Consider the following 56,042-nt stretch of genomic DNA (forward strand, 5'->3'; position numbering starts at 1 on the left):
ACAGAAGCCACCCCTGTAGCCCTCCTGCTGTCAAAACCTTGCCACGCAAACCCAATACGCCTATATGAACTTCAGCTTTGCCCATGAGAAAAGGGTCACATCATTTCCAAGTAAGGCAATTTCTCTGTGGATTTTGCATTACTACTGGTAGTGAAACGAAGCCAAAGTTGCAGTCATTTGCAAAACAAGATTAAGTCAGCCAAATCTAGAAGAGGATTTAAGTACCTGAAACATGATTTAAGCAAACTGTGGTAATCTCAGCTGAACACCATGATCCATAATAGTCTATTAATTGCCACCTGACACTAGAGGCACCTAAGCTTATTAGGCAGCTCCCTTTCTGATCTGAAAGCTCCCTGGATGCATGTAGTGTAGTGTTCAGTTCATGACCAGAACGAAGCTGGAATGACATCTAGCTCATGCCAAAGCTCTTTGAGATAGCCTACGCTCACCTGGGACTCACCCACGTCCCCCTGCATAGCAGGTAGCTGGAGGAGATGTAATAGTAACAGAGGTCAAACTAACAAAGGTCAAGTCTAGCTTCTTTCAGACTGGAAATATTAGAAGAGGAAAGCAGAACATGGGCATGTTCAAGCTTTTATATTCTAGAGCTCTTTGGGATAGCCTATGCTCACCTGGACTCACCCACGTCCCCCTGCATAGCAGGTAGCTGGAGGAGATGTAATAGTAACAGAGGTCAAACTAACAAAGGTCAAGTCTAGCTTCTTTCAGACTGGAAATATTAGAAGAGGAAAGCAGAACATGGGCATGTTCAAGCTTTTATATTCTAGCTTTCAAGTCCCTACCTCAAGGGACAGCCAGGTTCAACATCCTCCTTAACCTGAAGCAGTTCTAACCCTAAGTTGTGTGTTTGCCAAGCTGCCCAGTAAATGAGGTTTCCCAGGCCTCCTGTCAAAGCAGTGATATTGTATAGAGAGGAAATAAAAGTACGATGGTCTGAGAGAAGGACAGGCAAGATGCAGTGTAATTTTTAAAGCTGAGTGCTTTCAACATTCAAACAGGAGATTTTCCTACTTCAGAGGCCACTTACATTTTATTTTAAGCAGTCATCAGAAACAAAAACAGAAACTGAAACTTTGGAAGAGTAGCTCTCAGCAGCTACTCTGAAGAGAAAATGTCAAACTCTGGCTTGTAACTCAGGTGCCTGGGCTCTAGAGAGTGGAGTTCAGACTAACCCAATTCTTTAACTTCTTCCCTTGCCTAACTTGAGGCAGCACCAGGCTGAGCACGCAGGTTTCTCATACTGCCCTGACAAGTTGCTAATGCTTTCTCATGATCTCCATTTGATCTGTATTTAATAACTTGGAACCATAGGAAAGGAGCAGCTCCTAGAATGGGCAAATACTGCACAGATACTATCCTGAAATGTTGGAGGCAGAGGGGCTTAAAAACAAAAATGAACTTGCTAATTCCAACCCTGCCAGCACGGATCACAAAGTCATACTAAAATTTAGAACAACAAAGCACATTTGACAATAATTTCTTATAACAGTTTCAAAACTTTGGAGGCCACATGTCAGGGCTGAGACACCCTTGAAAGCCATGGAGAGAAATGCAGGAGCACACGTTTCTGGGTTTTGTAGCTCCCATAACAATGGTGTTTCTCCCTCTTCTCCTTAAACAGAGAAAAATTTCAAACCTAAATAAACTTGGAACTACATCTGATTATAGCTCTTCAATTTTTAAATGTTGACTTTGGTTTTATTCTAGCCTTAGCTTGTTATGCTGTTGTGTAAGGATGAAGGCCGTACAAATGATCCCTCAGGCCATGCTAGGAGCAGTGGTAGTCTCAGATGGCAATCCTGAGAGGCCACTGCATTCCTTCCTGGTGCCACAGAATCAGTTAAGGAACTGTTTCCATTAAAGACTTAATGATAAAGATGCCTGACTAGCTCTAATTGTGCTTGCTTGAGTTACAGAAACACTCTAGCCACAGCAAATGAGGAAAATCATCTTAGTACGTGTAGGTGAAAAAACTTCTTTTTGCAGCCATATACCTGAAAATTTTGGAGAGGATTATTTCCTAACTATTCATATTTGTATTATTACGGCAACTGAAAGTCTTAATCCTACATCAAAAAATCTTATACCAGAATCCTTGCATACACACCTTTCCTCTCCTATCAAGAGCAACAAAAGCCAAAAACACCTTTCCCTGAAAGAGCTAGCAGTGTGAGTACATGAAATTTAAAAACATTCAAAATTTGCCACGTAGAAAAGCCCTACTGGAAATATCTATACTGTGTATTCCAGCTGAAACATTTGCAGTTTGAGATAACTGATACAGAAGCTAGTTATGAATAAGTTTGGAAACACTAAGGAAGAATAAATCATATAAAATACAAAATAAAAAGTAATTACTCGAAAAGTCATTATAATAGTCTATTTCTCTTTTTACTGTTAACTCATAATTTTGTGGGGGTTGGAGGGTGGAGGGAGGAACAAACTATGGAATAATCATATAGTTTGGCTTTATCTTGTGTATCTTCCATGTACTATAGTTGTTAAAGTTAGCACAGTCCAATTAGAGGAGGCAGAGGTCCAAAAGAAGGGCTTCCAAAGAAGCAGGACTCTACCAACTTTACAACAGCAGCATTGTTTTCACCTGACTCTCCTGATCACGCTGTTGTCCCCAGAGGCAGCAATAATTCCTGGGCATGGCTTCAGCTTAATAAACCCATCAGTGTTCAGTACCGTCATATGTTGCTTCACCCTATGTCTCGTATTTAATGATAGCCCTTACTCACTGAAAACCACCTATGCCACATATTCGCCTAAAAAGTGTATGTGGTTTTCTTCCCTTAAGTGGAAGAGAAAAGAAGCTACAAAGGCAGACTAAATGGTAACACAGATGTAACCATGCTCTAAAAATTATTCTATTATATCATATATAATACATTGAAAATGAGGGGGAAAATTTGAAAGAACACCATAACTAAGCATGAAGCATGATACTATAATGAGAATTACAAAAACAAATTTTAAAAAATAAATCAAAAATGGGGAAAAATTATACTACAAAGATAGCAAAATTTGAAAACTAATGGAGAAAACTATCATTGCAGACATGGAAGGAAGAACAGCAGGTCAGGGAGATGAGGAAGTGGGAAAAAGATCAAGGAAGTCTGCATATGTAGGGATGAAAGGGTAAAACCAAACTGGAGACAGTGAAATGTATTAACTGCAATAAATTCTATTTCCTCAAAGTTTTTCCAAGAAAAGACAATGCATGCACATCTAGTACTGTACAATGTTGTTTATATGATTCATACTTTCTGAAAATATGCAGGCAAGTAGAGGCAACTCCAAGACAATCAGTTTTCCAGAAATTATTGAAATTTACCACACATATTCCAAGCAACTAAGTTGAAACATTTTCTTGCAAGAGAAGGAGCCACAGATAATTTGCAAAGTAAAATTAAAACTCTCTTCATTTTTGCATAGACACTTCCTGAATGAAATTGTATGTTCCATGCAGTTTTCACAGTGAGTACCATATTTTGTGTGCTGAAAGGGCATGATATACAATATAGCAAGACAGGTCTTTGGTTCTGTTGACTGTTCCAAAGGAGTAAGTTAAGTATGACTTGAAAGACCACCTTTAGATCCCACAAAAGAGAAAATGATGAATGAAAGCAGAGATATTAGGGTTAGAAAAGAACTCAAGATGCCACTACTCTACATTTCTGTCTTAGGAAGCATGACCTTTACCTGAGACATATCTGAGAGATATTTTCTCAGCATGTGCAGAGATCTCTATAAGCTCCGCAGGTGATCTATTCCAGTGCTCAGCATCATCAGTTAGTATGACTTTCCAGCTTATTCATGACCTCAGAAAATTCTGGCCCAGTGAATTCCTACAGTTGTGAAGGCAGGGTCAGGGCTGTGATGTGTCCGTATCACATCTCAGTATACATGAATTTACTGGTTCTGCCATCATTCCTAGCCAAGTAGTTCAGAGCTGGTCTAGAACTTTCTCAGCAATATACTGCTGCTTATTTTCTGTTTTCTGTTTTTAAGATGCCAAATTAACTTCCTGGTTTTCAAAAATCAGCCAATAAATGTTAACAAAATCAGAAAAAAGTTTCGCAAGGAAAAATATTTTCCTAAGAGTATGAAAACTACTATGAAAACATCTGTGACAGAGTTGATATATAAACCCTAGGGATCTTTTGTGGGGATGATGCTAATGCAATGCACAGAACTCCAAACATGGGTTCCTGATTTGAACAGCCACAGCACGGCACATGGGAATTCATGGCTCCCAGAAATCAAATGAATTTCAGCCAGAGATAGGAGGAAACTCCTTTCTTAGGTCCAAATTACCTACCTATCTGGGAGTGAGGCCTAGCTTCTCAATGCTGAGCCAAAAAGCCAGGAGAGTATCCAAGGCTATCCTTAGAAAGTAGTCTTTTAAAACCTGTTTTTGGTCCTCCTCATTTTTGATCATCCCTGGTTCTCTCCCATGCACAGGCATTCTGGCAAGAGAGGAAGAATGGGACAGTATAAACAAACATGACAAAGTAACAGGTACAGCATTGCCAGCTCCAGGAAACGTACAAATTAAGTTAAACCTAAACCTTACTTCCAAGAATTCCAGCTAGGTCACACCACATGGTCTTGTTAAAGCTACTACTGCTCCTAAAAAATTTGTCCTGCCAGATATGATCAAATTACAAGTAGCTTTCCAACTGTAAAGCAGTTAGACCAATATTCTGTGGCTGTGGAAAGCACCTACTCTCAAATCTCAATATTCACCACTGAGCTTTAGGTCCAAATGGAGCTGAAGGATGTATTACCTCCCTAAGATCAGGGCTAAGAGATTTGTGAGCTAAAATTCACTGCTAATAGTAAAGTTCAACTGCTCCCATCTCCTGTTGAGCTTGCTTACATATCCCGCCCCCCCCCCCTTTTTTTTTTAAATATCTACCTCCTGCTATAGGTACTGATTGCATATACTTATGCTGACGTCCCATGGTGGTGAAGCTTCTAGCACTTCCTTGTGTTTCAGTTCCAGGACACCTTGTCAGGTGCAGTTCCAACATTTATTTTGTGCCTCCAACTTTCATGACTGTCTGTAGTGCCTCTGCTCTTGCTACTGCAGTGGCTTATCTCTTTCCAGACCTTGTCAACTGTTTTCCAGAGTCCTTGAGGAAGGAATAAATGAGAAAGAAAAAAACTCCAAGAGCTACTGTTGCATTTTTTGCAAGTTCTGAATTGCAGACCTTTCTCCATCTCCACCTCTCCTGAAAGAAGTGGTGGTAGATGCTCTAATAATGAGGAACACTGAAGAGTTTTCTAAGTGTCTGCTTGTACCTGTCACTGGCTGTGTTCTTCTCAGTGGGTGAGGAAATGAGATGGCACCCAACCAGTGGCATAAAATACATCAGGAAAAATGGAAGCCAAGTGTCTCATGTCATTGCCAAGCTGTTTTTGACCCTAAGAGCAAATGTAAAACACAGTCCAAGCGATAAGTCACCTAAACTCGCAAAACTGTGGCTCTCCTGACTACCAGCAGAGAAGGCAAGCAGGGATATCTAAGTAAATGCGTTAATAGCACTCTAATACAATGACTCAACATGATTGAGCCCCTTAAGTATGACTGCTTTGAATAATGAGTACTTAACACTTAATTATAGTATTCAAAGCACTTAATTAAAACACATAATTAAGACTCATCACACAGGAAGGTCAGCACTATTTTGTACTGGTGAAAACTGGAGAAAGGAAATTACTTGAATAGGGCCACACAAGCGAGTCAATGACAGACAGGGATGCAAAACCCAGGCTTTCTACCTAGGGCATGTTCTTGTGGATTGTACTGCATCTCAGCAAATATTAGCAGAGGATATGTTTTATATTTTTATGCATCTTCTCCAGTCATCAGGTATATTGATGCCTACACAAAAAAGTCTGTGCTAAATCATCTTCCTATGTTGGGACTTCACACTGTACCTCTCACTCTCACTCACTCTGAGGAAGCCAGGTCTCTGATCAGTCTCTCTAGACATTTTCCATGTCTAAAACTAGTTTTTCAAACAGATTTTGGAGAACAACTGAATTATGTCACCTAGATTATCATGTCCATTTTTTAGAGGCTTGGATCATTTTTAAAATACAAAATGCTTACCTTAATAATGAACAAAGAATGCCAATTTATGCCAGCTGAGTTAGTGGCCTAAGGGCTGTATTATATCACTGGTTTTGCAGTACGTAATATTCAGCAAGAACACACTGATCTGTGGCATAAATATCCAGTAAGAAATACCACATACTTTGACAGGCAGCAGCTATATCAAGAATTTGCTGCCAATAACCTTTAAAATGGCAGGGAAATCCCAGATTCAGTTTAGGGTTTCCTTCTTTATCTATGGACTTTGGAAACGTTATTACATTTAATGGCAGACAATACAAATACTATTTCATAGTTTTCGGGAGAGTTTTTTTAAATGTAGTGCTCTTGATCTTTACTAGCTGTTGAGTCAAATTTGGCATAAGCCTGTTTCTTTGTGTACAGCCTGCAAACAATGTGGATTGTAAAATGAGTAGAGCACAAACCCAATTTCAATTGCAGGCTGGGATTCCCCCATGCTTTTACAGGGAAACTTAGTTGATAACTGTGTTTGCTATTGGGTGAGGCATGGAAACCAAGCCCATTGTATTTAACTTTTGAATACCAGAACATCATGCGAGCTCTAAAGCCAAGCCATTAAAATAAGGAAGCAGAAATAAGTCATAATACATAATAAAAGTTTGGTTGTTCCTTTGCCATCACTCAACCCACAATTGTATATTTTCATGCTGTTTAAATTTTCATGTAATACTTGCATAAACATCCAATGTTCTTTTCCCTTCCTGTACTGAACAGAAGTACAGTTTGTGGCATAGTAATGAAACCTGGATATTGCCTAATACAAGGCAATGCAAGGATGCCTTGCTGAATACTTACAGTAAACCAAGAACAATTCATAAAGTTGCAATAAGATCCAAAATCCAAACAGTTCAGTGTGAAGCGTTTTTAAGTCACATACCTCAAAACAGTTATGTCACCATTTCCTTCTTAAGTACAACCAATGCTTTACTCTGATAAGGAGTACCTAAGGAGATCAAAACTGCTTACAAATATTGAAGGGATATAGCCACCTTAAAATCTAGTCTGCTGGTCAAACTCAACAGTTTCAGTTATTAAACCTGCTCAAAACCTTCTGACAATACCCATAGTTTGAAAATGCAGAAAAATGCAAATTAATTGCTTTTCATTCCCCTAATGCTTTATGAAGAATGACACAACCTCAGGGTTGACTCTGCAGAAGATAATTCCACTATACAAACATACGGGAAAACTTCATAAATTAAAAAACAATTTTCTATTATACTCGCTTGTAGCAATAGCTACAAAATTTTGGTAGTTTTAAAATTACAATATCATTAAGCAAATTGCTAGAAAAAATGCCATTGTTTCTCTACTTTGTGATCTGATGTGCTATAGCAGAAGGCAGCGCACATATATTGCACATAGACAAAGACAAATTGTAACTCGTGGTTACTGCCCCTATAAAGGCCATTGAGTTATAAATTATGGAGAAGATAAACTGCTCCCTTGTGAAGTAACTCAGGTAGGAATGGTACAGAGGCCACAAACTGTGGTTGGTTATGTAAGGAAACTGAAGTTACTTCCAAAGGAAAAGGAAGAAGGAGTTTTCTCTAACAAGCTAGTCATGAGACTCTGAAGTTCATGTGGCTAAAATGCTTTGCACTAGACTGAAAATGGCAGTAATTTGTCCTGTTGAGATCATTATTGTTCCCAGTGAGAAAACATTTCTGTCTTAAAAAGTCATTAATGCATTCAAGATTCTACTGAACAGAACTAGCAGAAACATTACATAGAAAACATGAACTGAATCCTATTTTTAACACCACAAATGATTGATTGATTCTATTATACTGGAAACAAGTTATTTCCTCTGTAAATTATAAAAAAAAAATACGCCTTTCTCAGTTATCCAACCTTCAGTATTGGAAAAGTTGTAAGACAAACTCTTCCAGGCAAAGAAAGAGATCCAGTCTATCAAACCTCAGAGTTGTGTCTGTATCTTAGGCATCTAGTGAATCAGTCAACATACACACCTAAGATATGACAGAGAAAGATGCCCTTTAAGGTCCCCAGAGGTAAACCCTATCACCTAGATTAAATCTCACCAAAAAAGGTTGCTATTGTTTTTTACATACTGAGTCTGATAGTCATACAGTCTTTCGAGGGACAAATTAGAATGGTAAAACTTCTCTATTTTAAACTCTCATTGCAGTCCAACAAAGAACAGAAATTCTTTAAAATACATGTGTGTTTGCATTCATAAACATAAGTACATAAAATTCTTGAAAAGTGCTCAGGTACATCTAGAGATTAATCTCTTATGACTATATTTTATTATTTTAAAAACATTATCCAAGTGGATAGAGACTACAGAATTTGAATGTGGGCATATTAAACAACTTTAAATATAGAGGGGTTTTTTTTCTCCCCTCAATCTAGTATTTTATAGGCATCTTTACTCCTGATATTTTCTAGGATACACATATAAAATATAGAATAAATTGCTGTAACATGTACTAACTTAACATCTGGGTAGTACCACTACATTTAGACAATCTTTAGTATGTCTCATTGCCTGTCCTAAACACCCACATAAGCAGAAGTCTGTACAGTCAGCCAAATTGTTTCTTGCCATTAGTGCCAGTTCTTTGTAGCAAGTACACAGTTATCATCCTCAACTACGACTGAAAGTCAGATTCCTTATTATTTCACTCTTTTTTTATTTATCTTTCAATTTACTCTATTCTTACAGTTTCAGAACGCCACCAGGCGCAGACTATCTCCATGCTGCCCCTTTGTGGGGATGTTTGGAAACATACAACATTGAAAGCTATTAAAGAGACGGTATGGTTCACAATCCACTTTTATGCACACACATAAATCATTAAATTTAATATTGCAGTTACATTCATCCCACAAAATGAAAAACAGGTTTTATTCTTTCTCAAGCTTAATTCATTTATTCACAGGAAAGTCAGTGTTTTATGTCCTAACATAATTAGCAATTTCTGAAACCTCCCATTCCTCCCTCCCTCATCCCTTTGGCACCACTGCTGTTGTAAAAACTGACTCTCCAAGGTAACGAACATGAACTAAATAATTTTTTTCAAATACAAAAGACCGATTAATAAAGGTTCTAACAACAGCTGTTTGAAATACTGCAAGATGCATTTTCTTACTCCCTTCCTAACAGTCATCTTCGCCACTTTGGATACTTAATTCAGAATGACAGGGATATAAAGTGAATGTTCCGAACAGCTGAAATATTTTTCCATTCTTGCTTTCTTGCTTTTCCTACAATTATTTTGGCAGCATACACCTACTATGTTAATAGGTAGCAAATAGGAACAAGTAAGAGATTACCTGAGAACATGAAAGTCCACATTCCTCAATCCTGGGAATAATCTGACAGTCAGAATTCCAAAAAAGAATTATTAGAAGAATCTGAACATGAATACTTATCATCCTAAAATAAAAAAAAAAAAGCAGAACCTCAGAAGAAACCTTCTACTCTGACAATTCTCCCTCTCATGCCAAAACTTTAATATGAATTTTAGTCCCTCCCACAGCACCTCTGAGCTCCTCCCTCTAAAACTTTCCAAAGATAGAAAATTGCCAGTTGTGGGAAATATAAAGCATGTTCGATTCATTTCTCATGTTCTGTAGTGAAAAATGAGAAACATTAATTTCTGACAATCACAGTAAAAGCCTTTTCCTTCTGGATTTCATCATGTCCAGCTTAAGATCAGTTTTAGCAAATTTATTTTCTGTAAATTCTATGTATAAATGGGAATTCTGTTTCTAGAGTGATGCACCAGGCAGGTGCACTGGAATTCAAATGCATTCTTATGTCTACTAATTTTCCTCGTTTTCTAATGCATTGAATAAAACCAGCTTTGCTGAGGTGGGTAGTCTTGGAAGACTGGTTTCTTGTTCTTCATCAGCAGGAAAAACAGATTCTGTTCCCCTAGAAATCTGTGTCTTGAACTTATTTCACTTATTATTTAATTATATCAACAGAAGCCTCTTGTTCTACAGCCTATCATCAGGTTTTGGATTTTCAACACACTTAGGAAGTATGCATGCTTTGCCAAAGAAGCTCAACACCACCAGTTCTGAAAGCAGGGTACAAGCAAGTCACAGCACCTCAATACCTGTTAGCATAACAAAATGCCCACAAATGCCTTTCTGGGTGCTATCTTGTGTAGTCCCACTACCCATCACAAGGAACAAGTATGCCAAAAAACACACTCTCTGGTTCATACGGAGGCTATATGTGGTGCGTTATGCCCATAGGTGGAATAGGGAATTATTCCCCCATAGAGAGGGCTTGCTCACAAGACAGGTATCTTTCCGTAGGACAGTGCCAGAACCCAATTCCTCAGTGCTCTTGCAAAACCTTTTACATCAGTTAAAGCAATACACAATTAACACCATCTGCTAGGATCTGGCTTTACCATTATTTTTTTTAATAATCAGGTAAAAGACAACATCTGCTACACTTGTATTTTAGATACTTTCATGTGAGTCCAGTTTGTCAATTTTCCAATAAGATTTTATTTTTGGGAGATAAAGAGCAGTATCAATAACAGTACTGAACAAATTGTTATTTATTTATTTTGGTTAAAAAATAACAATTAAATTTTGTCATCTATACACAAAAATACACCAGATCAAAGATCTGCCCGGTCCACTCTCCTGTGCCTAACACGATCAGTAGCAGATGCTTAGGAAAAATAAGAAAGAAGTTAAATATGCTACTTCTGTGGATTATTTTAACCTATATGCTGCCAAGTTCCAATGACTTGCACCTTAAAGATTTCCTGAACTGAAAGCTATGTGTATATCACTGTTTTTAATAGCTGTTTCTGGACCTTTCTTACATAAATTTGTACAACATCTCTTTGCATCTATTTATCCTTTTCGTTTTCAAAATTTCTTGTGGCAATGAGTTACATAATTAAACCATCTTTATTTGCTTTGTTCTGATAATAAAACTGCTTCCAAATAGTTCAGTTGGGTTTCCCCCTTGTTCTTGCTTTAGAAAAAATAGAGAATATCCATTCTCCTCTCACCTTTGCCAAAACAGTCACAATTTTATTGATTTCTAGCATATCATCTCCCCTGTTTTTTCTAGGATGATGAATATACCTCTTAATTTTTACTATACTCTTTTGTAAGATATGGGGTCTCACACACAACATTCAGGAGTGAGCAGATGAAGGTTCTTTTACACAATAGCATAGTGATATTGACTGAATCACCAGAAGCATGATGTTCCTCTACCAAAAAGCCATTTTGACTCTCCTTAGTGTATCATTTACCAGTATGTCTACTGCAAGCAAGCCAGTTCCGCACACATCACAGTAGTTTTGAAACTTCAATTTCAACTGCAATTTATGGCACCCTGTAGAATACTGTTTGATTATTGTTTCAGATATTAGTCTTATTCTTTTGAATTATTTGTTTTAAACTTAGATCTGAGACAATTCCTCCAACTCATCCTTCAGTAGGTTCCCCTGTAATGAACTCCACTGCAAGCAAGCACGCACTTCATTTTTTCACTGTGTCATTAGATTCCTTGAGCAAAAGGTGTCCTTTCATATCTCCGTTACTAGTCAGCTCCATAGACTTCACCATTGCTAGTCAGCTCAATAGACTTTTTAGAAAGCTTCCTTCTCATCCTTAGTTTAAAAAGGATGGTATTGACCTTTCTTAAAAATACTACATTAGGAGCTGCAAAAAGCTTTCTTACAGGTGGCGTTTTGGGGCATATCTTATATATGTTCTGTTCTGAGTTAACTTTTAAATAAGCTCCTTGTGCCTGGAAAGCTTCTACACTTTCAACTGCTCCTTTTAATTTCCTTTTGGAGACTTATTCATTTTATATAGTTCCTTTTTTACTTATACATTAGCACAGCACATTTTTTTGGACATTGAACTTGTGTCACTATTGAAGAGTGGCTTTTTAGGTGGCTGCTTGGAAAGGGACCAAGAGTTCTTTCTCTTCCTATGGGATCTGTGACTACTTGCTCCAAGCAACAGTCATTTGTAGTGTTTACAAATTTAGTTTCTGCATCAAGCCCTGAGGTAACACTCCTCTAGTTTCCACAGAAACGACTGATGTCACTCACTTGTTAAGTTTTCTTCTCTCTTACTGTTTCTGGTATTCCTTAGCACACCTCTGTCACCTTCTAAATAAAGAGGTTAGTAGCACTGCTCTAAGAGCATACTCTTTCTACGAAGGAACAGTGTTTCAGTCCAGACAGTTTCTATAATACCTGTTAAGTTCAGCAAACAACAACCTCATTGTTATTTACTTTATTTGACAGTAAGCTTTTTTATAATCATGTCTAAACTAACAGAATCTACTTTATTGTTCCTACATAATTTGTATCCTGGAATTAGAGTGTTCATCGTTGTTTTTATTACGTCAGGTTACAGAACTCTCATTAGGCTAACATTCCCACTAAAAGCTGGTCAGTATAACAGACCCATGCTGTGTTTTTTGAAAACTATCATTTATCTAGAAGCAGCTATGCATGTGAAATTTATATGGGCACTAGCTCTTAGGCTCCCTGCTCAAATGGGACTCTAATTCTTGATAATAATTCTTGAAATTAATTTCTTGATAACAGATTTCTTTTATTCCTTTTTCCTCACTACACCTTACCTATATTTTAATCAACATTTGTCTTGTGTTTGATGTTTATATTACTTCATTCCTGAAGTACAGATGATAGCAAATTATATACTATCCTGCTTCTACCAAGATTCCCTCTATCTTAAGAATAAAGACTCTTAAAAAAAACTTTAACAGGAAGTGCCTCCTTTTACACTTTGGTAATATAGACTCTTTGTGCCCTAAAGCTTTATTACAGCACTGGTCAAGGATATAGAAAAGCCAAAATCTAAACATTTCTCAGTCCAAGAAGGTTTGAGTCCAAATCTTGCACATTTCAGGATGGCAGGTTGGCTGCTCAGGTTTTTTGAATAAAATGCAGAGGTAGACCCTAGAGTATAGAGCAAAATCCAGTATTTCCCATTCTCCATTTTCTCTTGGGTCAAGCCTGATCTCTGGACCATCAGCCCAAGTTCCTTCTTCTTAATTTCTCTCTGGCTTACACAAATTTTGCATGCTTGGCTACACACTCGGCCTATTTGAAGAGAGACCACTAGTATAATTCCACTGTTGCTCAAGTCTGTTCAAGGAACATGACATGGAAATAAAAGTTAGGACGGGTTTATCACCAGGCATACCTAAGCAGCCAGACATGGATCTTGTGACTTGTTGTGTAGGAGTTTAGGCACAGAACTCCACACAGATTTCTACCTTGGCTACATATTTACTGACTTTGTTGAGATGAACATGTCAATGCCTAGGCTGGAAGGTATGTCCCTGTCACATCCATACTGGCGCAGTCCCAGTCTTCTTTGGAGCACAATAGCCATATTCACACTACATTTTGCAAGAGTATCCTGTGGTACCGCACGACATACTTTCATGTCTCACCAACACAGGCACATATATCTTAATTATTATTCCAGCTGTCTGGAGAGGAAAGGCTGTGGCCAGCACAGGCCCACGGCTCCTCTTTTAACTTGGTGTGCAGTCATACCGCCTGCACCAGGCAACAGACCCCTTGCCTCAGGGCCACTCACATCAACCACAGCACAGCTGAGTGTTTGTAACTTAACAGCTTCTTGTCATGTTGGGCAAGGTCTGGAATGGAGCCGTGTGGGGTACTGCTGTCATCACAACAAAACATTCACAATGATTCAGAACTACTCGGGAGCTGCACTTTTCCAGGAGAGTGCCTACAAGTCCTGTCCCGAGTGAGCCTGCGCAGCCAGGGCAGGTACGCAGCGGAGGGTACCAGCAGGGCATCTAAGTCCCACAGAGCCACAAGACAGGTTGGTGAAACAGGAGCTGCTCAGTGCTCCTGCATCCAGTATGTTACTGCTTCATTTTCCAAAAATAATCGCTCCTGAGTTAATCTACCTGATCCAAGGGGACCCTCACTCTCTTCCCCCACCCCATCCCTTTCCTACAAGAGTGGCAAGTATTCAGCAATGGTGGCAAACATTACAGCAAGTAGCACCTTAGAACCATTGCCTACAACCTGTAGAAGCAGTCAAAACACATCCAGAACTGCAGGTATAGGCTGGAAATGTCATTCATGCACAAGTCTGCAGTATAAGGGGTGAATGAAATGCTCAGTGGGATGTGAGAAGGCTGCTATTTCACCTGGCTAATGCTGTACTATAAGCAGAACTTATACCTAGACCCAATGTTGATGAGATTACACAGTTTTTGCATTTACTCTGCATTTGGGCCCCTCTGGAAAACACAACTTTCAAAATATGGCCATAAGTAGAAGCAGGTCAAGGTGCACCAGACACCTAGGGCTTAAGTCCTATGTATGCAACTATTAAAATCATGTATACTGTATCTAGGCAGCAATGTCTAGTTAAGAAGTGATTTACTTCCATGCAGAACTACTAGCCATAGTATTGTGTTCAGTGATACAGCTTCCCTGCCAAAGCAAGCCAGTTTCACCCTGTCAGTAATCAAGAGTTCTTCCTTGTTTCTACTACTTCTCTCACCACCCACAATGCCAGGAAAAACGCAGGAAAGGATAAAGCACTGCTGGAAGATTGTCCCTGCCCTCATCCTTCTCCCTCCAATACAAATACCCACATTAACACACTTGTCTGCTGAGTGCTCTCAGTGGACTGCACTGGCCTGAACAGATCCATTGCTGCTCCTCTGGACTAGTATAAGCAGTATTATATTCACTAACATATTCACTGTGTAAATACAGTTTTTTTACTTAGTACAATCAGGATCATTCTCAAAGATGATGACCTCTAATCAGCATGGGGTTTTTTCCCTCTGTCCAATTACTCTAGTTTTAGTTTCTTCTATCCCAATTGCTCTGCTTCTTTTCAGACAGTGCATCCATCAGCCTGGGACAGAGACCTCTAGGCCTGAGTACAGCCCAGGCTGGGCTCCGGCAGCCAGGCAGGAGGTACCCCCATCCCCAGAGCTCCTGAAGGGGCAGCCCTTTACAACACATCCTTTAACAGACATTTAGCACCATCGATAGTTTGAATTGGTATGTATACAATTATGTACGTGAAGTCTTGGACTTATTAAGGGATTGTTGGTGATTTTTTTCATCCCCACAGAATCTGTGAACTGCTACCATTCCTCTCCATCCAGATCTGTTTATAGAAACAGCCTCAGGTATAAGCTGTGTAAGACAAGCTGAGCAACTCTTGCAGCTGAAGGGGCAGTGCTGCTCTTCTTCTGCACACTCCCAGCGGTACTAGTCTGACAGTTCAGTAAGATGACTGAACTCTTTAAGCCTACAAAAAAGTGCAGCTGCCTGTATTCTGAGCTTTCCATAAGTAGAAAATTGTCTACAAATTACTGACTCATAGATCTATCACCTTCTATACCAGTCAGCAATGCTCAGTTTTTGCACTAATAATGCTGCTAAATACTTAAGGGTTCTGTTTAAAATATTGCAAGTTAGTTGATAATGACAAATCATCTTCAACATCATTTTATTCGTCTTGCACAGTTCTATTCATTTTGAAAAACAAAACAAACAAACAACACAGAAATAAATAAACCACACATTTTTTTCAAAGACCAAAGTGCTCTGAATTACTTCAGATGTATGGACAGAAAACAGTTCTATCACTTATCTTGGTGTCCATCTTTTCCGGATTGGGGCAGGCATTCATAGATAAATATTTTTTATATTTATCTATGCATTTGCAATATAGCTGAGCAAAACCAGCAGCAGCATTTACTTATTTTCTCCCACTTGAAAATGTTTCCAGATACATTTATTCTGCTTATTATTCCATATATGTTCAGAGAGGAAAAAAGTCATGAAACCTCATTTCAGTTGGATTCTACTTGAATTTCAGCTTGAAAATACTTGTTATGGAGATGCATATATATAGGCCATCATCATCCAAGTATAAGCAAGTGCTCTTAGACTTTCAATGGCTGTAGCTGCTTAAGCTGCAAACTAGGCACTTTTTCCTCAGAAAGGAATCTGAAGCCAAGTTAGATACTAGGGCTCTCTATACAGAGCATGGAGAGTGTGCAGAGGTTGAGAAGAGGGTCCAGAATTGCAAGCATCCTGAGCAGAAGTGCCTAGTGCTAGACTAGTGGGAAATGCTAACAAGAGGCTGTACTTAAACCCTTTGCCTTCTCAAGAGTTCATGACTGCAAAGATACACCATTGTTCACTTTTCAAATGCCACAGTTCTTCTCTTAAAATGCAATTATATCTTAAGGCAGTTAAACATTGAAAAGAAAAATAAAGCAGGACATTTTGCCTTAATAGTGACTGAATTAAAACCAAACCATGCACAAATGATATCAAAGCAAAGACTAGATACATATACAATCTACAGTGGCTTCTACTTTTATGTGATCCGTCTATTTCAGCCTATTCATCTATGAACCACAGTTCAGAGACAAGAGATACAAGTTTAAAACCCTCCTAGCTAAGAACCACCCTGGCTCAAAGTGCTCATCCTCTCAGGTGAGTCCTCTGATCCCCAGACTAGTACATAAAACATGGGCATTAGCACTATATTTAAAGCAGTCACAGCCACTCATTAAATGCGATCTGATCAAAATAGTGCATTCAACATGATCCCAAAACAAGGCCTGTAGGTAGACCACCAGTTCTTCCTAGACTCTTGAGGAAACCTAACTTTCAGCTGGTATTAGGAGACTGCTTTAAAAGAAAAAGCTGGAAAAACTGGAGCCAGCTAGAAAAGTGAGGAAGCAAAGAAGGGTGCATATGATACAGACGTACAATAAACTAGACAAATCAACTTAAGACTTATGCTGTGTCATTAACATAATAATCATAAAAATCCTGTTCATGTCACTTACACTTAAATATTTGCTAAATAGATACTAGCTTGTATTTTAGAAAACAGAGGTAAAGGACAGTTAAAAGACTGCATTCTTTGAAAGGGAAGACATGCATGATCTGTCTTCCAGAAATTTGCATCTTTTTCCATTTTGCTTTTATTAATAGGTGGGAAAAGTTTTGGATCTGGAACACTCTCTGTAGACTGTACAAGACAGCTGGGGAAATTGGTATGCCCAAAGGATTTTGTCTGCACATCTTTTACTTTACATTTTTCCCTACTGGAGAACTCTTGTACATTGCAATTAACATTTTAAATTTTTCCATATTGACATTTTGTTTCTCATAATCTAAAGGTACCACTGACTCTCTTTGCTTTTGGCAGCTGGCTGAAAGACTATTCTGTATCCTTGATTCAGTAACACTAACATTACTGGTGGGAACAGCCTTCTGTCTTGAGATCTGTAACATTAATTGAAGGTGGATTGAAAGTAGTCTAGAGACAAAGACACAGATCAGTGACAGATTCAAGATATTAAATACTGTACAGTGGTATTCTACTGCTGGCATTTAAACAACTCACTTGAAGGAGAATACAGAACCTGCTGTATTCCACAAGTCCTCTAAAATAAATCACATTATTGTAAGTTCTGTTTCACTAAATCTAATCAATCCATTAATAACTGCAAAGGAATTCCACTGCCTCCTTGCCCTCTGGAAGTTAAACACTGGTAAATCAATTCTTTGACTAACCCTCAACCTAGTACAGAAAAAGATAATCAGTTTGGGCAGCGGACTGGTACCAGCCTCCTTACTCTGAGGCATTTCTCTGAAATGTATCAAGCTCTAAAATTAAAACCCTGTCAAGTTCCTCTTCCTTATGTCATCAAACATTCATTTATTTGAAGTACATTTTAAGAGATAGAATGCTATTCACATGCCACTTAGAAAACTTTAACATTCATTTAAAAAGTTCTATGTGTGGGCTTACACATTTGGAAGACAGTAAATCTGTGCCTGTACTTTCTGAACTGTTGCATAATCTCTTTCGTTTTATACTTGCCAACAATCCTAATGCAAGGGATGAAATTAGACTCTGGGGAAGTCCAGTGAAACAACCCATTATTCTGGGTGGAAGTAAAAAAGGCAGACATTTCTTTTAGACTGTATACATCTCCTAAGATCATCCTATGCACTGTTGCCACTTTCCACTTCAACAGTGAAAATTTAGCAGCAATATGTTTCCTCTAAGTCTTTTAGTGGTGCAAAGTCAGCACTGGTGACCCTGGCCAAGGTTTTAAAAACCTTCAGCTGCTTTACCAAGCCAATCAGCTGATCAATGGAGCTTCAGAGAAGCCTAAAGCAAAAGTACATACTCTGGAAATTAGGTGTTCTGTGCAGTACGTGACCCTTTAAACTCTTTGACCTTATAACTGCTCTGTGTACTGCTTTCTCATAGTCAAGTATCCTTAGCCCATGATATCGGTAAGATAAGACTATTTTAAATTAGCTACTCAATTATAAAACCAAAATACTTGTTTTCCCTGCAATGCCAATTATTTGCTGTGTTTGAAGCAAATACCCTTCAATGGTAAGGCATCTTTTATCTGCAAAATTTAAAAAAGGAAGGCATTGTCTTCAGAGTATGAGGCTATTTGCAGCTTTGGTACATGTGAGCAGCATACCTTTTTGAAAAGTAAGAAAAAAATTACGCATATACTTTTCAAATAAACTATAGGCTATGACTAAGACCCACCAGCTGATCCTTCTCAAAGGCACTGTAAAAATTACAACAGGCATGCAACTTGTGCAACTTAATAAAAGAAGCTCACTTCGAAAAGCTAGAAAACGTCATTCTTTCCTCTCATGCAGCAGAAAGAAAAGGTTGCCTCTTTAAGGCCAAACTCTTTAATTACACAAATTATGCTGAAATACTAGAGTTAAACAGCTGAATGACTAAGGAACCTACCTCACCTTTCTGAAAGATTCTGAGGGTAAAGAAGGTATTTTGAGGATTAACATTTTTGTTTTCTCCAATACCATGATAGGAGCATTACTCTGGATTTACCCGCACATCTAAACCAGCAGATTTTCCTTATACGTATCTTCTCACAGGACTGAAGATACACACTAAAACAGCAGAAAGTGTCTGACTGTATTTGATGTTGCAAGGTGTTGAGTTTTCTGAACTCAACTCAACACAGTATTTTAGCCCTGTTTTAATGGTAATGGTTTAATTACTTCAATAGAACTATGTATGTTTTATATAGCACAGGCTAAGGCACTTTAGTAGATATGGGCAAGTGTTCAGTACCTTCCTGCACTAAGTTGTAGGTACATAAAAATATTTCTGGTTAAACAGTCAAAAGATGAAAAGACTTACCAATAAAAATCTCACTTTTCATATTTCATGCAAAAACCCTCAGAGTGCAGAAAGAGGGTAGGAGGATTTGCTTGAGCATACCAGCATAAAATTTCTCAAATTTAAACAGAATTCAATCTTAAAAAAAAAATTATACACACAGGCATGCATATATATATATATATTTGCTCTGACATCACTATCACATCATAGTACCCAGAATGAGACAGAATATACAACATTGACACACACAGGAATTGAAAAGTGCATTTTTATTAAGCATGCAATTCCACTATATGGATCCTATTTCATGCTCCGCTGATATGATACAATCATACAGATTAGCCAACTCTAGCTGCTTTCCGCTGCAAAAAAAAGGTATAGTCCTGCTACCCCTACTTCCTTCAATCTCAGCCCTGCTCACCAGACAACCTGCCAATGTGATTAAATTTTTTGACCTATCAGAAAACTAATCCATCCCAATAAGCTGAAGAGTTTCCTTTGGGTCAGCTAGTGAGTTAGCTCAGATACACAAGAGCCTACAGGACAAGACAGGAATGCATGGCTGGAACCAAGCGTGGGAGAGGTAAGGAAGGATTTGAAACTGCTTCTTCCTAAGAAAGCCCGATTCCCATGCAATAATTAAAACTGCCAACCACAAGATTCTCCAGCATAATAGGCATTCTTAAGAGACAGAGCAGTTTATTAAAAGATACTCCCTACCTTATTCTACTACTTAATACATTCCTAATTCAAATGATCCTTTTCCTTATGCACAGTCAACCAGTTTTAATTGAGAAAAGGATCTAATTTATTTAGCTCAGTATTTAAGACCTACTGCCTCCTAATTGTTAAGGTGAATGCTTTTATTATTCAGCAGTAAATCACTTGTAGTATGGACTACTCCCACCTCTAAGATTATGTAAGAGCTGAGGATTCACATTACGTCTGAACCAAAATAACAGCTTGTTTCTCCTCTCTCCTTCCTTCCTGGCTCTTTTCCCTTCATGCTCAATCGCACAATTTCACTTTTCCCTCTGTCACTGCATAGATTCTGGTACTCATTTCATCAAAAATTAAATTAAATTATTCCAAGAAGAAAATAAAAAAATCTATTATTTGCTGCATTAGTGAATTAAACAAGCTTACCCTGAAATGAAATGAGTACCTAGGTTGACTCAAGGTAAACAAACGGCAGTGGTGCAGGGCAGGGAATGGACACTGGGGAAGGGGAGGAGGTCAAATACAATACAGCTTTAAATTTTAGCCCAGCAGTTAACTCGGCTGAAACCATCTCATGAAACTACAGCCTAAGTATGTATCTGCTGTCCTCTGACTCCCTCCCTACTGAACAGACAAAGATAAAATCTGAAGCTCTCTGAAGGTCCTCTTCTCCCATTTCACCACCTAGAGACAGAGCCTAATTTCCAAACCTAGGTACTAAAATGTAAGTAACCCAACAAGTTTGACAATATGACCAAAAGCCATAATGCAGCGCTGAGGCAAGTCTCAGAGCTGGGAGGCCTCAGCCACCTGCCACCTAACTGCCGCTTACACAGTGCAGGAGACTCAGTTCAAGCACTTTGCACATACAGCAATTTGGTTGAATGTTGGCACGCTTCCTCATAAAAAACAGGTCCTAGATTTAGATTTAAAGATTTTTAAGAAAAGATTTAAAGCAAAACAAAATCTAACCCCTAGAATTCCATTATTTATACCTCCTTTCTTCCTCTTGTCCTTACTCCTCTGCCATTGTTACTCAAAGTTATTGAGATATTAAAATTGTAAATTACTTCTCAAGCACCTAAATTATTGTCTTCTATCTGAAGCCAACAATAGAGCCAACTTTGAATTCTGAAGCCAAATCCAAATAAGCTACGTGAAATCTCACCATACATATTAACATACTTCGCTTTCTGCAAAAACATGTAATTGGGAATCTAATTTAGGAACATTTGGGACATCTCTGCAATATTTACATCCATGTTCGAAGACAAAAACTGATACAAATATTTGAAAAAAACCTTGTGCCTTTGACAACTACAGCTATAAATAAAAATAAGCAGATAATTCTCTTTCCATCTCTCTCCTCTTTCCAAAGATTAATTATGAATAAGTCATGAGCTTAGCAAAACGTGAAGTTTCACATGGACCTTATTAATAATTTTATGTGCACAGGTTCCATACTGATCTGATGTAAAGATCTGACTGTTGACTGAGGCCCTGGATAGTAAAGCTGAATATATTGATATTTCTCTTAGGACTTTTAATTTCTTATCTTACTTACTGGTGATCAAATTTACAAAGAAATTGGATCCTTTTCTATGAAACCTAGCAGCATCAGTAATTGCCATCTGCAACTTCAAGACCATGTGATTTCAGCACCCTACTTACTTTAGCTGTGAAGGAGATATTTTTTCCGTAATAATTCAACATCTGGTTATAATGCAAGTATGGCAGTTACTAGCATCCTTTCTTACAGTCAAGAACAAAGAGACATCTTTCATTTCTTACCATCCTAGACTGACATAAAAAGAGAATTTGTATTATCATCATATCGATTTAAACCATTGGAAATCACAAAGTGTATCAATATTAGACAATATTAGAGTTTTACACACTGTTTCTGTATAAAGTCACAGAAAGGATGAACTACTGCAATCACTTAGTCAGAAGAACATTTTTCCATGGCATATTAGACTGTCTTTATAATATACCTTAAGAGCTCTGGTATATGGGGCACTCACTCTAGAGTGCAGAGCAGTCAATGCTGGCAGAAGATGTGTTCACTTTGGCAGATGCAGGATGCTCAGATTATTCACATATAGGTACACACTTATAAAGACAGCCCAAATCTAGGACACACGGAAACCTGACTTGTCTTTGAGCCATACAATAATAGAGCACTCTCTAAAAAAGTATCCGAAGTCACTCGAGAAGCCATCATAAGCCTCATAACACTCTCACAAAACCAGTCATGGAAAGTGGTAAACATCTGGGCTAAGCATAAGTCCAAATATACCTGAAGGACTCATACCATCTCTCCTCCCTACTCCTCAGAAGTTCTTCAGCTCACTCAAAACCTGCACCTGAGCAGCAGTTTATGTTTACATATTGTGACTATGAAACAAGCTCAAGCTAATTTTTTTTAATGCAATATAGCCCACTGCACTGTCTATATATTGTCTGTACTGCCAGAGGAACTCTTTTGGTTCTGCCTGCTCTCGAAGCACAATGAATCTTCACTTCTAGAAAACATGCAATGAACTTCCATCTCCCATTGGGGACAACAGGGAGACTGACACTGGCTTCTGCAAGTATATAAGACAAGGCATGAGCCACAGATGCTGACTTGGGTGGCACATAACATCAGCTCACTGCTTAACTGCTGCAAATTAGGCAAAAATTTGTCTGTCACTACTAGCTCTGTACTTACCCATGCAATTCAATCTGATATGTAACACCTGATTCAACAAGGGCTCCATATCCTTTTTATATTTATACATGATTGATTTACTACAAAATTACACACTGAACTTACACAGTGCTAAGTTCTTTCCAGCATAAACAAATATTTACTGGCATTGCTTTCTGCTAGCCTTCAGGCAAATACCTGCTCGTTCTCAGCAAAATTTGGCCCATTGTGACTGTACAACAACAAAAAACTTTTACAACAGGGAAAAAAATAAAGAAAGAGCTGTCACGACAGATATTACAGGTAACAGAGATATACTTCAAAATCAAAAACCAATAGACAGGTATGTAATCTTACCATTAAAGTATGAATGTCATCTGAATTGTAACACAAGTGGCTTCTTACGGCAAGGTATTTTCGTTTCCTTAAAAAAAAAAAAAACAAACAGTCACATATCAATGTTATATTATCATCTTAAAGTCTACCGGGGAAATTTGGGAACACGGTAAGCGCTACCCCAGAGAATTAACAAATAGGCAAAAGACTGACAGTTCCCAAGACTGTACAACAGCAGCTCTGTGTCCTAGGTTAGTCCAAAGTATCTCTGAGCACAGACAAAACTGATTTTGCTGTCCTGAGTATGAGGAACTAGGCTGCTCTTGTCACAGAAATGGAATGGTGATGCCAAAGCCTTGGCCAGACTTGGTTTGTCACTCTTCAGCTGTGTGAGGGCAGAGAAAATAATCACTACTGTGGAAGGAACTACCACCACCTGCAAGCAAGCATTCCAAATACATCAAATCATTTGAAGACGGCAAAGACGGCATTCCATGGCTCTGGAAGAAACACACAGGCCATGAGGTCAGTTCAACTCAGAGGTCTGCTGCCCTATATACATCTGCCTCCTTTGCCTATGATTAGAACTAGCACTGTTTTGCTCTGAAAGAGATACTTCCTATTTTATTTTCCTTAAGATTCTCTCTCTTCACATCAAAATACAAAAAGTTATACTGAAGGAAGAGACTAAGTTATTTAACTTTTGAGGCTCAAGTTGCGAGGTTTTACTTCTAAATCAAGCTGGGAATAATGTATTTTACATACACACAGTGTGCAATCCACATTTTTCCACCAGAACAGTATGCAGGTGAATTTCTTTGCACAGAACAACGAAAAATCTTCTCTAAGAGAGGCAGATGTCTAAAGCAACACTCATTTATTACCACTGACTTTCCCAGACACCTTTCCAAACAGGTGAAGACACATGCTGTGTCCAGCTCATCACAATTTTGCTTCCCAGCAGCTACCGTAGGATGGTGATGAGGAGCTAAACTACTTTCTCTCTCTTCTGCTCCTTCTGTTTTCCAAACAAGACCACTCGGAATTTCTCAGCAGCCCCACATCACCAAGTCCTTTCAATTAGAAACGCCAAACAAGCAAACTATACATAATCACCTTGTGCTCACCACTGCTATGAGTGAACGGATTTTCTCATCTACATCAGAGAGGTTGGTGAGGCACCCAACCATTCTCCCCAGGACCTTCACAACTACAATGCAGACCACCCTTACCATCCTGCAAAGCCACTTCTACAAGGAAGCCTTTCCTCCACTCTTTTTCCTTAAACTTCTATGAGTTACTGGGTATAATCCATAGATGCTAAAGACTCTCTTTTCCCAAAATCAAAGTCATAGAGTCATATAATGGTTTGGGTTAGAAGGGACCTTTAAAGATCATCTAGTTCCAAATTAGGTTGCTGAAAGCTCCATGCATTATTAAAGAAAAAAATTATTTACAAATTATTAAAGAAAATTCTTTTAGAACGTTATTACAATTGTTAAAATTATTAAAGAAAAAGCTACAAACAAGTCTTCAAAAAAAATCTTCTTTTTAAAAAAAATTGAAAAAAAGAAAGCATATTCACAATTTTCCAAACTTTTTTAGACAATCTATACTTTTAAGAACTTAAAGCTCAGAGAAACTGGAGTTATTAGCAAATATGGGGGTTTTGCAATTAAGCGTAAATCAACTACCAAACACATTTACCTTAATTGCCTTTCTAGAAATCTTACTGATTGTCTGGTTTTGGGGTAGAAAGTAGTTCTTGTGCATTTCTATGGTTTAGCCCTATAGAAGACAAGATGCAAAAGCAACCATAATCCAAGCAGCAATAAACAAAAGCAGTATTGGAAAATATTCTCTTATTTCTGTGCTGAGGACTACATTTATCTATTTATTGGAAAATATTCTCTTATTTCTGTGCTGAGGACTACATTTATCTATTTATTCAGTTTTACTACTTACATTAATACTGATATACTGAAAGGCTTAGAGATCTGGATTTTTTCAGATTTGATACAAAACACTCTTACCTGAACTCTGAAGCTGCTGACTACTGTTAGGTAGGGAAGTGCATAAACCCTGTCATGAATTACTTTTATAAGATCTAGCTTTGTTTAAATTAAATTGTCTAAAAAATCAAAAAAAATATTACATTTCTCAAATGCAGATGTATATATACTGCTTTTGTTATCATCACATATTCCCACAACTCTATAACAACAGTAATAATATCGAAATGTAAACAAAGCAACACTGTAAAAATACAACAAAATGTCCTGAGCTTACTATGGGGTTACATAAACCAACTTTGTTTCATAATGCAGACGGAAATTAGGTGACCTGGAAAGAGAAAAGCATTTAAAGGCAAGTTCTTAGGAACCAGTTTCCCTAAGATGAACTGCAATTTTTCACCAGACCACACCTACAAGTACAACTAACTACTTCAAATACTTTGTTCCTTTGATTTTAGCAATAAAAAAAACATTAATTCTATCTGACTTGGTTTTCCATTATGCCCACAATATTTTTCAATCATGGATGCTTAAAGGAATAACACTAATGAGTGAAATAGAAGTTATCCTTACCTAAAGCGCTGTAGTGCATTTAGGATACACACCATTAGAAAGAACACAGGCTGAAGCCCCTTGTCCTGCTCACTCATTCTCAAATGTGTGAAGACCTCACCTGCCAATGAGCCTTGGTGGCACAAAGTAAGATTTAAATACTAAACCCTCCTCAATGCAAACAATCACAACAAGTGACAATAAACAGACCCAATTGCCTCTGTAGAGAACAATGTTGTATCCAGTTGTATGAAAAGCTCTCAGTTCTCCACCTCACTGTATATTAAAAACAATTCAGCCACGCTACTAATTGAAAAGGCATGGTCAAAATCTTCTTGCATTATTTACCACAAGGTCTCCTTCTTTCTGGTGATAATAATAATATTTTTTTTTTTCGGCTTTGGTTTCTTGGGCAGGGAGGGGATTCTCTTATACTCCATGACATCTCCATGAGTACAATTATGGCTCACCTTAAAGGCCTAGTGCATCATTATGAGGAGAGACTGGGTTTTAGAGATAAATAGATACTCTGTGATTAGATATTAGATCTATGCATCAGATTGTGAATATAACAGATACTGAAGTATTGGGTCATAATACACGCAAAAAATGGAGGCTAACACACAAGAGATGCTGCACAGGAGGACACCAGCAGTTTCTAGAACAGAAGTAACCCTTAACCATCTGGAAGGATTGAAATTAAAACTCCCTCCCAACTATCAAAATTTCAGAGGTCAGCAGGGTAGAATTTCAGATTTTAGACTGTATTAACACCAGGACCAAACAAGAAACAAAAATAAGTTGAGTCACAGAAAAAAAGGAAAGCTGCTTCTCACCATGCTCTCCTTTCTCACCAAATCTAGGAATAGTCTTTCCTTGAGAAGCATGGACCACCAAATGACAGTGATATGGGGAAGTCTGGAAAGACTGGCAAATGGCAACTATCAATAAAGCTATGCTATGTATCCTCAAAAAAATGGAAGTCTAGGATAGGGTCTGAAAATGTTGTAAGCAGCAACAATGCTGCCTGAAGATAACACCATATCTGGTATCCTGTGCTAGAACATCTCAATCCTTCAGTTGAACTGATGGTCTGAACCCTCAGTTAATAAGTTAATAATAAACCAATGCAGCTTTAAAACTTCTTCAGAACAAAGAGTGATTTTGTGCGATTTGAGGTTTTTAGGCAGATCAGTTTGAAGCATCACAGGTGTTCTGGTGGAACTCAGTGTAATAGTAGATAGTACGGAGTAGGTTGAAGTTTCAATGCTATCTTTTTTCCTTCCCATTTCAATCTTGAACTTCAGTGTTTATATAATGCCGATAAAATCATTCTAATTTTATGTAACTTTTTATATAAATCAGATGTTGGAAAGAACATGAAAATAAATATAAAAACTCCAAAATGAACCATATTGAAATAAATGAGACTCCTTCCATAGACTTCAATGGAAATGGGTAAATGAGCAGCAGAACATGATGAATAATTTAAACCAGGACTGCTGGCAAAGAGTACATCTCCTCAGAACTAAGCCTGAGTGAGTCCAGGCCTCTGTCTAGAAAAACAAGCTTCAGAGTAGTTGATATTAACCCTGGTTATTTGTTAAAGAGCGAGCCCGAGAACAACCAAGAACCAGTCACGATCCCTGCATTGTCAATAGGGGCCAGTAGGAAAGGCAGGCTACGCCCTATACAGACTGTGTACAGGTACAGAGTGAGGAGATACAGAGGTAGGAGGCACTCCATCTGCATATCCTCTCTCGTAGCGCTTCTGAAAACAAGCAATGTCGGGGCAACCTCTAGCAACTTGGCCCCCGCAGAAGCACTTGGCCTCTTGTAGCTGCTGGAAAGCCGAGCTGGTAATACAGGAACACATTTCCAAGTTCCTTCTGGATGCTGAAAGTCTGACAGCAAAAAGCACAAAACCATGCAATACAAAACAGCAAATCATGCTATGCACGCAGTGTTTTAACACTCTTATTTTGCCTTTCCAGAAAATTCAGGTGGTACAAATCCCTGCAAACTCTGGATATCTGGATTTCAGCCTCCATGGTTCACAATAAGGAGAGGAGAGAGGAACAGAGCCTGTTTAAATTTAAACACTCTGCCCTTTGTTTGAGGAAATGGCCACTACCAAGCATCTATATAAAAGGTGGTTTTGGATTAGGAGTGTGCTGGTTTTGGCTGGGGTAGAGTTAATTTTCTTCATAGTAGCTGGTATGGGGCTTTGTTTTGGGTTTGTGCTGGAAACAGTGTTGATAACAGAGGGATGTTTTCATCACTGCTGAGCAGGGCTTACACAGAGCCAAGGCCTTTTCTGCCTCTCACCCCAGCCCACCAGCGAGGGGGCTGGGGGGGGCACAAGGAGTTGGGAGGGGACACAGCCAGGACAGCTGACTCCAATGACCCAAGGGATATCCCGTACTGTATGACGTCATGCTCAGCATAGACAGCTGGGGGAAGAAGGAGGAAGGGGAGGACGTTCAGAGTGATGGTGTTTGTCTTCCCAAGTCATGTGTGATGGAGCCTGGCTTTCCTGGAGATGGCTGAACACCTGCCTGCCCATGGGGAGTGATGAATGAATTCCTTGTTTTGCTTCGCTTGTGTGTGCAGCTTTTGCTTTACCTATTAAACTATCTTTATCTCAACCCACGAGTTTTTTCACTTTTACCCTTCTGATTCTCTCCCCCATCCCACCGGGGAAGAGCGAGTGAGCAGTTGTGAAGTGCTGGCTAGGGTTAAACCACAACAAGGAGCTACATCACATTTTAAAAAGAGCATCAGCTAGGGGAAAAATAATTTTTAAAAATATCAGGTTTGTATTTTTTCTCCAGAAACAGTTTATCTTTACAGAACTGAAAAGAATAATTATAACCTGTTCACTAAAGAGGTTATAACTTTTGAATGAATGAAACAGAGAGGTGAAGTAGGAAATAAACGTTAAAAAAAATAATTTGAGGAAAACTCCAGTAAGCATTACATAAGGATATTTTATACCTGTAGACCTCTCCTGTCCTGAAAGAGGAATTATGAAAAGCAATTTTTGCTTATATTTGACGATCAGAACTTGATACTGACAAAACACTGATTAGGAGGTAACTGGCCAATACAAACTGTTTTCATGGGCATTTCTTTCTTCATTGCTTAAAGTTATCAGGCATGGTTTTCCGTTCGCATGAATCTGATTCACCATAACACATTCAGCTCTATCATTGTTATTTCACTCCTTGGCTGTTTTCCCTATAAATATAGGGGCAGAAAAACAGTCTACTGTGAAACACCTCATATTAGCATTAGACAGGTAACACTAGATAAGCAGAAAAAAAATAATCCAAAACTCATCTTTTGAAGATACTTTATCTAGGATACTACTACTCATAAAATGAACGATACTAACATTTTCTTCTGTCAGTTTCTCCCTGAGGGACTTCTCACTCAGTAACAAACAAAAGTACTTCTAACATTTGAAAAAAACAGGAAATCGTTATAAATCAGTTGCCAGGGAAGCCTGACTACTCCAGTTTCTGAAACTAATTTAGATTTTATTATTTTGATCTCATGGATTCTCTTCAGAAACACAAGACCCAGATCACAAAACATGCAATATTTTATTTGAGAAACTCTTTCAACTCCAACTGCAACTGACAGTCATCTACACACAAACCAACTGATTACATGGTCAGTCCACAGTTGTAATTCCTGGTATGATCATGTACAAGTCTATTTTTTCAAATGGGGAATGGTGAAGAGAAGGGGCATATGACCAAGCCAAAACATAGGCAAGGAATGTGATGGGAAAGGACAAAGGAAGGACAAAAGACAAATACTCTGTTAATCTACCTCCCATGAAGAAGAAGTCCAATTCTACCTCCAGGTGGTATGAAGTCATATTCAGGACCTTAAAGAGGGCCACTATGAGTTCGCAGTGTGCTAAGCTGGCTAACTAAGTCAGATTAATTTTTTTAATTGGTAAATTTTCTGCCAGTTTACTCAGATACCAGCCACGGCTAGCACAAGGGAAAAGGTCAGAGGAGACAACCCCTTTCAGCACTGAGTTAGATCAGCTCATTCGCTGTGTAAAAATCTCCCATTTCAGCTGCTGGAGATAAATGGTAGGAAAGATCTAAAAAACTCATATCAACTCAAAACTATCCATGCAGAATATATATGTACATATAAAACACATATGCACGGTCCATTTGACATAGAAACATTCCTGGATACATCAAGGTCTGTATTCGTGTTGCAGGGTAGGCAGTGTACCACTTCTTCCAGATCTCTCATTCTAGTTGAGCACCTAAGGTACTTTAAGCCCAGGTTCACAACAGGAGCTTAGGTCCAATGAAACTACATGCTGCTTTTCTAACCCTAATTAGGCATGTGTCTTAGTAGATAGAAACAAGAAAGGTGAGACTTGATAAATTGGATGCTAACTGCAGTTTTCATCTTCACCTCTCTGTTCTTATAAGGCAGGTTACTACTAAAACCAACAAAAAAAATTTTTTATGTATATATACCAATAGTCAACAGTGTGTTCTTGTTCCCGGTGAGATGCTACAAGAAATTTGCCTGCAGGAGCAGAGAGAATTAAAAAATGCTCTTAAAATTGCAATTTTCCCCTTCTGCTTTGCTAGCTAAATTGGTAGCTGAGGAAGGATTCATGCACCAAGTGCACACAATTTTATTTTTTCAGAAGATGCTTCAGCCAGATTTGTTTGTTTATTTTACCTAGGGATTTTTTTTTTTTTCTTTTAAGCTAGGACCCTAATGTCTGGTATAAGCTAAGCAGTAGCCCATGGCATTAATTCCACTGACACCCAGCAAGGCAGGAAAGGGCACTCTCCACCCAGTTCCAAGCAGAAACCTTTATAACATGGCACATACACTGTTGTCTCACCAAGCTGACCTCAGAGAGGGGTATGGATTTTATCCCTTGAACAGGCTTCCCAGCTGTGCTGTGGAAATGGAACAGCTACCAGCACACCCTAATTAAAGCTACCAGCAATCAAGATTTACTCTGCATCAAACACCAACACGCAAAATCACTTAGCAAAGAAAGGCTGACAGGGGGTGTTGCTTTGAATTACAAAAGCATTTACCCAGAGTGAGACTTACAGTGAACCTGTCTCTGCCTGAGAAAGGCTTTCACGTCAGCAGCCAGCGCTACATTATGTTTCTAAAAGCTTGCCTCTTACCTCCATGATTTTCTTTCTTGCATAGGATACGAAAATTCAACCTTCAGAGCAGTACCCATGGTGAGGCTCCTAGTTTACTAGGCATGCAGGGAAAAGTCCTAGCACCTGGCAGATTGTGCAGTCCCCACTGTGCTGAACAGGACAGAAAGCCCAAGGGTGTTCATCTTCACTGGAAAGCAGCATCTATGGCTGGTAGCTCTATGCTGATGTCTTTTTTTATTCCCATCTATTCCTCACCCTTGTTAATCTAAAAGGACTAAAAAAACCTCAAATAGAGTCATATATCTCAACCATTACTCAAGGTCAATCCAAATTCTAACTTAATCATTCTGTTTAGCCTATTTAGTTTTCCTCTTTCTTTATGATGAATGCTATCTTCTTCACCTCTTACTAAAATACTTTAGTTGCCCAAAAGAAAGGTAAATATCCCCTATTGTATCCTGTCATTACGTTCTTCCTAGCCATTCCTGACAGCAAAAGAAAAATCAGTAACTGTTTGAAAGGTTCTTACTGTTTGGAGGAGAGCATCAAACCATTTGACTCAAAAGGACGTTAAAGTCCCTCAGCGCCTTGTTAGTATAAGCGTTTGTGGAAAGGGAATTCCTTCAGATGTGCAACTTCCTGTTAAATTTCTTTGCCAACCAAGGTCAGTAATAGAAGTAATATCAACTTACATCTAAGCTTCTGGATAACCAAAGCCAATCATCATTTGACAGAAAAGATAATCTGTATCTTCAAGAGATCATCTGTCAGTTAAACAAAGGCAAATGTGTTACCACATAAAAGAAAGCAAACCATTAAGATACATTCACACTATTCTACATATGACTATCTTTTCACTTTACAGTGACTCCTGGAGAAACTTCTACACTATCTACAGTCTTTGTCCAGTTTCAATCCGTGCATGAGATTTAGAAAGCTGTTGGGATGTTTATTTTTCAGTAGAACTGTCACTATTTCTTTGTGACTTTCAAAAAATACTATACAATTGAAAATTAATTTTCTATTTATAAAAATGGTAATATTGTAGCAGATATGTTATTATTTATCTGCCTTGTTGAAAGAATGTTCACACAAGTACCACCAGTAGAGGCATGAGATTTGGCAATATTTAAGAAACAGCAGCTGCATCCTCTGGTTGTTGATGTATTAGCCTGGACAAAAACCACACGATATTTTAGGTGCACTGAGAGGTTGCAGTATATGCGCTTTTAACAAGCACTGCTCTAAACTTGAAAGAGTATTCTCTATGTATTAAAATGCCATAATAATTGTCAGCTTTCCCCAAAACAAAAGAAAACATGCTAACATACCTGAAGGGCTCCGCACCGTACATACCTTTCTCTCCCTTTAATTCCTCTCCCCAAGAGCAAAGAGGTAAGCTTTGCAGCATGCTCTCAACAAAAGATTTGGGTTATTTCAGATTAAAAAAGAATGAACTTCAAAGTCTAGAACCTCTCAAAAAACATCAATAAAACCAGAAAAATTTAAAAAAAGAAAAAACTAGTCAGCAGCTATCTCCCTAGTTATACCAAAAAGCCTATTAACATGGAAATTCTTAGAGTGTTTGAAATCTACATGATCATAAACATGATTCAGCTAGAAGGAAAAGGCAATCTGAATGGGGATATCCCTTGTTTAAGGGCAGCTGGGTTCTGTAAGTTTTAAAGATAGTTAGGAAAATAAATTAAAAGTAATACACCTAAAAATACATTTTCATATGTGAAAAAACTCTTGTAATATCAGCAGTATCTCCTGTTATTTGGCTGATTGCTTCTGTTTGTTATTTTTTTGTTTTGGCTAGTAGATTTTGTGCCTGGCCACTCAGAAAAAGACCCTTCCCCCTTTAACAGTCCAGAAATGGAAGACAATGGGAAAGACTATTCTGTTTTCACCTCTCCAATTAGAATGTCGATCCACATTCTTGAGTTTCCACATAATAAAGACTTTTATTTATATAAAAGCAATGAGATGCAAAACAACTTTACAACTCCTACAAAAGTGAAGTATAAGCAAAAATACCAATTATGACTTGTACTCATAACTTTACAAATGCATTTATCAGTTACACTGACTGCATAATTGCAGTTATAACAATCTCTTGCAAACATATGAAGCCTACTACGTATTGTCGTATTTTACTTTGCCATCAGCATAAATTCGTGTGACTCATTATCTTTTTTCTAAAGATATCTTCTAAAGCAACACTAGAATACAGATACCAACAGAAAAGACAGATGAGTTAAAAATATTATCAACATACTTCAAAATTATTAGAAAGACTTATTATTTACTGTGTTATTCTTTGGCTCCTACTGCTGCAACTATATTGCTGTTTATAAACTGAAAAGTTTTTAAACCTTAATTCAAACATTCGATTTACTGTATTGGATTGTACTGTATTGGCTGCATTTGCAGAATCCAAACTACTGAGCCATCTGCACCACAACTGCTTTCCAGGCTTTGTCTTTGTCAAAATCCTTTAAGGTATTATTGGAAACCTAAAAGTAAACAAATTTCAGACAAAGGGAAACATGAAGCAATGCTTTGGTTAAAAACTGAAGTTCAAGCAAATAAATATCTGATAGAAGCCAGGAGAATGTAAACATGAATAGTTACAGTCAGAGCTATTAAAATATTCTATACATTTTCAATTGTATAGTTTCGTATATTGTATAGTATACATTTATTATATAAAATTGTGTAAATTGCATAATACTTGAGACATTTGGGTCAAAGAAACTTGGCCAAATTCTATTTTAAACCTGTTACTTACGACATTTTTTCCAAGAGTTTTGCCAAAATGTGACAGAAAGCCCTAGCACCTAAATCTCTAAACCTAAAGCCAGAAGTAGCCCCCTACAGTGTAACTGAAGCTAGATTTATGCACATACATACGAGCAAACTAAGGTTTTGCCCAAGAACACAGACTTCCGAGAAGCCAAAGGGACCTACAACTTCACCTGTAAAATTATTCATATGTTTAAATATAAAAGGTAAGCAAAAGGTGTTGCTTTTCTGGACAAAGTGCTCCTTTTAGCATTTAACTCGCACCCACTTTCTCAGTGACTCACAAACTAACAATACTAATGTAAATAACCTCCCAGAATAGATCTGTTTAGCCATGCCATGACCTATGCTCCAAAATGTGACAGCAGTGGAAGTGCTACTGTCTTTCATCTTTTACACAGAATGTAACTCTCAGGACACAGATCCAGAAAATAAGCAACCTATGCAGAATGCCCTCAGCAGCCTAAGGGCACGTAAATCCACAGCTTCCAATTTCCATTACCAGTTGTATAATGACTTGACAGAATTTCAGTCCCTGTTCCCAATGCCTTTCTATCCAGTGCTGTTCCAATGCAGATGCTTTTTCTAAAGCAGGGATTGAATCCAGCACTCTCTCTTTCTAGTGCCAGGCCATGCAGTAAGAATCCAGCTAGCATGAGTTACTCTCTCCTAATCTTTAAGGATTTAGTCCTTAAGGGCATTTTGGTCCCTACAGCAGCGGTGAGAAAAGTCTAAAGGTTATAATGCTGTGCTAGGAGATGGATGGAGTTAACCTATGCAGGTGGAAGAAAGCTGGGTTCCCCCAGTCCCTGAAATAGCACTCTAGCTTTGAATAACTATATGAGAAGTGGTAACAATAATACTGGCACAACCACACTCCAAAAAAAACTTTGTGCCAAATCTGTATCTGAAAGGATAGCTTGAACATGGATGTGCAGGAGAGAAATGGAGGGAAGTATCAATTCTGATCTTTATTACCAACTTTGGTAGTGTAGTTAGAACGTGGAAAGAGCTGGGATTCCAGGCACACTCCTCTGCGTACTACTTCATACTGGCCAGCACAGGCAGCCACTCACTCAGCTTGCCGATTGTTGTTCTACGCTGCAGGTTCCTAACTCTTCCCATTCGAAGTTTAGGGAACATAAGAGAACTAACTGGGCTTAGTAAATTCACTCCTCCACAGCAGGCCTTCAAAAAGTACAACTATATCGAGTACTCTCATTCCATAGCCCAAAACTTCTGCTTGCATTGAAAGGTTTAAATTCATTCTTTTGTTAACAGATGGCTATCTCGCTATCAGAACATGGTCATGCAAGGCCCATCGCCTTTTCTCTAACTTAATTCTGACATATAAATAGCAGTTATGGATCTGCATCCCGTGAAGTGGGACTATCATTATATCTTAGGACAATGACGAACCTCACCTGTAACTGGGAGCCCATATTACAGATAAGAACAAAAGGGGGCTTTAACCTTACAACTGTTTTTCTCTTAACAGGACTTGTCACAGATTTACAGATATTTTGTCTCTCATGCCCCAGGTATCATTTAACCAGCAAAATATTATCTCTTTATTACAAAATTCACCAGTGCATTAACATCTTCGCAGTTTTACAGAGCACCTTTTAATTGTGATCTGAATTAACTAACACGAAACATTACCAAAAAAAAAAAAAAATCTTCTGAAATACAGATTTTCAGATTTTATAATGGGCATAAATACATACCTCTGTTGTTCTGTATTCCTGTTTTTTAACCTGTGATGCTGTCCATGACGAATCATGTAGTTTCATTTTTGTCTTGTAATTTACACACTGTATTACAGTTCCAATAGTAAGGCATGCCTGAATTAGGAGCATCAACATCAGAAGCAACAGGAGTACATCATAAGATTGCTGAAAATAGACATGAATACGTTGTTAACTACTTGAATAAAGTATTTTCTGCCATTCCCACCCTCATATTCTTGAGATTTGTATCTGGATTCCATTTTTAAACTCAAACTATAATTTACAGTTTATTTCAGCATGAAGCTTCAATTAAAATTTGAGTGCTTGAGTTTGCTCAAAGCAGAACATATCAATAATTTTTAACAAAATGATAATTTGCCAAATGATCTTTTCCTCTACAAATAGAACAGAATTGAGGAAACCATCCTTTAAAATATAGAGCCTCACTGCTGGTTCTGACCTGAGCAATGTCGCAGCTATGCCTGGGCCTGGCCCTGTGCCTTGCTGGCTCTGACCTTGCCCTCCTGACCTGAACTCTTGGCTGACTTTGGATCTGCCTCACTACTATGGACTTGTCCAGCAATCACTGAACTATTGGCTGAACCTGGTTACCATGGCTGAACCTGCCTTGTTTTTCTTTTTTTTGGGGTACTGTAGGACTGCACTCCTTGCCAACGAGGTCACTCTCCTCATCTGCCTCGTTGTCACCTTCCACTCCACTGTTAACCCTCCTTTACAGAGCAGCCCGCCCTTGCTGCATTGAGACAGAAAGAAGCCTAAGAATGTAAGACGTGCTCTGCAGGGTCACACCAACTGTCTAGACAGTCCAGTGTTCTGTCTCCAACATGTGCAACAGGAGAAGCTACTTAAAGAGAACATGTAAGCCGTGGCCACTTCCTAAGGTCCAATAACACACTATGCTCCTCCAGTATCAGAACAGGATCACATGAGTATGGTTTTCCAAAAGCTGGTTTTTCCAGTCCCTAAGATCTCAGTTTAATAAACATTTTCCCTCTCTTCTAAAATTACAAGACCACTTAAGGACGAGTGGGTACTAAGCATCCAGACTCTTACTGATACTATTCTAATCCCCATAAATGGTTCTTTGAACATCATCATGGATTGCTAAACACTTTGAACGTAAAGCCCTAGAAGGCTCGTCAGCAATGCACTGGTAACACTTCATATTGAAATGCTTTAAGATTCGCAAATTTTTTTTCTTCTCTGCCCAATCCAGGCTTTGAATGAATCCAGGTGTAAGCTTACAATCCCAACTGTTGGTAGACATCCCAAGAAAAATGGATTCTTCAAGTAAACCTAGAATTCTTAATTTATACACTACAAATTTATAAAAACCTCAAGAAGTCCAGCATATTACATATTATTTTCACTGATTCTTTAGAATAATGTCCCATTTTTTTTAAACTATACTTCCAGGGTGGCAATAGATTTAACATACTTAAAATGACATCATTAGTTAAGTAAGAGTTTCAGAATACTTCTATAATATTTTATTCAATCTTTATAATGCAGTACCTTGTCTTCTTATAATTCCTAATTCATTCTTATGTTGCTACTGTAATAGAGAGATGTTAATTTTTCAACTGCATAAAAATACATACTTTAACAGCAGGTGGGTAATTTTTAAAGATGTCAACAACTTGCATGATACTGAAGGATAAGTATGCAGAAGCGGTGAACAACAATGGAGAGGTAACACTGCTAATGGCAATCAGGACCTCAACCTAAAAAATAACATAATAAATGTTAAATAAAAATAAAAACAAGTTAATCTTTTGATTTGTGAGCTATATCTCCTTGAAGCAAGCATAAGAAAAGTGTGTAAAAGTGTCTAAGATTGCACACGTGAGACAAATATTAAGAGTCATCCACATTGCATGGAAATACAGAAGTAAGCTTTGAATAAACTGTTTCCTAGCCAAAACATTATTGTTTTGTAATTCATTTTCCATTTAATACAGATGACGGGGTTTTTGTTTGATTTTTCACATACAGATAGAGGAAGAAATACCCAATTTAGAGAGCCAATATGGAAGTATCATTTATTCTTCATTTTGTATGAAATAATGAAAATTAACAGCAGATACTTCAGACTTGCAACCTAAAATAACTATGCAAATAAATTTGAGTGCTTTGAGGCAAATTTATTGCCATACAATAGCAGCCAAGTTTTCATTCAAATATCATCCCTACAGGATCAAATTCTGACTTCAGTTGTGGTCATGCATTATTACTGACTTAAATATGGTTGCATGACTATAACTTAGAACACATGTTTTAAGGAGGCTTAACTACACGTGTGGGACAGCCAACGAATAAACGCACTCTGCTGAAGATCCTTAGTCCTTGCTGCTAGTCATGCAGACGAGGAATTTGTTTAAAATAAGTTCTAGGTCCAGTGGAGCCTCCACACCTAACTTTCTTCTTTCAGAAACCACAGTTCATAATAAAAGGAGAACGGAACAAAAACAACCTCAGCTCAGGAGCATGAAGGCAGTTCTGGGCATACCATATGAGGCATGTTGTTTTTCTATAATAATATCAATTTCCAAGGAACCAGTACAAAAAAAACAACAAACAGTCCTTTGAATTACTTTCTAGAATTGGTGGAATTAAGTCTTTAAAGGACCTACTGGATTTCTTCTCAGGAGTATCAGCTAACACTCATGCTACGTATTTCTGTCACATTTTGTAGAAGTAAGAAAAAACAAGTGAGCAAATATGAGTAGTGCCCACTACCACAGGCAGGCTTTCTTAGCATTATTCCACTCGACAAAATCCAAGAATTTTACACACTTACCAGACATTTACTTGGGTATTCAGCAGCTACATGACTTGCAATAGCACTTGGAAAGCACTAAACAAAAAAGCATAACAAAATAAATATTTACCTACTTGAAAATTACAAAAATTACAACTGAGTTACAGTGACTCCCACTAGTGACAGATCACACCCTACATTTCCTGAAAACGTGAAACGGTACATAGACTTATTATGACAGTATTAGGAATCAATTAGTCAAATGGAGATAAAACTAATCTTCATTTAACTTGCATTTATTGAGTATCAAGGATTAAACCTACACATACTGAAATAAGATTAACCTCAAAACTTGACACTTCTACATAAAAACCTAATGAACCCTACTGAAGTTTGTGAATTCTGAATGGTGAAAAACTTGTTTATGATCCTTTTCCATTGCAAGCTGAGGGATTTTGCAGACATAGGAGCAACATATAAACCTAACGTTCATTGTCTTCTTTCTCAACTGGTTCAATTGGTGGCATGCAGGGTAGCACAGCATTCGTTATGAATCCACTGCTCCTAGGTACAGGCTGTTAGCAGTGACAAGGGTTACCAATCACAGTCTCAGGCTTTTAAGACAGTTAAGGCTGACAGGCTAAAGATGATGTTCTATGGATTCTACCATGCGGAAACTAAACTCAACTTTTTATTCTGCAGCCTGAAATATTCTAAAACCTAGGATTTGTTTGACAAAACACTTCACTTCTAATACCCTTACTACTGATTTCCATTTTACCGAACTGAGGACTGAAAATGTATCAGAACATTTTATAAGAACCAAAGTATTGTCAATCAAAATAGAACAAGCATATTGCATAAATATATTAAGTATATTGAAGCACTAATTAATTTGCTAAGCAGCAACTGCCAGTTAGTATTAGGGCCAAATAAATATTCCAGTAGGGAGGGGAAAAATAAAATTAAGAAATTATCAAAGACAATGTTTTAAAAGGGTACACCCTCATTTTGCACTACTTACAGCAACTAAGATCCAAAAGAATGTTACTGAAAGGTATGGACCTGAGACTAGAACATCCATATTCAAAGCAATTATTCCACCAAATACTGATGAAATTCCAATAATCACCTCAATTACCTAAAACAAAGAAGAGCACACAAATTATTAACAGTGCATTCAAACACAAAATCTCCTATTTGCATATAGAAAGGAACTCACTGGAAGGAAAAAAAAATGCATTTATGCTATTAGCTATGCATGAAGTCCATGTTTTTCAGATCTAAAATATGGCAAAACTCCAGCTGGCTTAAGTGAAAACGAGATCAGCTTCATTATATATATTTATGGTCTCATTTGTTAGCTCCACTGAACAACAGTTCAGTTTATTTATTCTTAAGTCATCCAGTAGTCTCCTTCCTATTATACATGGCAGTTATCATTTATCTTGCAATACTCTAAAAGTAAACATTTTACAATATGTCTCTCATTTCTCTCTATATTCTTTCAGCTCTTACCTACACTAATCTCTTCCTGGTTTTAAAGAAGCTTAGCACTTACAAAGAACAAACCGATTTAATGCAAGAAAATAACGTTTTTCTTACTGAGTATGACTTGAGAATTCGAGTAGGAAAGCTGACATTGCTCAAAACGATAGTACTGTCATATGCAGTATTCTAGAGGGAAATAAAAAAAAACATGATCAGACAAATACACAAAGCAATACATTACTTTCTAATACCCTGTACAACATGTTATAGATCCTACTGGTGGCATGCAATGTCTGGTTGGCCCATCAGAGCTGACAGTGACACACCAAGGTGTTCGCCAGTGTCAGACCACATCAATCACGCTAAAAACAAATGAGGTAGTCCCAGATTAGCTGTTACACCCACAGTTCAACAATGAAATATGGTCAACTTGTCTCCTCTTTCCACCTTCAAAATACATACTTTCTTCCTGAGCCTTCAAATTTTTCTGATGTGAATAAACAGTAACTGAAGGAGGACAGTACACTACATGACTTTAACAAGCAATACTTCCACTGAAACACAAAATGGCACAGCATGTTTGCTTCATTATCACTTAAAAGAAGTACTGTCATAGAAAAATGAGGGTGGGATTTGGGAGAGCACTTGTGACTAAAGAAAATTTTATCTATAGCCCCAAATCCTGAAGCCAATACTCGTTGTCCAGATACCACCAAATTGGCATACATGACAAACACTTTCTCCTCCACCTCAGGCTTCAAAAAGGCATTGCTTGCATGCATACAAGTCACAGTATTTTAATGTTTCATATGTCATGAAGTCTTGTTCTACAAAACAGAAATAAAACATTCACTATGCCTGTTCATAAGATACTCAAACATCTCTGTGTTGTATAATTGCAATAGGTCATTTTGCAGAGGGCCCATTGCACTCTTAAAGACAGAAGAGGCTATTACTGTTTAGTATGGTACTTTTATTTATTGTTCAAATCTAGTTTTACCATGTAAAATGAAGCTATATACTGGAGTTGCCAGTAACTTGTCAATGTACGTACTACAGGAAAAATCCAATCATTTTTAACACCAAAAAAACCCCCAAATAGTTTTAATCCTTAAGGGTACCTACTTTCTTTCTCGTACAGCAGTCTTCAGTAGATCTAGCTGAAATGATCACAGTAGTTGCCATGAAGATTTCCAGTAGAATAAGTAGAATCAAGTTGAAATTTATCTGTCAGTAAAATCCCAGACACAAATGAGTTATACCTTCTATATTAAAAATAAAGGAAGGGCTGGGATCTAGCAGGATCCAGCAGGCTATTTTCTGTGACCTTTAGACATATCTATTAATTAGGTATGTTGTTAACTGTTTTCTTGGCTCTTGATGAATTTCTAGGACAACTCTTAGCTGTCTACATAATACTCTGAATGCTTAACTTAAGAAAGAAACATTTATTTCATTTATGGGAAACATTCTGCCTGAAGATTTTAATCACTGTCTTCCAGAAAAGAAGAGCTCTTAATGACAAGGGGATGATGGTTGGGTATGTTTGCATTTTGCAGGACCTGTGAAACCAGAACACTGCAGCAAATCATGGAAGATTCACAGGAACAGAAAGAGGTCAAACAAGAGAAAGCCTGGCTAGCTCAGGGGCTAAGGCAATCCACTGTGGGGCAGGGGCAGGTGGGCAATCCAAATAGTGTGATACAATGTCTAATGCTGAATGAAAACAAAATCCAAAGAACCGGGCGGAGTCCTAGATCTGTGCTCTACCTAGTGCTAGTAGAGCACTCATGAACATTCAAGTGGTTTCATAAATCCTGCAGGTCTAACAGACTACCTTATTGTGCAAAAACACGGATGCTGCCATTCCTACTGCCATTGCTCATCTTCAAGAGACAAGTAAGTGAACGTAATACTTAACATTTCTCTTTAGTTTCTTATTATTTCATGAAAAGAGGTAGATACCTACTCTACATGGGCTGAATCATTTTCTAGAGGCATGCAAGTTAGGTAGAATGGATCTCCCTCTCTTGTCTTCAAATGCACCACGTTTTTCCACTGGCAGCCCAAGAAAACATTTGGTGGTTAGGTCAGGCCATTGGGCAAAGTACCACAAGTTTAGGGAGAACTGAGTCCATTCAAAACATACAATTATAGCAAGCCATTGTTCAATGACTTAGAACGGAATTGTATCGTTCCCTCATGTCAAACTTGCTTTGTAGATGATCAGATCTTGTTTTTCTCTGACACGTATCTTGCAGCACACTTTTTCGAAAAAGTCCCTCAGAGGCAGAGAACTGACTCCATTCAGAACCTATACAATTATAGCAAGCCATTGTTCAATGACTTAGAACGGAATTGTATCGTTCCCTCATGTCAAACTTGCTTTGTAGATGATCAGATCTTGTTTTTCTCTGACACATATCTTGCAGCACACTTTTTCGAAAAAGTCCCTCAGAGGCAGATTTGAGGGGCTTTTTTCAGCACTGGAATTCATCCTTCTCAGGAAATCAGAATTGGAACTATATGCCTTGCAATACACAACAGACTCTACAGTTGTACTAGAGCCACAAACAGCAATACATGTCATAGTGGTAAGCTTCCAGGGAAAGTGCTAGCATGAAGAATAAAGACATTATTTGGCAAAAAAAGAGGTGTCAAACATGTGGCTTGCAGAACAATTTAATCCAGCCTGTAAATTCCCATGATTTGGACGTGTTTTGACACATGGTGCTGGTACTGACGTGGGCTGGCAAGGCCACGCTATAGTGCGGTGCCAAGCAGACGTACAAGTCTGAGTCCAGAAGCACTCCATCTACACTGATGGACTAGCTCATTTAGTGCTAGGTATAAGAAGTACATAACAGAAATTGAAAAAGTAACGGTAAATAAATTAGATTTTTTAATTTAACTTTTATCTTTCCCGTATGTTTTTTCTGATATGACATGTCTAGAATACCAGATAGAGCCTTCCACTCATAAAGTTAGTTCAATACCCCTAGACTAAACTAAAAATATCTCATCTCCAGTTTTGGAGTATAGGTGGTTTTGTTGTTTTTACTTTTTAAACAGAAATACAGCTAAAGCTAGAAGTAAGTACCTTTTTACACCATCTGTAAAAATGGGAAATTCAATGTTAGATCTCTAAACACTAAAGAAAATTCTCTCTACAGTTACCACTGTACAGAAAATCTATCACCAGACGCAGAAAACCAAGTAAGCTGTGTCCCTAATCCCCTTCCATGACTAAGGAACATGCAAGTGCAACTGGGTAGAAAGCAGTAAATCAGCACAAACTTAATCGAATTTGCTCTGAACCTGTACCAGGTATTAAAAATGTGGTTCCCTGAAACTGTATGAAAGGGCTGAATTAATTTCAAGATTAAATTATTTAAAGTTCAATATAGTTGCTTAAATGCATACTTTTAACACAATTTAAGACATCCTACAGATGTTTCAAGACATCTGCACAGGCCTGACAAATAACGACAGAGAACTTAAATGAGACTGATGCCCTCTTGAACCAGTAGCTGCAGCAATGCAGGACAAGCCAGTAGACATCTAACGGGGACTCCCGCTTGTGGTTAGGCAACCAAATCAAGCACCTACATTCCAGTATCTGTGTGCACCCATGTTGCCTACACTTCCACTACTGTCAGTGGAGACCTAGTCTATACAGGTAAGAGAGTGAACCCCAAAAGCTACTAGGTCAACCAGTTACTAGAGGCAGGGTTCAATTACACTGGCTGCTAGTGCCATTTGAAATACTGAAGGGTATTACATGAATGGGATGTGTGACACAGGACTGATGGGAGACTCTCACCCATCCAGAGTAGAAGCTGCAGTCAGGCAGAATATCTCACAGCACTTCTAAAATAAGAGATCACAGAATCAAACGTCTAAGTTCAGGTCCTGGAATCCTGCCTTAGCCATCTACACCGAGGCAAACAAGACTGTATTGCTCCATCCCAGTAAGTGGATAATCTCAACTACAATGGAGGTAAGGACACTCAACTCGCAAGGAGACAATAAATGTATGTACTCCATTTGGAGTTAATTTGAATCCTGTTCAAGATCTGAACAATTTCGGTTGCAGTGGCCAGCATGCACAAGGTTCCACTCGTTTTTGTCCATCAGGTTTCTTATTCTGAGAGCTGAGAAGGAACAGAGTGGCAGCCTGCATCTTTTACACATCGCATCCTTCATGTTGATAGTATACTAACTACAGAACTGCACCCTACTGGAGTGGTGTCACACAGTCACAGTCTAGGACATGGCTTGTATCTTGCATTCCATGTATCTATCTGAAGTAATTTTGTAGAGCTATCCATCAACGCAAGTAACACTAATGAAGAATTACCCAGATCCTCTATAAGGGGCAGGGGAAGAGTTAAATGTGAATTGTCTTAATTGGATAAACTTATCCTTTTTGAGTTTTACTGCTTTTAAACTACTGGCAGTGATTTCACATCAGACCTAGTATTATTTGCTTGTGCAGTTTCCCATGGGGAGGGAAAATAAATATGATGATGAAAGAACAGTTAAAGAGATGGTATCCTACATTTTCTTTGTATCACATGGGTAATGGAAAATAGCTGGCAGTGAGCAGCCAAACAGAAAAAGCATCCTTCAAAGAGAAGAGGCAAGTCAGCACCACGAATAACTCTTAAAACAGAGAGGTTCAAAAAAGCTTCAGAGCTAGCTTTGCACACACAGTTATCCTGACTTATCTTTATTCAGAGATCAGTAACATAGCACGGACATGCAATAGGCAAGTGAAAAGCATTAAAACCACATAACCACAGATATCTTGTGGATATTATTGTAAATAACTAACATTTGGCAGAGAGAATTTTCCTTGTTATACATTTAACGTTTGTCACACTTTTCCCATCTAATACAATCTCTTTTTTCAAATGGTTTGATCTGCCTTGAAAGTACAGAAGCTGTAATATTTAACGATAAAAAAATGTAAATTTTTATGCAAGCTAAAAACTACTCACCTCAAAAGTATGCAACTGAAGTTAAGCTCTTACACACAGGGCCAGCCCAAAGCTTCTCAAGAGCATAAGCAAAACTGATGTTGTCACACTGGGGCTCATAACAAAATAACTTTATTGTGGTGGCAAAATCAGTCCCTTGGGCCCACCTTTCCTGGGCAGACATAGCCCTCCACTGTCCTGACAGCACTGTGATCCTGTCTACCAGGCTGTGCAAAGAATTGACTGGTGTAAACTGTCCTGAGGTACACACAGAACCCAGGGGACCATGACATCGTCCCATTAAACATAGGGCAAAACTGCCCACACCTAAAGCCAGTACTCCTTGAATTCAAGTGATCTGACTGTACAGAGTGCTAAATCTCCACAGCTCCGAGTGGAGTACTACATCTCTCTGAAAATCAGGCCAGCTGCACAGAAATGTGAAGCTAGACTTAGTTACTTAATTTTAAAAGCAGGTTTGTAAGTATTGGCCCAATATACTGCACTTTCTAAGGGCAAGGAGACACAGTTGACTTAGAAGTTCATCTGTAAAATCAAGAGCTAACTAAACGTTATTAAAATAGCATAGATAACTCCAAAGCAAACTATCTCTGCACTATTTTTCTCTTTTACTAACACTATTTCAGATCTGCTGTATTATTATAGGGAGCCATTATTACTGCTGAGCTCTTAGTATCACAACAGCTGGTATGATAGCAGGAGAACTGAACAATAGCACAAGAGCAGTCACTAAGCTTCATATGAAATATATGATGTGGTTGTATTAAGTACTGCTATTCTGTGATAGTCTATTATGAATATTCATCAATGGCAACCATAGAACCTATCGCTATGTCACTTATTCATACATACAATACTTTTTTGTAGTATAAACATTTTACCATAGCAAAAGAAAAAAAAAGAAAAAAAAATCAAAACAAAACCCAAAACCACCCTGTAGTTCTACTGTTTGGCTTAGACTACCAAAGACAGATGTTGAAAGGTTGTGACTCAAATCCAGTAAACTTTTCCCAACATGAAATATGCATGCTTCAAATGACATAACTGCTGCATTCTCTTCGTTGATGACGTATAAGAAAAATGTTCATCAAAAGTTTCTTTCCTGGTGGCCTCACAAGCAAAACTGCCCGTTAAAGATGATTCAGGAAAGGATTATACTTAATCTGATGATGAAATGTCCTAGAAGTAGCACTGTTTGGGTCACCTTCTCATTTCAGTACAATTCAACCCTAAAAACTGGCTAATCTACAGATAAGCTACTAATTAATTTTCAATTTTCTCTTCTGACTCTGCTCTGTCAAAAAAACAAACAACCCCAAGAAAAAAGAAAACTTGCTACAGTCAACAGAAAAATAAACAGCCAGTTGATCAAACTGAATCACATTTGAAGATCTAATTCCTGTTTTTAAACTTCAAATACAAGACCAGAAAGTCGTTTCCATATTAACCTCCTCTAAGTTAGCTGTACTGTGTGTCTTTTAGCCATATAAATTTTCATCTCTGATATCAATTTTCCAGTCTTGTCTCACTCAGAAAAGTAAAGTTACTGCTATATAATCTCTCCTCACAGTCTAAGTAGGAATATTGGGGTATTGACAACAATGTAATTACATGTTAACTCCACCCCCACCCGCCTTTTTTTTTTAGCAAAGATAAATGTACCATTAATTAGTAATTGTTTTAGAAACTTACATTTATAGCTGATGGATTGAGGACAAGTTTGCATCCAAACCAAATTAAACATGTTGTTGTAACAGCAAATGTAGAGACAAACAGAATCTGAAAACTGGGTATCTGAAAAACAGTTTCAGAATGGGTTTCTCTCTCATTTCAACCACAGGAAAAAAAATATATAATTGCCAGTAAAATCTTATACTTACCACATTAATTTTATTCCTTGCTATAGCAAAGCTCACAACTGCTGAAGGAATACACTGGAAGAATTAAAAGAGAAGAATAGTGGGATATTCTGCACAAAGAATTTTAGATGTATTTCTAGACATGTATTTTACTTGGTCTGAGTTCATATTTCAGTTAACTTAAACAGAAGATCAGAAACTGTGAGGAAAGTCTGTCACTCTTGTCTGAGCTCATTAACTACAATCAGTATCCAAGAATTACAAGAGGTTTAAATATGCTTTCCATATCCCTCAGTTTTGACTAGCTATCGAGCACAATGTGATGAGTAAAGGAAAGAAAAAAAGTCTCTCATGAGGCATTTCATGCCTTTGTTAGTTTAAATTAACTCTAGAAGGCCTGAAATCCTCAAGTAGGAAAAGAAAAGCACTGCTACTCCCAAACTGGGCCTCCACATTCTTTTACACAGACTAAGTCACAGTTGTGTAAGCTAAGATTTGGCCAGTCTCAACACAGTTCTGAAGAACTTTGTAAAAACTGATTTGTTGAGTCAAATTATACTTTAAGATTTGTGCCTGGGATCTCCACTATGTTCAACAGGAACTGTGTTTCTATACTTAAGGGCAGAGCTAAATGGAAAAATCAAGCATAAGTGAAAAGTTTCACAAAGTAATTTCTCTATCTCTTAGCTGTTCCTCACCACAAAAGATACGGTACCATTACAAGTCCAACTCTATTTTATGCAAATACATATGTTACAGAATACTAATAAGCAAAATAAAAAGATACTCCGCTAAAATAATTTAAAGCGTTTCCACGTTAAATAATGAATCATGTAACAAATGCTGCATTTCTTTACTAATTATCAGTGTTCAGATGTGTGAAAAGATGGCTTAACAATGGAACCACTATTACTAGACTAATATTGACATTTACAATTCTTGGCAGCACTTCCTTAACACCTAAATGACCTGTACTTAACATAACTGAAACATCCTTTTATGTCCTGGATACCCTAAAGTCTCTAGAACACCACCCGACTATGCTCAGGCAACTGAATGCTACTACTAAGTCAAGATGGTTAAAAAAGTCTGGAGAGCAATTCAGCTTATACTAAACTGGACACTTAGTGGTGAGCTGGCTATACAGCTCTCTAGGCTGTTCCAACGATACTGACTCCATCATCTGTAGTAGGAGCTGTAACACCTTGCTCACATACAGACACCCAAAAGTACATATCTTCACCCACAGCAAGCCATTCAAACCCAATGTGATAACCTCCCGCACCTACTAGATATTTGGAAATTCTCAATAAACACAAAGTTTAAAGAGACAAGATTTGGGGCAGAAAAAGAGACATCTCAGTAACTAACACTAACGTTGCAGAGAGTAACACATCGGTGAAGGTACTAACTTCAAAAACTATTTCAACTTTATTCTAACACCTCTAGCAGAAACATAAGTGACAACTCATTCACAGAGCAACTCCTGCCTGGGACTTGTTTGTTTAAAGTTAGTCTTGCACCTAACTCAAAACAAATCTGTTATTTTCGCAACTTGACTGGCAATGGCAGAGCAGAATCCAGCCATGAAAAAAGCAAGTACATCAGACTCATCTGATGCACATAGATCTAAAGTGTAGATTAAGCATATATAATACAGCAAAAAAAAAAGTGGCTAAAAATACAGTAAAAAATACTGGACTTTGGAAAATGTCAAACATCTTTAATGTATATTTTATTACTAAAATACTACTATTCAAGAGAAATTTAGTCTGCTTCAGTACTTGGATATTATGGCAAAATAAACTGAAAAAGTAACACTTCGAAATACAATCTGAAATACATTTTGATAGCATTTAGCCAGAAAATTCCCCAAATACATAACTATGCCAACTTTCTTAAAATCAAGCACAGAAAAACTGTTCATGCAGATAACTACTGCATGCCAGTGGTGAGCTGGTTAACGAAAATGTTAGCACAAACCAGTTGTCTTTGACAACCGTTATTCCCTTAACCATGGGATGAAAACCCATTTAATGAACTGTTAAATAGAATGAAATCTTCCATGAAGAAAGTTAGTAGTAAAAAGACAGACAGAATAGAAGACAATAAACCCACAAAAAATGTTTCCTATTCATTTTGCTGTCAAACAGTCACAGCAAATAATTAAGAATGCTTACTGAACCTGCTGCACAACGTAAATAATCCATTTCAGATGGAAAAATATTTCCCAGATATAGTGAAAATCCAGAAGTAATAAGGAGGCAAGTCTGCAAAGCAACAAATAAGATAAATTAATATGAATTAAACCATTTTTTAAAAAGGAACCAGTCAGATAGAAATCAGCAATTCCTTTCAAATTAAGCTACTGATGAACATTTAATAATGCAGTCTTTGTGCAAATAATTTTGAAAAAAAAAATCAAAACACGCCGAGTTCTGAAGAAGATGTTGTGCTGGTTATCAAGACTTAATAATCAACAATATAATCGCACTTGAATCAAGCACTGTGCCCTGACTTGGCAAATACCTAATAAAATGCTCAATAGGTAATTGCAGTGTTCAGCGGTAAAAATGTTTCAGAAACCTCAACTAAGCCTCTACTTTGCCTTCTCTGCTTGCCTCCACCAACATTCATTACACAGATGGGCAGCTGGGCAATTACCAACTAGAACACGGTAACAAAAATAATATTAGGATACATTAATGAAGATTCTTCCACCTGTATTCCTGCCTTGCTCCTAACTCTCTTCCTGCTTTGGTCCAGTAGCACACCCATAACTGTTCAACTCCTCCTGCTCCCTTGCTAACTATTGCATTTATTTCATTATTATCAGAGTTACTCTCTAAGCAATAAATGATAAGCATATTCTACTAACATTTTTTCTTTTTGCTTGTTGTTCCTCCGAGTAGGCATTTCTTTGAAGGGCTGGGGAAAATGAGAGACAGAACGGCTCTTTTGTTTTGTTTGGGCATTTTTTCCATGTTCCAAAGTTAGGGGAGGTCTTTAAAAAGCCCTTGTCAAAAAATGACAGAAAATAAGGATAGCATATGTGTGCGTATAAGCACACACACAGAGAATTCTGGCAGACTGGAAGAACAGTATTTATAGAACACAACTTGAAACTGTGCTTGAAGCATATTGAACTGCTCCCGCGCAAGAACAGCCCATACTAGCAGCCACTTTGATGTCACACTACGGTTTGCAACTGCCCCCCGAAGTAGACGGTCCTGTTCACTATGACTTCTGTTGCTCAGCATACAGATTTTCCTTTCTTGACACTGTCTTTCAGAAGAGTTGAGAGAGATTAACCACTATAATACCTGGGAGAAAAATCTAATTGGAGTTTATTGGATTATTTTATTAATAAAATTGCATTTTCATTTACCCATAACATTCATGCCTCTTGATATTACTTCAGCAAGCGAACATTAAACATTAAGTATCTCCAATCATTCACAACTCAGTAAAAAGGAAAAACCTAACTACAGATAGTTGTCCTTTTTGACAATTAAGTTTGAGAAAATTTAATGTAAAGAAAGCCAGTTCTTCTTTTGTTCTTTTTATGTAACACTGCATCTGAAAGGAAATCCAAGTTTTGCAAATCGTCAGAAAAGAAAAAAATGTTCAGCTGTTTCCATGAAAACAAGGCAATATTTTTATTCACTGTGCAAAAACAAGTAATTACCATATTAACAGTGAAACTTTTTTGGCTCTTAATAAAAATTACTCTTCAAAGCACACAAGCTGACAGAAAAATATCAAATTCTAATTGCTATAATGTTTAACTAACTTTGCTCAGAACATGAAGAACTATATGATGTACATGTAAGGTCTGTGTCCTATGATTCTAGCAGTGACACTAAAATTCAAATCCCTGTGATGTTCCTGTAAGAAATAGAAGTATGTACCCTCGCTACATGAAGATTCCACCAAATAACTACATGACTACTGAGCCCTGAAAGATGAATGTGGCAATTAAGTACCATATGTATTTTTAATTCCAAAAAGCTATCATGGCAAGTAAAGTACTTTTAACAGTTAAAAGTATGTTAAAGGAATGCATACAATCAGGATATTTTACATCCTTTATCAAAAGGCACTGCTTAGATATACACATGGGTTGATATTTACCACTACCACACTTTTATTCTCTGTTTACATTATATGATCAATATTAAAGATAAAAATTAGCCTTCATATAGCATCTTTGATTAGTGCAGCATTATCCAAAGAATACCATTAGTTAATTAAGTCTTACATTCTAAGTTTGCCAAGTATGTTCCTTTCTGTACAAATATTTATATTCAATACTACCTGTGATGAAATTTGAGTGCCCAAATGATGTAAAACAGAACAGATTACGGGGCACTACGACCTCACCTACATTTTTAAATTTTGTATCATTTAAAGTACTTACTCCCATCAGCAAAGAAAAGATCCATGTTTTGTAACTAAAGCAAGGATGCAGCCTCTTAGATAGCTGAAGGTCACTGGATTTGATATCTGGTATGTAATTTCCATTCTCTTGTTTTCCCCGCTCCAAAGTTGGCATTCTGTCATAGCTAAATTCTTCTCTGTAATCTTCTTCCCTGGTCATAACACTTCACAAAGGGAATTAAATAATAATAATGGAAATTGAAAGGATGAAGAAAGACCAAAAATATAATTTAGTTCCGTCACATACTCAGATCAGTGTTGAACTAGGTTTTTGTTTATTTAAGGTAAAATAAATAAAAGCAATATTTAGCAATGATTTGTATTTACATTTCAAAATATGTAAGTATTCTAACAACTTTCATACAATAAGTAAATTACATCCTATAGCCACAGTTCATAAGAATACAGTATAAATACCAACAAAACTAGGATACCTCAATAGACTTTTATTTCAGAATCTCAGAACCATTTTTGGAGGTGTTTAGTTATATTTAAACATGTTTAGATATTAACTTCCACTCGATTTTAACACTTCTTATCAGGTATCTAAAATGACAGACCTCACCAGGAGTCCGATGAACTCATATACTCACAATAACCCACCTACAGCAAACTGTTTCTAATTTACCCAGTATCAACCATTTCTCTTGTTCACTTGGCACTTTTTTATTCATCTCACTGTTGCCCATCTGTTCAAATACCTTGAAGAGTATCTCATATTAGAATTAAGTTACTGCAGATTTTTCAACAGTTAAAAACCTCCATGCTTACCTTGAACTGAAAAGTTAACTGTCAGTTTAAAACAGTCTTGTGAACACAGCTGCCTGTACACTTTGTGATATTCTCACCGTTCAGTGAGTCATGCCGTCTTTGAAAAGTTCTCCCTTACACTTTGGCTTTCAACAGCATCTATTCAGATAGGGAACAAAAGCACAGCAAAAACTTCAGTTAAGCCAGGGAACAGGAAAATGCCTCTTGAATTTTAATTAACAGAACACACTAGAAAATTACTGTAATACATTCTCATAAGGCTGCTTCCAAATCATACCAACAAATTTTAAAAGTTTCAAGTCCTTTATTTGAGTACTACCCCTTACTTGGCATCTTAAATAAAACTTTCCTCACAGTTTACCAGTTTTAGTTATTATAATAGTCAGTGATAACGACTTTCAACAACCTAGTTCTTGTTTCAAAAGAGCAAAAGCTACTTACAATGCAGTATTCTCCTAGAATAAACTACAGATAAAAACTAAAGTATTCAAGTATTCCAACAAATTGGGAGGCTAGAAAGTTAGAGGTTAGAAATCTATCATTATCTTCACTGTAGAACTCTTTTTATCTTTTTCTAGTAAGCCTAGTTTTCTAGAGTGTTCAGATAAACCCTGCACACTTCAATCCTGCTGACATTCATACTTACAGAACACCATGATGACTAAACAATGTATTTTAAATCTAGCAGGCAGCAGTGACATGCAATGGCCAGTGTACATTGGATTGAGTTCCCCTGCTTATTAGGCAATGGGAAAAAAAAAAAAAAAAAAAGAATGCTTTTATTTTGAAGATGTTGGCACCTTGACAGCTACAGCAATGACAGGGTCTTTTGTCTAAACTTTAAACACTCTTGTAACCAAGACACAATTAAATCTTCAGTACTCTGAAGGGCATCACCTTTAAAGTATGCTAGAAAAACTTTAGAACAGCACTACTTCTCAATTTGTATGGACTGTAGATTTTGCTCTTCTCATAATGTCAGCCAATACTGAAAAAATACTAAAATGTTACCGTTGGTTTAATAGACTGAAACATGGAAATTAATACACCATACACGGCACTAGACACAGCTGTAAACTGTGTTAGAAAAGGGGGGGAAAAGAGACTGTGTAGCCAAGCAAAACTGTCTTAAGTAATTATGCCCTTCTGTTCCCCTGTTCAGAGAAGAAACACTATGTAAGTATTTCCATTTTCTGTAACTTTTCAAAGACTATGGTTTAACAGAAAATGGGTAATACTTACTAAATATCTTTTTCAATGAATGCTAGGTACTGGTTTGCTCTATCACAAATTACCATAGATATAAAATAGGATCATATTTTACCCCTTTTGACCAATTTAGGGAGAACAACTTTTTTTACACAAAATTGGTGAGATATTCAGGTATTTGCTTGATCTAATCTCTTTGAATAAAAAGAATTTATAAAGCCCTGCACCACTCAACAGGGCAGGGCTCAAACCCTAGAAATTTTTGTTCACAATTCCAAGTGTTTCAGCCAGTATTGTACCTGAAAGCTCCCTCTCTCAATCATGGCATTAGAGTGTTTTCTCTGCTTATGGTGAAATTCCTTCTGCCCTGAAATTCCTGTGCACTCCCCAGTATTTGCCATTTTCCTTCTTGCACAGAGGTTCACCACACAATTACTGTGCCCTCTGCTTTTGGCATCAGTGTCAACAAAACCCACAAACTTCACAGTTCAGTTTCTATGCTAAAAATCTTGGGGGGGTCCTTATTTTATGTCCCCTTCATTTCATGTTCCTGATTCCATAAAAGTCTTGGGTCATTTTTGTGCATACACAACCACAAGGCAAGATGTGGTAGCCAGATCGCAAGTCACAGGCCAAGACCTTACAATGCTAGGTAAGGTACAAAGGTGTCGTACAAAGAGATTCCTCCTAATTCTAAATAGTGCATAGGAAACCTACACAAAGACTTGCAGGAAATGTAACAATGCCAACAGAACACTACAGGCTTCTGAAAAGGATTTACAAATCAAGTGGTTTTATTCTAAGTTAGGCCAAAAGATGTCAAGGGATGACAACCAAATCAAATCGAATCGTGAGAGGCTATGAAGAACTACTTCCACGACTGAAATGATCACTGAACAAGTTCAGACTGCCTGAAGCAGCTATAGCAGATACCAGGTCATTTGCCAGGGCTGTGCCATGCGAGCATCCCCCACAGTAGCCACAAAATATTAAAAACAGATTGACAATTATAACTCATCTGCCAAGGGACAATATGATAAAAAGGTACATAAATTTGTCATAGTCCTACTTTTGTATCAGTAATTAATAAAAAAGCATTCTGTCCCGGACCAGTTTCCCTAGCACTGAACCCAAGTTCATGCCCAAGTTCCCAAATCTAAACACAAAAACATACAGCACCTGAAGCTCTCGTGAAATTTGTATTTACCATGTTGACCAACCCTTCTTTTTTCTGATGAGTTTTTATTAGCTACTCTATCTATGCATTCTTTCACACAATATTTAACTACACTATTTTAGCTCATTACCTGTATTCCTTGTTCAATATTTTCAACCCTTTTAAAATCAGCTCTTTGAAGTATTTTGTTTCTCTGGAGTTGATTCCTCAGTCCTTGTTTCTCAGCTCACGTCCTGGGCCGTGTACTGAACCAAGAGCAAAATATAGGACCCAATAGCTTCAAAGGGATGTCTTGCTCCTCCCTAGTATAAGATAAACCTCTTTGGATTTAGTCCTTCATGTGAATCATCATCTGAAGAGTTTAAACAGGTTTGTTCAGTATATATACTATCCATTGTATGCTATCAAAATACTTCTAGTTTTATGTATGATATAAACACATTATGTTAGCACGTTAAAGCACATCCAAATTCAACACTTGTCGTTTCTGCACAGGCTGTTTTCCTGAGAAGCACAGCCTGGGGAGACTGTTATAAACCACAGGATCTTCAGCCAGGATTTTATGCATGTATAACTACTCTTCTCCTCCAGAAAAACAGTTTCTTCACCTGTGACGTTTTTGCCAATCAACACTCCTCTGCCTGCACTCCACAGGAATATTACTGAAAGAAAGTAGTTAAAATGCTTTAAATCAACGTATCCAGAAGTGGACACTGCCACTTCCTCAGCACTTTTCTAAAAGGATCACTGACTACAGACACTCATACACATTTCTCCTCCCAACAGCATCACCTCAGCTACTTCACAGCAGGACACTGGAACGTGTGTGTCATTACTGGCAACCAGAATTTCTTCTGGTCTAGGAACTGTATAGAACTCTACAAAACAGTGTTAAACAATCTTCAACTCCTAGTCCTCTTTGCCTAAATAATGCTGAGCTAACCATACCAGTAGAAAATAAAAGGTTGCGAAAGACAACTGCTACTCTAGTCTCAGAATCTAATCACAGACTAAGCTGCCTCTCTACAACAGCCATAAAGCAGTTTCCCATGAAAGTATACACCACTGCCCCATTTCCTGAAACCATCTCCTGTAACAGCCTTATGTGGCAGTTCTCATTGAAATTACTGGGATGCTGGGCTCATCAACTCAGAAACTACACTTTGTGAAACACTGTTTGTTAAACTGATTTTAAAGAGGGCTTATACAAGATACCTAAAGCGCACTGTGTGAAAAGAACTGGTAAAAATATCAACTAGGGAAACAGTAAGCAACAGGCAGTAAAATTTTATTTCCTCTAGAGCCACAGCAGCTCCTACATTAAGACAAAAATTGTTATTTTTTCTGGTAACCAAATTTATAATGTTCTAGAGCTTATTCTATCACTTTGAAATTGGCTACTACTGAGATTATAGCAATTCAACAATATGCCATTTGCCCATGCATACTCTCCCATGCACTCCATTTTACTATTCTGGACAGGCTCCATGCTCCACACAAGCACACTAAGAGCCCTCAGCCCAGGTGAGATGGCTGCCTGCCTGTGGGTTTTGCCTGCTTAGGACAGGACTCCTTGCTTACTGAACCCCAGAAAACCCACCGTACGATAGGACTACAATTCCAGACAGCATCATCAGCAACCAACAAGCTGCATGCACCCCTTGGCTTTAAGCTTTCTGTGGTAGCTACACATGATACCACCTTTAAGGTCTCCTCAACCCCTGCCGCCCTGAAACCCCACTGAAGGAAATCGCCCCACCACTCAGCCCTACCAGGAGGGGTCCGTGCCTCCCGGCGAGGCCCTGTGCCGGGTGTGGCGAGGAGCCAGCGCGCCCACCACGACAGCTGCGGGCGTGACAACGCTCCCCCCACCCCGGGTCCGCAGACATC

At 37.8% G+C, this 56,042-nt stretch overlaps 1 protein-coding gene across 1 annotated transcript; it reads right to left on the bottom strand.

The window, feature by feature from the left end:
* Positions 1 to 32,824: 32,824 nt before the first annotated feature.
* MLC1 (megalencephalic leukoencephalopathy with subcortical cysts 1) lies at positions 32,825 to 51,814 on the bottom strand. Its single transcript, XM_009707257.1, has 12 exons — positions 51,767 to 51,814; positions 50,976 to 51,159; positions 48,736 to 48,825; positions 46,577 to 46,630; positions 46,389 to 46,490; positions 40,819 to 40,920; positions 39,808 to 39,879; positions 39,227 to 39,343; positions 38,242 to 38,298; positions 37,043 to 37,165; positions 35,418 to 35,585; positions 32,825 to 33,401 (listed from the first exon to the last, which is right to left on the bottom strand). Exons 2-12 carry the CDS (start codon positions 51,153 to 51,155, stop codon positions 33,327 to 33,329), a joined length of 1,140 nt encoding a protein of 379 aa, XP_009705559.1. The 5' UTR covers positions 51,156 to 51,159; positions 51,767 to 51,814; the 3' UTR covers positions 32,825 to 33,326.
* Positions 51,815 to 56,042: the final 4,228 nt, after the last annotated feature.

The sequence above is a fragment of the Cariama cristata genome, unplaced genomic scaffold (assembly GCF_000690535.1).
Source record: "Cariama cristata isolate BGI_N322 unplaced genomic scaffold, ASM69053v1 scaffold37239, whole genome shotgun sequence".
In the NCBI taxonomy this organism is placed as follows: domain Eukaryota; kingdom Metazoa; phylum Chordata; class Aves; order Cariamiformes; family Cariamidae; genus Cariama; species Cariama cristata.

Bases quoted from the DNA above. Each gene is read 5' to 3' on its own strand.
- MLC1 (XM_009707257.1), bottom strand. From the start codon at position 51,155: ATGACCAGGGAAGAAGATTACAGAGAAGAATTTAGCTATGACAGAATG. The intron at 39,880-40,818 runs GTAGGTACCCTT...ATTTCCCTCTAG, and splicing joins ACTGCTGTACGAGAAAGAAA to AATACTGCATATGACAGTAC. The intron at 33,402-35,417 runs GTATGTATTTAT...GTTTACTTTTAG, and splicing joins AGGAATACAGAACAACAGAG to GTTTCCAATAATACCTTAAA.